At 39.9% G+C, this 71,236-nt stretch overlaps 5 protein-coding genes across 9 annotated transcripts; 3 read left to right on the top strand and 2 right to left on the bottom strand.

Moving 5' to 3' along the window:
• Positions 1-11,918: 11,918 nt before the first annotated feature.
• LOC122048778 (DEAD-box ATP-dependent RNA helicase 58, chloroplastic-like) lies at positions 11,919-18,381 on the bottom strand. Of its 4 annotated transcripts, XM_042610326.1 has the most exons (11): positions 18,029-18,380; positions 17,865-17,939; positions 16,960-17,053; positions 15,478-15,587; positions 15,280-15,399; positions 14,651-14,755; positions 13,695-13,853; positions 13,522-13,590; positions 13,211-13,300; positions 12,322-12,462; positions 11,919-12,241 (listed from the first exon to the last, which is right to left on the bottom strand). In XM_042610326.1, exons 3-11 carry the CDS (start codon positions 17,012-17,014, stop codon positions 11,966-11,968), a joined length of 1,125 nt encoding a protein of 374 aa, XP_042466260.1. In that variant the 5' UTR covers positions 17,015-17,053; positions 17,865-17,939; positions 18,029-18,380; the 3' UTR covers positions 11,919-11,965. The 4 variants fall into 4 exon arrangements, with proteins under 4 accessions (XP_042466260.1, XP_042466238.1, XP_042466254.1 ...); XM_042610304.1 differs by lacking the exon at positions 17,865-17,939 and having other exon boundaries at positions 15,478-15,591; XM_042610320.1 differs by lacking the exon at positions 17,865-17,939 and having other exon boundaries at positions 18,029-18,167.
• A 904-nt stretch (positions 18,382-19,285) lies between these two features.
• Positions 19,286-22,806, top strand: LOC122048758 (probably inactive leucine-rich repeat receptor-like protein kinase At3g28040). The gene is made up of 2 exons (XM_042610286.1): positions 19,286-21,056; positions 21,139-22,806. The coding sequence occupies exons 1-2, from the start codon at positions 19,465-19,467 to the stop codon at positions 22,643-22,645; spliced, it is 3,099 nt and encodes a 1,032-aa protein (XP_042466220.1). The 5' UTR covers positions 19,286-19,464; the 3' UTR covers positions 22,646-22,806.
• Positions 22,783-26,025, bottom strand: LOC122048768 (probable protein phosphatase 2C 33). The gene is made up of 5 exons (XM_042610294.1): positions 25,195-26,025; positions 24,521-24,898; positions 24,327-24,444; positions 23,412-23,635; positions 22,783-23,325 (listed from the first exon to the last, which is right to left on the bottom strand). The coding sequence occupies exons 1-5, from the start codon at positions 25,471-25,473 to the stop codon at positions 23,065-23,067; spliced, it is 1,260 nt and encodes a 419-aa protein (XP_042466228.1). The 5' UTR covers positions 25,474-26,025; the 3' UTR covers positions 22,783-23,064.
• Positions 26,026-34,182: 8,157 nt separating this feature from the next.
• LOC122048748 (protein ANTAGONIST OF LIKE HETEROCHROMATIN PROTEIN 1-like) lies at positions 34,183-39,397 on the top strand. Its single transcript, XM_042610279.1, has 2 exons — positions 34,183-34,384; positions 38,191-39,397. The coding sequence occupies exons 1-2, from the start codon at positions 34,237-34,239 to the stop codon at positions 39,249-39,251; spliced, it is 1,209 nt and encodes a 402-aa protein (XP_042466213.1). The 5' UTR covers positions 34,183-34,236; the 3' UTR covers positions 39,252-39,397.
• A 534-nt stretch (positions 39,398-39,931) lies between these two features.
• LOC122048735 (importin beta-like SAD2) lies at positions 39,932-58,400 on the top strand. 2 transcript variants are annotated; one of them, XM_042610271.1, is made up of 22 exons: positions 39,932-40,192; positions 42,636-42,771; positions 42,850-42,937; positions 44,470-44,625; positions 45,004-45,166; positions 45,259-45,443; positions 45,524-45,697; positions 46,070-46,215; positions 46,306-46,429; positions 46,528-46,708; positions 47,739-47,898; positions 47,992-48,033; positions 48,106-48,224; positions 48,297-48,495; positions 50,032-50,163; positions 53,442-53,545; positions 53,694-53,873; positions 54,642-54,781; positions 54,860-54,999; positions 55,553-55,689; positions 57,641-57,764; positions 57,843-58,400. In XM_042610271.1, exons 1-22 carry the CDS (start codon positions 40,103-40,105, stop codon positions 57,992-57,994), a joined length of 3,072 nt encoding a protein of 1,023 aa, XP_042466205.1. In that variant the 5' UTR covers positions 39,932-40,102; the 3' UTR covers positions 57,995-58,400. The 2 variants fall into 2 exon arrangements, with proteins under 2 accessions (XP_042466205.1, XP_042466203.1); XM_042610269.1 differs by having other exon boundaries at positions 57,635-57,764.
• The last annotated feature ends 12,836 nt before the right edge of the window (positions 58,401-71,236 follow it).

Below are 71,236 nucleotides of genomic sequence, written 5' to 3'. Positions count from 1 at the left end.
TCAAAGTATTTAATAAAAGCAGAGAGTAGGTAAATTAAAGTTAAATTCAAAGTATTTGATAAAAGGAGGGCTTTTATTAAGGGGGAGTCTAATATGTCAAAGTTCAAAGTTTCCAGCTTATTAAGGGGGAGTCTAATATGTCAAAGTTCAAAGTTTTCAGCTTAACCTCTATTGCATTTGAAGTTTATTTACTTAAGCTTGGTTAACTTTATGCAGTTATTACATATGTTGTTTTTCTTAACTTTGAATTACGTGTTGCCATAATCAAAAAGGGGGAGATTGTTGGTGCGGGAAGCATCCGACGATCGAACCTAAGTTTTGATAATGGCAAAGGATTCAAAGTTAAGGTGCTTTGTTATCCGACAGCTTTTGCTGAGTGTTTCCTAACTGCGTTAGGCAAGGTAAAACCCTAGGGGTGGTAACCCTAGGTCATAGGGGTGGTAACCCAAGGAAGAAAGTCTTGCGGTGATGCTGGTGCAAAAGTCCTAGGGGTGGTAACCTAGGTGGAAAGTCCCGTGTCGCGAACCGGTGAAAGTCCGAACTGGCCGGGAAGCGGATGTTCAGCAGAAAGTCCGGAGCATCGAGTGCCGAGCAAAAGTCCATCGATCTGGAGGATCGCACTGGCAACAAAATCTCCTGAGAGGAGTAGGTGAGGACGCGTTCCCCGTAGAGGGAACAGAGGGCGTCGGGTCGACCTAGGGTTTCCGGTTGGAAACCCGAAGTCAGACTCGGACAGTCCGGAGACCGTCATAATTTCATATTCATACTATTATGTTGTGTTAACTTTGTGTTGTAGGTATCTTTGGATTAACATACTTGCAGGTGTACCAAAACACAAAGAAGGACCTGATGAATAAGTCCGAGGCGCCCATGGAGCTTGAGGCGCCTCAAAGTGGCCAAGGAAAAGGCCAGCAGTCAGCATCGAGGCGCTGAATGGGGTCAATGGGTTGGCCCTGAGGTTGAAGGCGCCTGATAGGTCAAGGCGCCTTAAAACGATAGAGTTCGACCAGTCGTGTACGATCCACGCGGGTGACTCGGCGCCTCAAGGCGCCTTGGTGAACAAGTAAGGCGCCTTGAACCCCTTTATAAGGGGTCTCGACCAGCTTCAAACACAACTCCCAAGCAATCTTGTGTCAGCGTGCCGCCATTCAACGACCACAGGCGTTTCAAAGCCCACGCACCACCGTGAGCTTGAGATTACGATTCTGTCGGTAAACTTGTTTTAATTATTGTACTGATTGTAAATCTTGTACTCTTTTTCGTACTTATAAGTGTTGCCCACCGAAAGCGATCAAGGATCGCGGGCCTTCGAGTAGGAGTCGACCTAGGCTCCGAACGAAGTAAAACTATCTGTGTCCTTCTGTGATTGCATTCTTTACTTCCGCTGCGTATATTTACTTTGGTAGTTTTACGTTTCCGATACGATAAAAATAGCCGCGAGCGCTATTCACCCCCCCCCCCCTCTAGCGCGATCTCGATCCAACAGTAACTTCTGTCATTGCACCAACAATGACTTGGAATCCCTAAACCATTAGGAAACCCAATTTTAGAAGTTTTGAGGTTCAAATATTCAAAATTTGAAACAAACCTCAACCTAAACTTCAACTTAGCCTTCCTTAACCAATCCATCCTTGTTTTCACATGAAAACACCCTTTTTATGTATACAAATGTATTTTAGGGGTTTGGAATGGTTACCTAGACTAAAATCGGTTCAAAGATGCTGAAATCAGGCCTTCCCAGCCAAAATCAGCAACTTGGATCGATTGGAGTTGAGTTCCAATCGATTGAACCTCTCTGAATCGATCCACTGATCGATTCAGACACCCTGGATCGATCGGCTGATCGATCCAGAGAGCTTCTGCTTGCGGGAAATGCCTTCTGAATCGATCCACGGATCGATTCAGGCACTCCAATCGATCCATGGATCGATCGGAGCTCTGATAGTTGCTGAAATTCCATTTCAGTCAACTTCAGAAACCCCTAGAAAATTCTACAAAAATCCAAAAATCATGAAATTTTGTGTAGACATTGTTTAGGGTATATACTATCAAGGAAAAATAGTTTTCTATGAAAATACATCATATTTTCAAAGATTGACACAAACTTGAAAACTTGCAAAAACTTTAGTGTTCTCTTCAAGTTTGTGTCTAACTATTCAATGGTGATTACTATCAAAAGATAGTCTTCACCAAGGTTTTCCAAAATCATTTTAAAAACATTTTCAAAACCAATATCCCACCATGTTCCTTGGGCTTAATGCACATGACTTGTACATTAGCTTTCCCAATGATGGGAAAACACATAACTATGTGTTTTGATGAAATTAAAACTCAAAAGAATGCACTAAATCAACATCTTGAGTTTTGTTCATCATCCTAACATCTCACTTGTATCTAATGCGCACTAAAACACATACAAGTCATCTTATAGGTCTTTGTGAGATGTAGATTTTGGTTTTGCCCTAATCTAGGGATCATGCATATCTATCTAGGCATTTTAGAGATATTAGACACCCACCTAGGATGTCACTTGTTAATAAGTGTTGTTAAATGCCTTTTGTCCTTAATTACAAGGAATTAAACTAATGCATGATAATGTTATGGCATACATCAAAATAAAATAACTTTCAAAAGAAATATTCCTATAACTACATGATGTATGCATGACATGACATGGTATTTTTGTATTTTTCATAATAAAATATGAATGCAAAAATAGATATGATGTCATGGCATATGATGGGCAAACAATCATGGCAAGATTTAGCATAAATAAAATATACCTAGATTAACTATCTAAGTATCCTTAAAATCTTAACTAAACTTACAACTTAAACCTAGATTGCCCTAACATGCTTCAAGAAAATGCCAACGCCTGAATTGGCATTTCTAATTCCCTTGATTAATGTATGCCAATTGAAAATAAGCATTTCCTCAAATGTTGGCATATTTCATTTTTCCACAAGAGTGATTACATAAATCAAGGCCCGGATTGCCTTAAATTTTCAAGAGAATACCAAAATCCCAACTTGGTAGTTCTCAAGATTTTCCTAATTTGTGCCATTTTAAGATAAAATCAATTTTCCACCATTAGGCACATTTTACTCTTTCAAGGAGTAAATAATAATTCCATTTTATTTTCAAAGGTTAACAAAAACCTTGAAAATGCTCCTTGAGTGTTAATTTCCTCAAAGTTGGGTTAACTACCCTTCTAATCGGAGTTGACACTCTCTAACCCATCTATGGGGTAGAGAAGATGCTCCTAGGAACCCAACACCTATTGGTGCTCCTTGGATGCTCTAGATATTCACTAGGGATAACTTCCCTAGATACCTTCCTAGTGACCTTGTTTGGCTTCTTAGAAGCCTTGGTCACTTTTTCTAGGTCAACTCTAGGGATAGCCTCCCTTGTAACATTGCTAGTGACTTTCTTAGACTTCTTAGAAGTCTTAGTCACTTTGGTTGCAAAAATACTCTTAGGGATGACTTCCCTAGTATTTTTGACTTGACCACTAGACCTAGGGTTTGTTCCATAACTATATGGAACTCTATGGTAAGAGGGCACATCCTTCTTAGCCTTTGGTTTGTATCCCAAACCTCTATGGCCATTGGATGACCTTTGTGCTCCCAGACCTAGGCTATGCTCATTTTGCCCTAATAGGATATTTTCCATCCTTTTTAGGGTCTTTTCCATTTTATCAAGTCTTGACCTCAAGACTTGATTTTCTATCATTAAATCCTTGGTATTTGGTTTTTCATTTGATCCGTGAGCATTTTTGTTTCTAGGCTTGTATCTAAAATCCTTAGAGTTATTGCCTAGATTTTTACCTACATTCCTAACCTTAGGTGTAGTAGTCTTAGCATGTAGGGCCACATGCTTTTCCTTAAAGCCCTCATACTTTCTATTTTTATGGTAAATAGCACTAAAATGATAAAAATTAGAACTATCATGCTTTTTACCATGATGTAAAGGGGTGGGCTCAATAAATGTTATCTTTTTTTTTACCTTGGAGGCTCCCCCTTGAGATGAGCTTCCTCCTTGAGCCTTGACCGTCTTCTTCCCCTTAGGGCATTGACTCCGGTAATGCCCCTTTTGATTGCAAGAGAAGCATATGATATGCTCCTTGCTCTTCTTCGTTCCGGGGACGGTCTCCTTGGGCTTCACCTTGCCCTTTTGTGCCACTTGGCCCTTCTTCTTGGCCAATTTAGGGCACTTGCTCTTGTAGTGCCCGCTTTCCCTACACTCAAAACATATTATATGATTTTTATTTTTAATTGAAATATTATTACCTTCGCTTGTAGGGGTGGCATCTTTTCCTTTGGATCCGGAGGTAGAAACTTCCTCTTGATCGGACCTTGATTCTCCTCCATTTGATTTTTCTTGACTTGTGGAGCTAGAATCTTCTTCCTCCTCTTCGTCTCTTGACCCGGATGTAGAAGCTTCTCCTTCTTCTTGATCCGGCGTCACCAAGGATTGCTCCCCCTCAATCCTAGAGGTGGAGGCTTCATCATCTTGAATATGAAACAAGGAGTATGCTCTCTCCTTGTTCCCTTCGTTGCATTCCCTTGAGGATGAAGCTTCTTGGATTTCCTCTTCTTCGGAGGTTGAGCATTTTTCAACCTCGAAATCCTCCTCTTGGTCTTGCTCCAAAGAGTCACCCTCTCTGGATTCTTCATGATCTTGTACAGTGGAGGGGATCTCTTCATGAAGCTTGGCCAATTTGCTCCATAGCTCCTTTGCATCTTCAAACTCTCCAATTTTGCAAAGGATGGTACTTGGCAATAAATTGACCAAAAGCTTGGTCACTTTGTCATTTGCCTCGCACCTTTGGACTTGCTCCGGGCTCCATTTGCTTTTCTTTAGAACTTTGCCCTTTGAATTTCTTGGAGCCTTGAAGCCTTCCATTAGAGCAAACCATTGCTCTATCTCCATCATAAGAAAATTTTCGATTCTTGATTTCCAAGAATCGAAACTCGTAGAAGTGTATGGTGGAGCCACCCTTGTGTCAAATCCAAGCCCATCTTGGAATTGCATCTTGAAGTTGAGCTTGATAAAGTCTTGAACTTGAAGAATTTGCTCCAACTTCTTCACCCTCTAGCTTTTCTTGATATGCTTGACCCTTCCGGCGATGATTCCGGTAAAGAGCGGCCTCGCTCTGATACCACTTGTTAGGACCAAAAGTAGCTAGAGGGGGGGTGAATAGCTCGTCACGTGCTCGTTGCTTGGCGTTGCTTGTTTCTTCAAAGATGTGGCAGCGGAAAATACACAAAACAAATACACAACGCTAACACGATTGGTTTACTTGGTATCCACCTCACAAGAGGTGACTAGTCCAAGGATCCACACCAACACACACACCCTCCACTATGAATAAACTCTCCTTTATGGTAACTACCAAAGGCGGAGAAGCCCTACAAGACTCAATACAAGAAGAAAGGGAAGGAGTACAATAAATAGAAGCTTACAAGCTTACAATGAGTGCAAACCCTAACCCTAGTTTCTTCCTCTTGCAATAGATCTGCCTCTTGACTTGGAAAGCCTCCAAGAACCTTCAAGAACTGGCGATCACGTGCTTGTAGAGAGCTATGGAGGAGCTGGCGAAGAGCTGGAGTAAATCGGAGAAGAGATCGTGAAAAGATTTTTGAAGACCACGCTCGCCTGCGGCTTTAAACACGACGCAACGGTCGGATCCCGATCGATTCGAATGTTCCCAATCGATCGGGGAGGCTTTGGATCGATCCACGGATCGATCCAGAGCGCCTCTGTGCTCTCGGAAAAACGCCTGGATCGATCCACGGATCGATCCAGCGCTTGTCGCGCGAAACAGCCGCGTCCCAATCGATCCACTGATCGATTTGGATATCTGGATCGATCCACGGATCGATCCAGAGGCTTTCTGTTCGCTGGGAAAAGCCTGGATCGATCCCCTGATCGATCCAGCACTTGGTTTTTGCCCAAAACCAAGTTCCAAGACTCCCAAACCAACATCCGGTCATCCTTGACCTGTTGGTACATCATGCCTAGCATCTGATCACTCCCTTGACCTGCCAGGACTTCCCACCAAGTGTCCAGTCAATTCCTTTGACCCACTTGGACTTTTCTCGTCATGCCAAGTATCTGGTCACTCCCTTGACCTACTTGGACTTTCCTATTCAGATGTCTGGTCAATCCCTTTGACCTATCTGTATTTCCTCGTGCCAAGTATCCAGTCAATCCTTTGACCTACTTGGACTTCCCAACACCAGATGTCCGATCATCCTTGATCCATCTGAATTTTCCCTTGCCTGGCTTCACTCACCAGGACTTTCACCTAGTTTCACTCACTAGGGTTTTCCATCTGCCTAGCTTCACTCACTAGGACTTTCCATCTGCCTAGCTTCACTCACTAGGACTTTCCATCTGCCTAGCTTCACTCACTAGGACTTTCACCTGGCTTCACTCACCAGGATTTTCACCTGGCTTCACTCACCAGGATTTCCTTCTGCCTAGCTTCACTCACTAGGACTTCCCAGTCAAGTATCCGGTCACTCCCTTGACCTACTTGACTCTTCTTCAATCAATATCTTATTGTCAAACATCTAAACCCAAACCAAGACTCAGCTTGGTTGACCTGAGGGACATTGCACCAACAGTAAAGAGCGAGGGTTTAACTTGTGCTTAGAGTAAGGTCGTAGCCAAGGATAACATGCACAACCAAAGATACGAAAGGAGTAATCTGGAAGACAATTATAAAATCTTTCCAAGAAACACTTATTTTAAAGTAGTGGAGTGGGTAAACGATTGATAAGGTAGACTGCGGTTTGGACGGCATCATCCCAAAATTTAAGTGGAACCGAAGCATGATTAAAAAGAGCTAAGGCAGTTTCAATCTCATGACAATGTTTTCTCTCGGTGGATCTATTTTGTTCAGGAGTATGGGAACAAGAGACTCGATGGATGATGCCAAAGGAAGTAAGATGACGATCAAGTGCTTGATACTCTTCACCCCAATCAGAATAAAGGGAGAGGATTTTACGATCAAAATAGCGCTCAATTTATTTTTGAAAGCGACAAAAAATATCAAAGAGGTCAGGCTTTCTTTTCATAGGAAAAATCCAAGTAAACTTGCCAAAATTGTCAATAAAAATAACATAATAAAGAAACCCTTGATTAGATAGACTAGGAGCAGGACCCCACACATCAATGTGAATAATTTCTAAAGGAAAACTAGAAGTGCGAGAAGAAGACACAAAAGGTAATTTATGAGATTTTGCTTTCATGCAAGCTTCGCATAAATGAGAAGAGGAGGCTAAAGAAATTGGTAAATCATACTGGTTAATGATATTCTGAACAACACGTAGAGACGGATGATTAAGACGTGCATGCTAAGAGAATTTATCAGTGCGTTCTCCAACAAACGCATTAGTATAGGTGAGCTGAAGATGATAAAGACCGTCTTTAATATTTCCTCGAAGTAGAATATTTCCTGTTGTGGGATTCTTCACAAGGCAATGACAAGGATGAAATTCAAAGAACACATTATTATCAAGAGCAAACGGATAGACGGAAAGCAAATTTTTAGTAATATAAGGAACATGAAGAGTGTTGCGCATGCGAAAAGTACAACCACATGAGTAAAAAGATGTGTTTCCAATGTGAGTACTTTGCAAACATGAGCCATTACCTATTTGTACCATGTCGGGTCCATCATAAGGCAAAGCTCGTGTGAGAATATTATATTCCGGTCTAACATGATGAGTTGCTCCAGAATCCAGATGTCATCCTGGGTTCTCAAGAGTCGATGAAACTATATTAGGAGAGATAGAATGTGAGAATGCTCCAGTATGAGATGACTGGATTGTAGAATGCCAAGAAGGTGGTGGTCGATTTGAAGATGCATGCTCTCCTTGTGAAATAGTTGTTTGTCCCAATGCTGCAGGACCACCAGTAAAATTTGAGTCAAATCTTTTAGGACATTGAATACCAATATGTTCAACTCTGAGACAAATTTGACATCTTCTCTAATTATAAGACCAACCAAATCTTCTAGAGCAATAAATACCAGTATGACTAACGATGTGACAAATTTGACATCGATCTAACCTTTACTCTTGGCCACCTTGATGGTGTTGAGTATCAGACATCGAAAATAAATAACTCGTCACTTGATGGTAATAGACCTTGCTGGAAGAATTTTCGATGGCTGGAAATAATACTTGGCACTAGAACCTTGCTATCCAACGGAAGCGACAAATCAGAAACTTGGTGGATGGTGACGGCCACTTGTTGTGGGTGGCAGAGTAACTTTTCGACGGCAATAAGAAAGTAAAGGATTTTCTGCGTTGACTTAGGCAGCTATCGGTGGTGAATAGAAGTACTTGCTACGATGGAGAGGAATAAGACTCGAGAAAAGAGAGAAAAATAATACTCGAGAAAAATATAACGCCAGAAAAAAAGACAAAGAAAGAGAGAAAAATAAGACTCGAGAACATTTTTTTTCACTCAGTTTTTTTTTTGCTTTTTTTCTTCTGCACATTTTTTTTCTTTTTTTTTTTTTGCTCGATTTTTTTCTGCTTTTGTTTTTTTTTCTAACAGAAGCGGAAGAGAGTAAAAAAAGCAGACAAGGAAAAAAATACAGAAAAAAATAAAATAGACAAATAATAATTTTTCTTTGTTACGATTGATTAATATTGTCGAAGTTACTACCTTCGATAAAAAAGAGTTGTTGATGAAAGAATAAAAAAAGTTATTATTACTGAAGTTGCCGAGGTTGCCGCATTGTAGACGATGATATCAAACTTCGATGTAGAAATTCCTGTAGCTGTTATAACAAAAATTTGGAAGAAGAAAATTAAGAGGAAGATACCATGTTGAAATCAATAGGTAGATGAAAGAAATAATATAAAGCTTTTTTGATAATCTTATTATTAAAGTAAATAAGCTTATTTATACAAATTGTCTAAAACAATAATGAAAAGATTAACTAAGGCATACAATCATAATAATTATAAACATAATAATATAATAGACTTGGAAATATGATTTCCCCTATTTGATTCATGTCGATCTTAATTATGTGTCAAATATAACAAATCTCAATTGATTAAAATCAATTAAAGTTTATTTCCATTATTGTCATTAGCTACTTCTCCAATACTAGAGATTCTTTGTTAGCATTAAACATCAGGGGATGTAGCTTAGATGGTAGAGCGCTCGCGAGCAGTGACGGATCGAGACAAAAATTTAGAAGGGTGCTCAAAGAAAAGACTAAAAAAAATTTCTTTCTATCAAAAAAAAATATTAAAAGAGTACTAAATTGATAATGATAATGATACAGACATAAAAATATGGACATACCAATAAAGAAATTATTTTTTAATACTTGAACCACCAGCATTAGATCTAGACATACAAACAAGAGGAGGCAACTAGATCCTACGAATGTTCATCTATTGAAAATATTGTAAAATTTATTCATTAGATTTTGCTGGTTAAAATTAAATGAAATAAGGAACAAGATTCACCTAAAATTGAAGAAATTTTGCTTGTTGTAGAAAATCACCGGCGGAGCACAGTGGTAGCGGCGTCGATGAAATAGGCAAACCATGAACAGTAGTGGCGTCACTGGCGTGAGGCGTCGATGAAGTGAAGAGGCGACAAAGATGAGGGCAACGGTTTGAAGAGACTAGGGAGAAATAATGAAATCTCTTAGTGCGATTAAGGTTTTTGGTTAAAAGAAGAAGGATTAACTTAGGGAAAAAAAAGGTTCGACGGCTGAAAAGAAAAAAGAAAGTTGCAGCAGCAGGAAAAGAAAGGAGAGAATAGGTGTTTTAATGACATTTTTATGAAAAAGTCCAATAATTTTAAAAAATTACAATTATATCCTTTATTTTTTAATCATAATTAATTTTTTATTTTTTTTTCTCCAAAAGCAAGGGGGTGCTTCCGCACCCCCTCGCGCCCCCTGCCTCCGCCAATGCTCGCGAGCATGCGAGAGGTATGGGGATTAATACCCTGCATCTCTATTTGTTTAACCTTTTATGCCAATAATTTTTTTTATTTTTTATCTCAACATTTGAATTGGTTTGTTATTAAAACCAATACCCCGAATAGAGTTCCATTCGTTTATTACCTTCTAAGCCAATAATATTTTTATTTTCTATCTCAACATTTTAATTGGTTTGTCGTTAAAACCTTAATAGCAAATTAGAAAGATTCGCGCAGCCACTCAGATCAATTGACTTGATCACCACGAAGCACCTCCATCACCATCCACCGCTGCACAACTCTAGGTTGCTCAGGAGCAACAGTAGGTTCGAAACAATCATCTACTTCACCACCACTATTGTATCGTCTGTTGCTTCTTCTCAGGCACCTTCCTCGGCCCCTATTTCCTTCTAAGCTTGACCATCATGTTTGGCCTCTATTTGGGATCACCTTTGCGGTTGCATCCTTCCTTCTTCGTTATTAACTATTCTATCTATATCGTTAGATTAGTTCTATAGTTAGATATAGTTAGTTTTATACTATATAATAAAATATGAACTATATACAACTATATGGTTCTAGTTCATATTAAATATAAATATAGTTAGTGTTATAAAATTAAAATAAATAACTAAGCTAAGATTGGCTAATAGATGAAATCCGGTAACTTCTTTGATTTCTATATACTGGCTCCTTTCGTCGATATCGGGTGGCTACATCTCCAATGCTAGAGATGCTTCATTAGCATTAAACATCAGGGGATGTAGCTTAGATGGTAGAGCGCATGCTTAGCATGCGAGAGGTATGGCGATCGATACCTTGTATCTCCATTTGTTCAACTTTTTATGCCAATATTTTTTTTATTTCTTTTTATGCCAATATTTTTTTTATTTTTTATATCAATATTTTAATCGGTTTGTCATTAAAACCAATAACAATAGAGCTTCATTCGTTTATTACCTTCTATGCCAATAATATTTTTAATTTTTTATCTCGACATTTTAATTGGTTTGTCGTTAAAACCTTAACAGCAAATTAGAAAGATCCACGTAGCCACTCAGATCAATCGACTTGATCACCATCACGAAGCACCTCCATCACCATTCGTCACTGGACAACTCCAAGCTGCTCAGAAGCGACACCAGGTTTAAAACAACCGTCTGCTTCACCACCACTATCGTCTGTTGCTTCTTCTCAGGCACCTTCCTCGATCCCTGTTTTCTCCTGAGCTTGACCATCGTGTTTGGCCTTTATTTGGGATCACCTTTGCAGTTGTGTCCTTCCTTCTTCGTGACTCCTTTCGTTACTATCGGGTGGCTACATCTCCAATACTAGAGATTCTTCGTTAGCATTAAACATTAGGGGATGTAGGTTAGATGGTAGAGCATTCGCTTAGCATGTGTGAGATACAAGAATTAATACCCCGCATCTCGATTTGAAAATTTTTTATGCCAATAATATTTTTATTTTTTATCTCAACATTTTAATCATTTTGTCATTAAAACCAATGCCCCGAATGTAGCTCCATTCGTTTATTACCTTCTACGCCAATAATATTTTTATTTTTTATCTCAACATTTTAATTAATTTGTCGTTAAAATCATAACAACAAATTAGAAAGATCCACGCAGCCACTCCAGATCAATCGACTTGATCGCCGCTACCATGGTGGCAAAAAGCGACTACACTCGCTCCTAGCGCCCCCACGAACCCGTCTCAGGACCAACACGAAAAAAGTAAATCATGAGTAACTATTAGTCTTTGAAATAGTGACTTGCACATGAGGAAAACATTTATCTCGACATAGCCGAGATTAGAACTCCAGACCTCATAATGACAGCACCTCATGCGCTAACCAGTAGACCGTCTCAAAGGGACACTTGATCACCACCACCAGCAACGACCGATGGTGGAGGTATGCCGCCTTGTACACTACCGTGCTCACGCCGGAATTTCAACTTTAAATCAAATAACTACTCACTGGGAATTATGAAGATATTCAAGTCGTAACAGGCTCCAAGAACATCTCCTCACAATTAAACATCAACTCGTTCTCAAACCTTTGTAGCACAAATCGCTCCTCCTGTGTGATAAGGCTAGTGACACTGCATACATTCTCAGAGAAGGGATTTCGCCCCGTTCGTCCAGCTCGGTGGAGATAATCAATGGCGCTTCTTGGTAGATCGAAATTGTAGATATGTGTCGTCTGCGGCAAGTCGAAGCCTCTGCTAGATATATCTGTTGAGACCAAAAGATACTCTTTTTCTCTAATTTCCTGCAAAAGGTTTTATTTGTAATTTAAAGGCCACACATCCGTGTACTTTCGTGAAATATATACTGTGCAAGTATATTTACCGAGAAGGAGCTCGCTCGAGCATTGATGTTCATGTCATCATCTAAGAGAAAAACCATCAAGTCTCCTTCATAAGAAGTTTGTAGGAAATCCAGGACGAGAGTAGTTGGAGGTGGATGCCCTAGCCTTTTCGATTTCTCAGACTGTTCAAATATAAAAGGAAGTATACAGTGCAAATTGTGGAATTAGAATATGGTAATGGGATTGTACAATATGGATCCTAGAAAATAATTTTAACAAAGAAATTCTAATAAAGAAACTGAGTTTGCTTACAAGTAGCAACATTAGTATGAACCTTACAGTCGTGAAAACTTCCTGATTTGAGACTAATTGATCAGAGTATTTATACAACGACACTATTACGTTGTTGCCGTAGAGAATGGAACCCACTGGTTAAACTGCCCGGGAATTTAAAATGGTGGTAACTAAACATTTTTATAAATCAAGTCCGATATTAAGTTGCAAGTGCTTTACAGGAGTTGCAGGAGTTCTTCTTATATAGAGTAAATATATGCACCTCTAGGACTGGAAGTCCATACACTGATATACATCTCATTAAAAGTATGCACGTGACAGTGTGGGAAAATGAGAATATAAGCAAGTTGATGGAATAAAGTGGAGACTTTAGAAAAAATGAGAGAACATAAAATGCCACTGTGTGAACTGTACATACAATTTACCCTAAATTCCTGCACAAACTGCTAAGATGCGACAAGAATCTACATATATGGAGAATGTTTCCACATGCTAGACACAGAGGGATGGAAGATAGCAGGTACATCAACCCTTTTACCAAAAATTAACATGAAAGAATCTTTTTGGTAGAAGATTTTTTTAGCAAAAAATTTCTTGTAGCTGTTGATAAAAAAAAATACAAACTGAAACGCAAACCTGTTCGCTGACAAAAATTATACCCGACTTTGGTGAGTCACACTTAAGCAAGTACTGTAAAATAAATAGTCTTTCTTTCTTCTTGCAAATCTGCAGTAAAGTAATGATTGGAACATAAAGAAATAAAACTACATTAGTTTGGCTAACAAAGAAGAACGGTTAATCATATCGAAACATTTTTGAATTATATTAATATGATCCGACTAAGTATTTGAAATTTTCGTGGTCCATCATCAACAAGGTAATACAGAAATCTTTGGAAAAGTAGGGAATCACATTTGAACTTTTGTTAATTTAACAAAATGTCATACCACAAATTTGTGATGAAGTTGTGATGGCATGGGCTCCACAGGGTTCACGTGGACGTGAACCACATCATTCTGAAATAACGAAGATTAATTATAAATAGTAGATGAAATGTAAGGCCTTTTATGAAATGGATAAGACCTGTTTAACATTAATAGGAAGTCAGAAAATGGAGAACCTTGGTCCACTTTTGCTGTACACAATCATGAAGAAACCGATTGTGCTGAGGAATAGATGCACTAGCAAGCACAGTCTGTCGAGTATCAATTGTTGAATACAATCCCAAGAGCTTTCTAAGAGGGTACACTTGTTTAGATGAATGGAACATAAAATCAACCTGCCAAGGTACACTGTGCATCAAAGCGATGTCACAAAGGAATTAATGAAAATCAAACTGCGCAACAATAGATGATAATTTTGCAAATGTATTGTGTAGGTAAGATTTAAGTAGCTAGTTAAATGCAATTAGAAACATAGAGTGGGAACAATATAAAGCATACCTCACATGGAGATATCAGAAAGAAACAAGGCAGTTCAACAAATCCTCAAGCAATATTAGGGGTTTGATGCGGATGAGTTTTCAGAATCTTGGTTCATTCATAGATCATGCTGGAATAATAATTTGTATTTGTTGATATAAACATTTAAATAAGTGAACATGCTCAAAAGCATCTAAATGAGCTGGAGCTAAGTGGCGAAAGGCATTGATTGAACAAAGATGAATAAATGGTGTTTGGATTACTGAAGACGAGATTGGAGATTCGACACCTTACAAATTCTATCAATTTCAAAGAGGAATTTGCTTCTACTCCAATGCTCTCTCTTAATTGATTTTTTATACTTATCTCTGTCATTGTAAAAGATTGTCTTACTAATAAGCATGCTCAATCAACTGATTGCTGGATGATGCAAACAAACTAGTTTCCAAATACGTTTTTCAGATCTAGTTATTTTATCTTACCTTTGAAGTCCTATTCATTTGATTTCTATTTATGTTGGTCTAACTTTTTTTCTTCACCTTTTAGTTCTATTTTGTTTGAGTTTCCAAGCCACTAACACCCAACAACAGAAAGATGAGTTCTATTTGGATCAATTAATTATTTACAAGAAAGAATAAGAAGATATTTGAAAAACCTCGTCAATAACCAAAATTCTCATTGCTTCAAGTTTAAGAATGTTCTTCTCAATCATTTGACACAAACTCCCTACAGTGGCCACCACTATTTGAGGAGGTTCAGCCTGCAAAACATAAGATATGAATAGCAAATGAATTTTACCATTACATGTAACAAAAGAGAAACTATAATATGAAAAATACATACAAGAGATGAAGCACTCATTTTTACACATATAACAAAGATGCTTCTTTGATGAGATAAATTGAATGTGGTGAAAAAGGATAAAATGTAAACTACAACCAAACTATTCTCTGTGCATGGCTTAGTGTTTATAGACTTGAATCTGTTTATAAACTTCAAGGCATTCAATCCATTTTCTTAACTGATTTTATCTATTTTGGTCAGATCACTTTTAAAGGGTTTAAGTTAGACTTCCTCTTCTTTTAAAGAAGGAATCTCCTACACGAAACATTCTTTAATCAAAGAAAATGGAGGACAACATATCTATCAACTCAGATTTAGCCACATTTTCTATAGAGTAGTGCTTTGAATTCCATTTAGTCAACGTCATATACCCTTAGTTATATCAAAAGAATTACTGTCACAATGATACCAATGTTTAATAAAAAAGAACTGGGATGGTACCTTTAACCAGCTCTTATGTCTTTTCAACATACCACCATCCAACAAAGCCATGACTGTACATGTATGTATCATCTCAAATCCAACCGGCTTTGCAGTGAGCACTCTAACCACTTTTGTAACCTTTGCATTAAATACGAAACAACGGAATCAGAAATTTGATTATTTTGGTGTTGTCATTTTTTAACCGACAACACTTACTTGAATTCCAAGTTCTCTAGAAGGCACAACTATAAGTGCTTGAACAGAGGACCTAGTGAAATCTATGGCTGAAAATACTGCTAAAAGATAGGCCAATGTTTTTCCAGAACCTGTCTAGAGGACAAAATGCATCATGTCAGTCTGAACAATCATTTTAAAAGATAATAGGAACATAGAAATTTAAGAAACATGTGAGAAGAATTACATGGTGAAAACTATATCAATTATAAATAATTCAAGCAACTGAACATCAGAATACTCAAAGGATATACATGATGTATCATACAGTCAAACCTCATCTTGTACAAACTAGAACTCAATGACCTATAAAGATATGTACAAATAAGCTGATCTAAGATGTGTACAAAAACCTGTTCCTTCAAGTTAACCCATATGAACCCCAGGCGCAAATGTGTTCTCAGCTGAGAAGGCAGCCACTTTTCAGTAATTATTATCACTTTCCACTTAATCTTAGGAACTAGCAAGCCCTTGCAATCACGATTCATGAAGTCATCTGCGAATTTTTCTTTTTCTTTTGTAGGTTTTGAGGGGAGAGAAAGGGAAAAGTTCAGTAAGAATATGGTCTCAGAATGTGCAATGGTTCCAAACAAACTCTAGAATATTGTCTCCAAGGTTATCAAACACCTTAAACTGAAATGTTGAATCCTGAATGATTCTTGCATTACCACCCTAAAAGAGTGGGGTACAATTCATCTCACTTTCAAATGTAAATGCTAGGAATATCCTTTACCAGTTTCTGAAATAACACTGTTTAGCACCTTGTGTTAAATGCATCAAAAATTGATGCTTTCACAGACTCTATAATGCAAGGCATAGATAGTCCATGTAATCAGATTTATCTAAGGCGTTCACTCAAGTCAAGTTATGTTACATGACACAACTCATCCATTTAGATTTTATTGGAAAATTTAAGAACAAATTCAAAAAAAATAAACATTTGAACTTTCAAAAGAAAAAATAACTAAAATAATTGCGTATAAGCAAAAACTAAGAGTTTCATGGTCTTAGGGAAAAAATCTATCCAACTTTGTATATAACCTAGAGTTTTCATAGATTAATATCACAGAATAGTTAAATGGGCCATAAACACAGGGCAAGATGCATAATGAGACAACCTATTTTCTTGTGATGCATGATGAGTTGTTTATGACTTGTACATAATTAAACTTGGATCAGAACCTAAAAAACTTGTGAGACTAATTGTGTTATGTAAATGGGTCCTGCTGAATTTGCCAATTGTGCATGCAAAGAGAAAGCTAGAAGAGGCAAAGAAAATTTAAAAAACTAATAATTAAGAAAGACGGTTTGCAGCCATTAGTTGCTTGCAAATGTCCTCCAAACTGCAAGTCCATTCTACCAAAGCCTTAAAAAAGCATAAATAATATTTGTATGTTACTCTGCCAATAATTATCACACTTAACTTAGATCATTATATGAAAGCAATAATTAACTTGTAATCACCTGAGCGTGGAGAACACAATCCCTTCCAGACAGCAAAAGAGGTAAGGATAGACATTGAACATTAGTAGGTTGAGTGTAACCAATCTCTTCTGCCCTGTTCCATAAGAAAGAATGTACTACTGAGCAATGAAATCCAAGGAACCAATTACTCTAGAAATTAGAATATAAGACGACCAAAGATAAGGATATTGAATCAATCTACTGAGAATATTGAATGACTATAAGTTATGATGTCTAGTTAATATTTCAAAACTAAAGATCATGTCAACTGTTTTTGCGTAAAAATAATAATGCTTTAAAAAGTGAGGATACCAATAAAATATAGGATATCAAGAGGGGCATAAGAGGAATAACAGCAACTTCAAAAATAGAAGGAAAAGATAGTTAAAGTGGTACAAACGAGACAGGAAGTAGAAATCATCAGTTTGATCAATTAATAGGCCTTCATCAATTATATCCTTTATATTAATGGAGAGAGGGTTATCCAAAAGAAACTCTTTTTTGAGATTATCAACCTTGAAGGTAGTTAAATTTTTGTAAAGGCTCAGAAATAGTTAACGTCTTTGTAGTTGTAGAATTACTAACATTGACAGCAACTAAATCATTTAAAGAAAAACATATAAATGACGAAACAATTATTAGGAGGTTGTAAGCGTATATAATGATGAACAACCGTTCCTCCCGAGTGAAATCCCACACTGACCATAATTTCCACTAATGTGATGCATTCTTTTTTCTCAAAACTGTGGAATTCATAATTCAAATTAATTATTAAAAAAAAAACAAACTGTTAGCTTCTTTTTATCTACTGGTTCGTTCCATTCTTCTCTGAGAGGAGTTACCAGGACTGATCACAATGAATTGACCCAATAACAAATTGCGGCGTTAAATGAGGAGAATTAAACCTGGCATTCAATCATCGAATGGTAAGTTGAGCGATCAGCTGTTATACGCACTATCCAGACTGGAGTACGTAAAACCTAATAAACAACGGAGAGAACTAGCCTTCCATGTAAATAACCCCAACCGAACTCCAACCAAGACGAACAAGAGAAGTCAGACGACCTACCTCTGCAAGATGTGTCCCGGCACTTTGCCGCGGCAAAGATCACGGAGCGTAGGAGTCTCCAAATAAGGATCCCTAGAAGAGCGCGCTCCTCCGCAAGAAATCGCCGGCAAAGCGTTCGACGGAACGGCACCAGAGGACAAGGAGAATAGCCGACAGGGGAACCCCAAGGAGCATCTACCCCAGCGCGTCTTTTGGGATCGGGAAGAGAAGAGGAGGATGCGGCGGCTCCAGGCTGCAGTGTCGACGCCGCAGGTAGACGCCATCGCCGCTCGCCGGCTTCGAACGGGAGAGGAGAGCGAGGGTAACCAATTAAGCCAATCCAATCTCATATTTGGTGCGACTCGCGTTCGTATCGGGCTCCATTTGGCTTGGCTTTCAAAGCTCGAACAAGCCTGACGAGTCAGCTAAAGTAAACCACACAACCGATCCAGTTGATTTTAGAATAGTTTTAGAATAAAATGTAAAAAGATATTTTAAAAATTAAATAAAAAAGAATATTATATGCCAAATAGAAATAATGGGTCCCCCATTTGTTGAGCTCGGATCCTCTGTCCCGAAGATGTTTCTGTCCCGATGTCTTATTCAGAAAATGACAATAAAACATGTCAAATATATATTTTTCTCCTTCAGAAAAATAGAGAGATCGGTCTGCTCTGTCATTTGTTCACCCTTTTTGACTTGAGGAGAAGCGATCCGTGATTTCTTCATGCTGGAAGAAACCGGAGGACCCGTGACCCATCTTGTTCTTTATGTTCTCTTGATTAAATAATTGGGCAATGAACTAATAATAATAATAATAGGACACCTACAATCATATTTCTCGTGATTGCTGTTCTCTTGTAATTATGTTAAAGAGGGAAATATTTTTAAGAGCCATAGACATAAATTTTTGGGGATTTCTTTCGGGAATAAAATATTTTCACAAGGAAAAAAATGTTTATTTTGAATGATAATATAGTTTGTGTTTTTGTCCTCTCTTTTTTCGATTGTTTTTAATCCGGTCCAGCGATTCGGATCTGTATTTTTGTTGCCCATCTGCCTGCATTAGTTTGTCCTATTAGTTCATTAGAATAATTGCTCTGGATTCGATTGAGAAATCACGAGGCTGCGTGTGACCATTTCCATGTGTATTTGTACCGTATCGCTAAAAAAAACAAGTAATACACAGTTGCAGTTCAAAATTTTAACGTAAAAATAATTTTTTTTTAAATAAATAAATTGAGAGATAAGTAATTTAAGTTTGTTCTTTGTGCCAGTGTCACGTTCATGGAGTATTAGGGCAAAAGTTTGTTCTCCGTGACTCTCCATTCTCTGCTTTTTCTTCTGCGTCTTCTTCCTCGACGAGTTTCCAGCTAAAATCTAGCAGACCACGTACCACCAGAGCTCCTGAAATTATGGAGAGTCATTAATAGCCGAAGCAGAGAGATGGCAACAGAATGAGTGCTGTTGCAGGAGGAGGAGGAGGAGGAGGAGGAGCGGAGGCGGCAGAGTCAGGAATGAGGCTTCCAGATGATTCCGTCCTTCTCCTCCGACAAGCTTTTTTAATTCCAGTGCTACTGCTCTTATCGTCCTCCGCCAGGGGCTCCGCCTTGGCGCCGCTCGACGACGAGGTACTCGGCCTCATCGTCTTCAAGTTTGCCCTGGACGACCCCGCCGGCGCGCTCGCTTCGTGGAATGAGGCCGACGCTTCCCCCTGCCACTGGCGTTACGTGACCTGCGACGCCGCCACTTCACGCGTGGTTGGTCTCTCCCTGCCCGACCTCTCCCTCTCCGGCTCCCTTCCCCGCGGCCTCGACCGCCTTCCCTCACTCTCCTCTCTCTCCCTCGCGGGAAACAACCTCTCCGGCCCCATCCCCTCCGGCCTCTCCCTCCTCCCCTCGCTCCGCTCGCTCGACCTCAGCCGCAACGCCTTTTCCGGCCGCCTCCCCGATGACCTTTCCCTTCTCTCTTCCGTCCTCTCCGTCGACCTCTCATCCAACTCCCTCTCCGGACCTCTTCCCTCCTTCCCTGCCTCCCTCCGATTCCTCTCCCTCGCCGACAATCGCCTCGAGGGCGTGTTCCCGCCGCTGTCGCAGTGCCCCTTCCTCCTCCACCTTAACGTCTCTGGCAACGGGCTCTCCGGCCAGCTTAGCGGCCTCCAGCAAGCCACTCGTCTGCGAGCGCTCGACCTATCGCGAAACTCCTTTTCAGGGACCATCCCCGATGGAATCTCCGACCAGCGCAACCTCAAGATCCTCCGGCTAACTCACAATCAGTTCGAGGGTACCGTGCCGGTCGGCCTCGGGCTCTGCTCGCACTTGGAGACATTGGACATTAGCTTCAACTCCCTCGACGGAAACCTACCGGATACCTTCCAATCTATGACGTCTCTCACCTTCCTAGCCTTGTCGGACAACAAACTATCCGGAGATTTTCCGGCGTGGATCGGAAACCTCTCCGCTCTACAGCATTTGGATCTGTCCAATAACCAGCTTACTGGCCCCTTACCGGAGTCCCTCGGAGGTTTGAAGGGCTTGAACTATCTTAACCTAGACAACAACTTGCTCACCGGGCAGATTTCAGACGCGGTGGCGGAATGCTCGAAGCTGAGCAAGCTCCGGTTGAAAGGGAACAAGCTCAGCGGCAGCATTCCTCACGGCGTGTTCAATTTGGGCCTCGAAGTGCTCGACTTGGCATCGAACTACCTTTCTGGCGCGGTGCCGCCGCCGTCGACGAGGATGTCGGAAACTCTGCGCTCGTTGGACTTGTCATCCAATCGGCTGACGGGTGCGATCCCGCCGGAGATGGCGACGTTGTCGAGTCTGAGGTACTTGAACTTTTCGTCGAACGAGTTCCAGGCACCGATGCCGTCCGAGTTTAGTCGTTTTCACTACCTTGCTGTGTTGGATCTCCGGAACTGCCGGTTGTACGGTACAATACCACGGGACCTGTGCGATTCCGGTAGCCTCTCTGTGCTGCAGCTCGACTACAATTCCCTCACCGGCTCGATACCCGACGAGATCGGCAACTGCTCGTCTCTTTACTTCTTGTAATTGATATAATCCATTCAATTCCTCGATTTAAATTTGAGGTGGTGTTGTTGATTTAATTCGCTTTTGAATTGTTTGCAGGGGAACGTCACACAACAGCTTGAGCGGGTCGATCCCGGCGTCCATGTCGCGCCTCAAGAAGCTCGAATTCCTCAACCTGGAGTTCAACAACTTGAGCGGCGAGATCCCGCAGCAGCTCGGCGGCCTCGACAGCCTTCTGGCAGTCAACATCTCCCACAACCGGCTCACTGGGCGGCTGCCGGAGGGCGGAATCTTTCCCTCCCTGGGCCCAAGCGCGTTACAGGGCAACCTCGGCCTCTGTACTCCACTCGTGAACGAGCCCTGCATCATGAACGTCCCCAAGCCGCTCGTCCTCGACCCGGATTCCTACCCGCGCAACAGCGGCATGGTCACCGTCGGCGCCGACGCGGACCCGTCTTCGGCTGCAATTCGGCACCGGAAGTTTCTTAGCGTGTCGTCGCTGGTGGCCATCTCCGCCGCCCTCGTAATTGCGGTGGGGGTCGTGGTCGTCACTCTGTTTAGCGTGTCTGCGCGGAGGCGGATCGTACGGACGGAGGCCGCGCTGGATAGCAAAGTCTCGAGCTCGATCGTCACGGCGGGGGCAACGCCGGCCGTGGGGAAGATTGTATTGTTCGGCGCGAGGACCTATCGTAGATGCGACGACTTCGTCGGAAGCGCCGACGCTCTGCTTGCCAAGGCCACCGAAGTAGGCAGTGGAGTGTTCGGCACCCTGTACCGAGCCCCCATTGGCCGCGACGGAGGCGGCCGCGCCGTAGCCGTCAAGAAACTGATAGCCGAGGACCTAGTCCATTACCACGACGACTTCGACCGAGAAATCCGGGCGCTGGCCAAGGCGCGACACCCAAAGCTGATGCCGCTCCGTGGATACTACTGGACGCCACAGTTGCAATTACTAATCACCGACTACATCCCCTATGGAAGCTTACACTCCATGCTTCACGATCCTCGGCCGGCGACCTCGCCGGCGTTGTCATGGCACGACCGCTTCAACATCGTAATGGGCACCGCCGAAGGCCTCGCGCACTTGCACCACGCTTTCCGGCCGCCGCTCGTGCACTACAACCTCAAGTCCACCAACATCCTCCTCGACGTCGGCCGCAACCCCGTCTTGTCGGACTTCGGTCTCGCGAAGCTAGTGACCAAGCCCGAGAAGTACGTGAACCGGGCGAGGTTGCAGGGCAGCGGCGACTACATGGCTCCGGAGCTGGCGAGCCAGAGCGTGAGGGTTAACGAGAAATGCGACGTGTACAGCTTCGGCGTGGTGATGCTGGAGGTGGTGACGGGGAGGCGGCCAGTGGAGTACCGGGAGGAGGAGATGGCGGTGCTAGTGGACCAAGTGAGAGTGGCGCTGGAACAAGGAAGCTCGGCGGCGGAGTGGGTGGACCCGAGCATGGGCGAGTTCCCGGAGGAGGAGGTGGTGCCGGCCCTCAAGCTAGGACTGGTGTGCGCATCGCATATCCCATCGAGTAGGCCGACCATGGCGGAGGTGGTGCAGGTATTGCAGGTGATCAGGACGCCGGTGACGGAGAGAATGAAAGCGTTTTGAACGACCAAGAATAATCGAACAAGTCTTCGTCGTCGTATTAATGGTCTCGGTCGTTCGTGTCGATTGAATAATGTTTGATGATTTTTATTCCCTCGAACAAATTATTATTCTGGTTTGTAATTTATTAGCTACGTCAATTATCATGAATTTAGGTCCTTAAATTGTAGATGAACAAAAATATAGACAAAGTAGTTTCTCACGTGGTAAGACAAATGGCAAAAAAAACATGAGAATTCAAATGACGATGGCACACAGAGAGACAACACCTTGACATTCTAATATAGTCGGGCTGTTCTTCTCACCAACACTGGAAGTTTCAATCAGGAAGATAATTGGTGGACGTTCTTCTTCTTGTGGCAGCTTATACTCACGTTCTAGAGCACACCATGATCGGATAGATTGCCGGTATGAATGAAACCTTAGGCATGCTTGCCGTTGCTCTGATAAAAACTGACAACCTCGATGCTATTGAGTTGATCATCTTTACGGTAGACAGTGGAGTTTGGTTTGTCTAAATTAAGGAAGAGGCAAACCACAGCACAGTCGTCAGTCTTGGACGTTGGATATTTCAACTTCCAGGCGCGAGCGGCTGATTCAACAAGAGAACGAGCAGAAGAGGACCTTGTTGGAGCAGAGGCGACGATGCTTACCACATCTTTGTTTGATAAAACATCCCAAACCTGACAAAATTTTGGGGAGATCTTAAATGATATTTCATTTAGCACATTGATGTTGATAAGAAACAATTCAAGATAAGAAATCTCACCCCATCAGTTGCCAAGACGATAAACTCGTCTTTTGCTGTAACACGTCTGTATGAAACTTCAGGAACAGAAATTAAACCGAAATCCTTCAAACAAAAATCTCCAAAAGCCCGTGCCATAGCCAAGCCTGGGGAGTTCATATTGGGCAACCATACCCGAGCCACTTCTGGTTCATTCTTCAAGGCAAAGACACGGCCCCTGTGACGCCTAATTCTTTCAGCTTCCCCTTAAAAGAAAAGAATGATATTAGAAGAAATTAAACTTCAGTGGTTGCTTCGTTAAGCAAAACTACTTGGCAACCTTTGTTGATATCTATTGCATAAGCTAGTTGCTTATGTAAGGGAAATGAAATTTGTGAAACAAATAATGTTCTCAAAATGAGACACAATGAGAAAACTTAATCAAGAAGTTCATTTTTAATTGTAATGACTCCACAATTTCACGCCGGGTTGCGGTGCAACTCTTATGGATCAAGGTCTTTGAGTTATATATCATCTAGAATTTGAAAGTGGATTGACTATAAGAGATGAATTAAAACATTCATAGCTACCATCACATGCAAAGAAGGCCCCATCTTATGTCTTGCTTAATAATCTAATGGTTATCCAATCAAACTCCACTGAAGCTTTAGTAAGAGATGCAATGATGATGTTGTCTCATAAAAACGTGCTGAAGTTTAAATGGTGTTTTTGAGAACATAGATTCATTCTTAAATGAGAATGGTCCATTTGAGTATAGATATGCCAAGGAATTTTAGCAACATAGGAATATCAATTTCTTGTACATTGAAAGCAAGTTAGGAATGAAAGGATGCCAAAAATGGATTACAAGGACAGACATGACAGGATGTATGAATAAGCATAGGATCTAAAACTATGGGAGATTCAAAAATATTTAAAAAAGACTAAAAAACTTACTGGGAAGGCTTGGTTTGAGATCTGTAGTCAACTGGACTGCAATCAAACAGTTGTTTTCATCTCTAGTACCCAAAACTGCTCTTGAGTCTCCAACATTTCCAATGACAAGATCTTCACCCTACAGAAGACACAAGATCACTAACTGATAGATAGCAGCTTTATCAGATGAAGATAAAATGTGGGGAGTTATCGACCTGCTTGACCAGAGTGACTGCTGTTGTCCCACTGAGAAAGCAATCAATTTCCGGATGCAGTCTCAGTTCCTTGTCCACTATTCGAAAAGTCTTTAGGAATGAAACTTTCAGTGCTTTAAAGAATTTTGAATGCCTGTCTTTTTCATCACAGCCATTAGGAGGTCTGGGATCTTCTTGAGGAATTGTCGACGGAATTGCCTCAGAATTCATGATATTAATATTGTTTTCTTTCAAATCATGATTTCCTGCATTTAGCTGCAAATTGGCGCATAGATTCAAAGGAAGGATGTCTCTTACTTTCCTTGCCACCATGTGGCCATTTGGACCATGACCATCAAAAACTCCACAAAAGATTGTATCACTCCTATCACCAAAATTCTGCATGTCAAAGATACAGTTGTTATGGCTATAAAAGATGAGCAAACAAAAAAAATTCTTCCATAAACAAGATCAGGAAGGATTGGGTCAATCAGTGTCGGTAATCTGTATCTTTAGCATATGGATTAATTTCCACAACATAGAACCTCAGCGTGACAGATCTTTACACAAGGATCTTAGCATGGGATTAAGAGTGGCATTCTGTCGTATTTTGATGCGACAAAAATAGTTGTCAAGGCATTCGACAAGACACAAAATTCTCAATTCCAATGATGGCGGGCGACAAAATCAATCACCTCCCAGACGATCATGGCGTCCTGATTGGTCCCCTTCTTGCCCTGCTGGGTGAACAACGACGCGGCGCTGGTGGCGCCATTACGACACATCCGTTCCCAGATTCCGTCCAGCTCCTCCTCCTCCGGCGACGGCCGTCGCCTCCTTATGCCTCCGCCTTGCCGCCTGGCCCCGGAAGCAGGCGACGCCGGGGACGACGGGTTGCGGCCGCCGCTCCATCCGTCAGACGACAGGCAGGACCCCATCGGGAGGGTCCTGATCACTTCCAATATGCACTCCATAGCGGCGAGGCAGTTGAACCAAACGAATAGCGTTGGCGGATCCGTTGATTCCCAGATTACAAACACGCCCTTTTTTTGGCTCTTCGATGCGGGCAATCCGATTCCTTCTGCACTAAATTTCTCTCTCTCTCTCTCTCCTCTCAGTGATGAGTAATCGGTCGAAGATGAGTACTCGGGAAGAAGGGTGGAGGGAAAGGCAACCTTGAAGAAGTAATTGCAAAAGGGTGGAGGGAAAGGCAACCTTGAAGAAGTAATTGCAAACAAAATCTTCAAATATCACCGAACCCCGAGAAAAAAGAAGAAGAAGAAGAAAATTAATCTTTACAAGTAAAATCTCACTTCTTTGAGATGATGAAAAAGAAGATACCAAATAGAAGAGGGAGGGAGGAAGAAATGGGGCGATGGCGAAGAAAGACCTCTTCTCTTCAGCAAAAATCTATCGAACGGCGTGGAGGATTGTGGATGCAAAGAACAGGCCAAAGGCAGATTCCGTCTCCTACCTCTTTTTCTCTCTCCCTCTCCCCCTTTTCCTTTTGCAGCAAATACGAACGACCTTACTTGAACAGGATCTGTTTTGCAGCAAATACGAATCGGCGGCCCCCACGGGCGGGATCAACCGGTTATGACATGTCATCACCGGGCCCGTATTCACCGTGATTTACTCCCTCTCATACTCGTGGGGCAGGGGTGAGGGGGCCGCTGGGCGGCGGGACCCGCCTTTTGCAACAGCAAATACGAATCGGCGACTCCGACGCCTCCTTTATCCCCATTCTTGAGATCGCTCTCCCTCTCTCTCGATCGGCTTGGGTTTGTCATGATTTTGGGCTTTCTTTTTCTCCACTTTCGTAATTTGTTTTCTAGTTTAATAATTCCACATAATTAAATAATTGCCAATTAATATATTTTCCTTTTCCTCTGTTTTTCAAACGTCTTCACTAACCTTTTAAACATCAAAAGATTCTCTGTTCTCTTTCCATCCCAGCCATTTGAATATCGATTATAAACTAATCTTATAATTTATCTTTTTATATAATGGCGAATTATAATCTAAAGACCAATTAGGAAAAACATCGTATTGATATAAGAATGTTGGATAATAGATTCATCCACTACGAGTGTTTTTTTAATCACCCAAGATTAACTAAAAATACAGACACAAATCTTCAATTTGTCTCAGGCGGAATTAATTAATGGGAATGGCAGCCAAACAAATTCTTAATTTGGACCTTTTTTATCTTTAGAAAGGTACTTTTCGCATTTTAAGTAAATTTGTTTTGTTTAAACAATTAATTATTTCCTATGCCGACAAATTATACATTATAAAAATAGTTGCAATGCTTTATCAGAATAAGAAAGTTTTTTGCTTAATTATTCTGTGAATGGAAAATTTTAAAAAAAAAAACAAAAATGGGAATAGAAGTGTATCAGCAGTTGGTTACATTTCACTTCACCGACATCCCTGATCGATACTCGATTTGATCGCAATGACAAATTTTATTTGTTTGAATGTTTTGTTCACTTTATTTATATTAGTTTTTTATTGATAATTTTAATTAATCTCATTGATTATACCTAATGATGATCAATCCAACTTCATAAAAAATTTTCACTTACCACTAAAATAAATCATAAAACGCATCTAGCATCAAGTCCAGAAATTGAAATCTTTTAGTTGCACCTTCCATTATATTTATATTGGTCTCTTATTGCTCCAGCTGCTACGATATAATAAAAGGTTTTCAATTATGATATATTTATATGAATTTTTCTTTAGCTGCTACGATATAATAAAAGGTTTTCAACTATGATATATTTATATAAATTTTTCTTTCAAATAAAATGTCCAAGTGCAACCACGAGAAATAAGTTTTAGACTGTTTGTCATGAATAATTTTCAATTTACCTTAATTATTAATGAAAAAACAAATTCAGACTGAAAGGATCACCAGATATCTTCTTTTTTTTTCATGTTTTTGATAAAATGTATCGAAATAATAAAATATTTTTTAATATAAAATAGACGATAGGGTATATATATATATATATATAGATTTGTTATGCTACGGACTCTATCCTACAGATTACTACGGACTTTGCAATGTCATTTTAATTTTAATTTTTTAAATGTAATATTTTCTCTTTCTTAATTGTTTTCTTCTTCTTCTCGCTGTAACGAAACACTCACCGTGCCGACTGGACGCGATCGTGCCGGATTTCGGACTGGACGCGCTGCCGACTGGACGCTCGCGACTGGACGCTGCCGACTGGACGCGATCGTGCCGACTGGACGCTGCCGACTGGACGAGATCGCGGTTGGATTCCGGCGCGATCGTGGCCGGATTCCGGACGCGATCGCGACTGGACGTGATCGCGCCATATTCCGTCCGCGATCGCGCCGTAATCCGGCCGCGATCACGCCAGAATCTGGCGCGATCACGTCCAGTCGCGAGCGTCTAGTACGTCGCGATAGCGGTCGGATTCCGGACGCTATCCCCGACGGGTTCACCTTCTGGTCTATAGTATGGGTGGCTCCAGGCGGCCGGAGGCCGCCGGCGGTGAATAGATTGGACTTGAAGATTTGAGCTAAGAGGAACAGATGGATATCAAAGAAAATTGCATTTAAAAATTAAAATTAAATTAAAAGATATGGATGTAACTTGCTATATAACTTGATCGCCGATAGCTGATAAATCATCTATATATATATATATATATTATATATATATATATATATATATATATATATATATATATATATATATTATATCTATATATATATATATATCTATATATATATATATATAATATGTTTTAAAAACACATAATTAAATTATGTACAATTATTTAAGTAATATAAAATATAATAAAAAATTATTATAGCAGATTTGACTTAAAATTACTATAGAATATTAAACAAGAGATATTACTGCGATTACAAATGTGAATGCAAACAAATGCTAATTAATTCACAATTCATTCAAGTTGACAAATATGGATGAAAATATATATATTATTTCAATCGAACGTTTCCGGTACTAGAGAAAATGACGACGACTATGACAATTCATAAATAATATTTATTTGCTAGTTTTTTTTAAAAAAAAAATAATTTCTTTTATGTGATACTGCTTCTTTCAATGGGATAGTGAATGCCAAAATATTTGAGACCAGCTGTGAAGTGTATACCAAAGCTCATTTATTAGATGAAAAGGACTATTGGATACCGTGATTTTGCTCACCCATAATTCGCCATATGATAACAGACGGCACTCCCCAGCCACGATAGATTTTTTTGTCCTTTTTAAACAAAAATCGAATCGGCGGTGATATAAATTATTATTATTATTATTATTATTATTATTAAATTAACAAATATCCTATTGAGATGATGAATTTAATTTTATTAAAAAATGTGTTCACCCTCGAAATAAATTTAAAAGTATTTTAAATGAACAGTTATCAATCCAACATTCCAAACATTAATACAAATTAATAATTGATAGGTATGGAATTCATGTGACAAAAAAAAAAGATAATTTTCTCTAGTATGTAATCTCTGATTCCCCCTTTGTAATTTGTAAGTTAGATCATAGTTAAAATCTGGTCAAAATTGACTATGATCTTTTCTGAATTTACCTTCCCACCCAGCAGGGGCATAGCTAAGATTCAAGGGTATATGGACAGACACTTGATATAAAACATTAATTAATTCAAAAATACAAATAAATTAGAAAAAATATGTGAATAATAAATTTTAAAAAAACATGACATAAAAATATTTAATATTCAATACATTAAAAAACATAGGGCAAAAATATTATTGAGGTTGTGTTTTTCTATTCTTCTTAAAATTAAACTCATTAATTATTATATCGTTATCAATATTTTCAACCAACTCCCGTTCAATGCAGATGACAATAGAATCTATTAAAAACTCTTTTTCCATCTTATTACTAATAACTACTTTAATAAGTTTCATAGCTGAAAATACTCATTCTGTTGTTGCTATAGAGACGGGAAGAGTTAAAACAAAACGAATCAACCTGTCAATTAAATAAATATATTATATCCAATATATAAATAAATGATGTAGTTATAATATATAAACTAACAAATGAGAAAAAATTATCTGTCGATCAAATTGTATAATCCTGATTTATTTGTTTCAACTAATCTTCGATATAATTCATAAATAGTTGATAAATTTTGAAATCTTTCATGGCCAACAATATCAATCTTATAGTGATCCAATTGCATTCTAAGTGGTGCAAATCTTGTGTATCAAAATTAAGAGAATAGAATTTCTCAGCAAGTTGAAAGATATGATCAACATTAAGAAGCTTAAAGTTTTCTTTAGGTTCCAAAGCACAGCTAAGCTTAAGAAGTTTGACTGCTTCATCCTTGAATCTACTATTAAGCTCTTTAATTTGAAAATCTATTACAACAGGAAATGCATCCAATCGATAGTGGTGATCAACTGTGATTAAATCATTTTGTTGACAATAACGACCTATAGAAAATTTATAATGAGCTTTCATGAGAGGTATTTCAATGTCATACTTGGCATAAACTTCTTTCACATAACTAAGTAGAATAACAAATCCTTCTTCTGTCAAAGTATATAAAGCAATGTTTTAGTAGTTGAAACATAGTCCATTACATTTAAAATATCTAAAGATTTCTTTTGTAATGCTCGACAAAGAAAATTTGTTAACCCCATTATCTTTTGCATCAAGTGTAATATAAATATGAAATCAAAAGACTTTATTGCTATCAACAAACCACTAGCTTCACCACGGATGGAGTTATAGGGCCCATCATACACCATATTTTCTAACACGGTAATCACAAAGTTATACAAATCTATCATGTTACAAATTGAGTCAAAATTAGAACTCCAACAAGTCTTTCTAGGCCGTACTAAATTTTCAATTTGATTATATCCTCTACCAGCACGTTCACCAATAGCTACCATATGTGCAACTTTAACTCTTTGAGCAGAAAGTAACTCAGCATGACGTTTAGGAGATGCGTTAAACAGATTACAAATGTAATTCAATTTTGAAAAGATTAACCAAATGAATACCTCTTTTTCAGCAACTATAATTAATGTTAGTTAAAGTCAATGAGCGAAACAATATACCAGTGTTGTCAAAATCGAGAGTTTAAGTAAAATCGTTAGAGCAGTCATAAAATCGGATCGTAAAATCGTAAGATTTTACATCATACTTTAAATCAATTTTAAAATAAACCTGATATTCTTTATAATTGATCATTAAATATTTTAATCAAAATTATAACATAAATCTACATATAGAACATTTTAATTCATATAATCATAAACTACTCATAATTTTAAACTTTTAAACAACCAAATTTTATCATGAAAATACAACATAAACATAAATTCAAGTCTAAAGCTTAAGTCTAAAGATAAATAAAATACAAGATAACAAATTAATATAAATCATTCGACAAATGCAAATCTAAAATCGTCCCACAACGATATCATTTTATCCAAAATAGTTCCCTTTTATTAACGACACACAATCGATAAAATTATCTTAAAAATCATATTTTTATAAGTTTAAATGTAATTTTATGATTTTGATCCGATTTTATGATTTTGCTCCAATTTTACTTTAATACATGATTTTATCACGATTTCACTCGATTTTCATAAGTAAACTCGCGATTTGTATGAGTTTACTAGTTCACTCGCGATTTTGATAACATTGCAAGATACATAATACGCACATGAACAATCTTTCAAGAAAAGAGCTTGTAACCCATTCCAAGAGTCATGCATATTGCTAGCAACATCGTATCCTTGTCCCCGCATGTGGATATGCAAGTCATAACAACCAAGAGCATTAGATATTTATTTTTTAAGTGTTGCAGCAATTGTATCAGTCACATATACAATGACAAAGAATCGCTCTCGTAAAAAACCATCAATATCCATAAATCTTAATATAATAGTCATTTGCTCTTTGTTAGATGTATCTCTTGCTTCATAAACGAAAATCCAGAATTTTGCATCCCTGATTTCTTTACAAATCTTAGTTCTCACTTGATTAGCAAGAATATTCAAAATATTTTTCTGAATATTTGGTGAAGTATACTTTACATTTCTTTGAGCTTTCTCTAAGACAATGTCTCTAATATTCTCATTTATTTTTTCCATAAATTTTATCATCTCAATAAAATTTCCGCGATTATTAGAAGATGGAGATTCATCATGCCCTCTAAATGCACATGCTTGTAAAGTGAGTCATCAAATGCTTTCAATAATTGTTGTAAGCCGCAATCTGTTCTTCTGCTTTTCTTATGAATATTGTGCATTCTTCACTTTATCAATATGACAAGGTATATTCATCAAATTATCAAGATATTCCACAGCATTATTATGTGGTGAAGTATTGCATCTTATATGCATAAAAAATGCACATATATCACCATCATTAACTTGCTTCCAATATTTGAATCTATCCGTTGTAAATGTAGGATTACAAGGATGCTTATGATCAAATAAGAAGCATGGAAGTAAAATGCAGCATCTTTCGAAGGAGAATACTCTAACCAAATAAATTTTTTAAACCAATGACTTTGGAATTGTCGATTTTAACTTTCGAATTTGGTCAGTGGATACTCATTCTTAATAGGTTGATATGCCCCCATCTTAATGTAAGCTCGTCTAATTTCATCCCTTTGATTAACAGGATATTTTCATATCGGAGTACGTAATACTGGATCAAGTTTAAGACAACTGACATCAACATCAATTATAAGAGATTTATTATATTGTTGATCACTTGAATTTGATATATCAATATTGGATGGAGAATTCACTTGACTTGTCAATATATGCTCGTTTGCTTTAAAAAATGAGTTAATAGTTTTCTTTTTCTTTATTCCCTGTGTTTCTTGTATTAAAGTGAATAAATATAGAAATTACTATGATCCAATGATAAGGAAATACCCCTTAATGACAAATTAGATACATATGAAGTCATATGTGGCTAATATCGAAGTAATAATCTAATTAAATTGACCTTAATTAACTAACTAATTAACTAATCAAATTAAATTCAATTACCATTGAGCGGCAGGCGGCTGGTAGTGGCACGGTGTCAGGGAAGCTATGGGTGCCCCATGGTCGGCGTTAATATTCCAGTAATGATGGTTACGACAATGGGATGGAATATCGAAACAATAATAATTAAAAGTAATCAAATATATAAATAAGAGTAACAAATTCAATAATCTAATCTATATATATCATTCAATCATTTTATCTAACAGATTATACTAAGTATTACTTATAAAATTAATTAAACTGATTAATATTTAATCATCTAATTAAATTAACCTTAATTAACTAAATCATTAATTAATCAAAATAAATTCAATTACCTATGATTTGGCAACAGCTCGTCAGCAGGGTTGCGATAGGGAGAGCAGTGGCGACGAAACTCTTGACAAGGAGAGTAGTGAACGCAACAATGTGGTGGTCAGAGAGGAAGACAGTGATAGCGGGGTTGAGGACAACAGCGATGGTCGCATGGTTTGTTGATATTGCACACAATTAGGGAGAAGGAAGGCATCAATATTGTGATCGGATGCGTACGAGGTGGGACAAGGAAGTGACCTCGGCGCTGGCGTAGGCTGTCACGGTGCAAGTTGAGAGATGTGTCGTCGTTGTGGCGACGGTGGCATCGTGAGGTGAAGAGCAGCACGGTAAAAAAAAAAACTAGGTTCGATTTTGGTTGTGGGAGGCTTAAAAAAAATTATTATTTTTTTAAGTGGGTGGGGCTGGAGCCCACCCTAGCCCAAGGGTGGCTTCACCCCTGCCATCTAAGTTATAGTTTGGATTGAGACTGGTGGCCGAAGGCCGCCGGCGATAGGCGGACTGTATGCCACTAAGCAAGAGGCGACCCGCCCACCGTCAACGACCTTTGGCCACCTGCCTCGACATAAATTATAATTTGGATGGAAAGATGAACTCAGGGGAGATCGTAGTCAATTTTAGCCAGATTACAACCATAATCCGGGAAGATGATCCTTTGATCCACTTTTTATGGACAAGGGGATGACCCCAATCTAATTGCAGCCGGATTGTAGGCACAATTCAATCCGGTTGTAATTGGTTACGATCCCTTGGGTTCACTCTCACCCAGGTTATAATTTATGTCGGGACAGGCAACGGAGGCCGTCTGGAGATCATCGTGGTGGGCAAGTGGTCGGGCTACTTGGGGCGGCCTCTAGCCGTCTGCCCAACCTAAACTACAATCTAAATGAAAAGGTGAATCTAGGGAGATCGCAACCAATTATGATCGAATTACTATCATGATCTCGCTGCAATTGAGTTATGGACCATCCCCTGATTCACAAAAAATGGATCAGAGGATCTGGTCTGCACTATTCGACGTACAAATTATAGAAGAGACTAGAAAAGAACCAGAGATTACAAACTAGAGGGTTTATACTAATTTGCTCTTCACTTTAGAAAAATAGATAATTTTAATTTATTAATATTTTTTAATAAAAAGTTAATAATTAGATATATTTTAAATTATTAAAAATATATTATAGTGTATATAATTGTAGCTAGTATATATGGGTATTTGTTTGATGGGCCTTATTTGCCCTGTGTTGGGCGGCCCACAATGTATCTAGATATTAGCAGCCTCGTACTCTCCCTTGACCGAGAAGAGGGGTGGACTGTGCTGGGGCTTGCGCCTCTCCTCCCGGAGAGACTCGATGGCTCCTCTGAAGAAAGGGAAGAAGCTCAAACGCAAGCCCAGAGATCGGTCCAAGCTCTCTGAGAAGCCCAATCCGCACTTGGAGCTGAAGGCCGGCGACACCGAGTGGTGGTACACCTTCTGGCATAAGAACGGCAGCGCCACTGGTACTCTGAAAACCTCGTCTCGTCTCGTCTTTTTTTGTTTTTTTTTTTTGTCATTTCTTGATCTGTAATCCTAGAGATTTCTCTGCGCAGACTCTGGTTAGGTTGAGATAGTTGCTCGTGGATACGGGCTGGATAGGGTTTGAAGCTTTGCTTCTTTGGTTGCTTAGTGTGATGATCGGTGTCTTTTAGCTGATGGATTGACATTGGTTGACATAATTGCATCAAATGAAAGACGCGTCTGCTTGGATGACATGCGTTCTCATGTTTTGTGACTCTTGATCATTTCAGGGGAAGGAAACGGATTTTCGTTTTGGGGAGCTGGTGATTGATACTGTGCACACTGTGATAGGTGTTAGAAAAATATTGAAGAAATTTTCGCCTAGTGCTTTAGCTCTGCGAATCAAACAGTCCTAGGTGCGGAAAGAGAAATATGATTCATAGCTTCAATAGCATGACAAATAAATGAGATCCTGAGAGCATCCAGATCGTGCAATATGCTGATGCCACACTAATGGTAGACTTCAACACAAGCTTTTTAATAGACTTTGATAGGGATCCTGTTGGGCATCATAATGGGGTCTTTCTTTGGCCACTGACTGTGATCCTCGCTACCAAGTATTTAGGCCTGCCCCATTCGATTCATGTCTCTCAAAGACTATTGGATTTATCTTGGGAAAGTAATATAATCTCAATGGCCTGAAGACTGATTAGCTAACACTTTCACAGTGTGCCTGCTGCACGCCCTGCACACAGAAGTATCTAGACTAAAATGTGTCATGCGATCAGATAATTAGAGGCAAAATGCAAAATGCAAAAAAAAGTGAATGAGAGAGAGCGAGAGTAGATGATATGCATAAGATAGAGCCAGTTTTTAAGCTACAATTTCATCTTATACCACATCAGCATTTGAAGAATATAGGGAATGGACTTGACTACTTGGGTGGTACTAAAGTTTTACTGTTAAAGGCGTATTATTCATCTCAAAAACTCATTTTGTTGATAAATGCACTGAATTTTATATTTATATTCTTAACAATCCTCATTGCATGTAGGGGACTGACTGGACCGGACTGGCCAAAGCCCAACTGTGGCTTAACTCAATTAACTAAGGAATTAGTATTGACATGGCCAGAATATGAACACAGGATCTCTCTGGTGCATATTAAGTTCAATGATTGATCCCTTATATTAAAAGCTTGAGTTGTTAGGAAACTAAGCGCATACCTTATTCTTATCATGCATTATTTACTGGGCTCTCCTACTCAAACAAGGAAAAAAATCGGCTACCTAAGCTATTCTTTGGCTAAGATATTTGCTGTCATCTTGAGCTTTCAGGTAAAATTAGTTGGAGAATTTTGGCAACTAGTCAAGCTAATTAAGCATTAGATGGTTTGAATCAATAAGAACTGTGTAGATTTTATCCTTTAGGAACACATGTGAAACATTTACAATATTGATCAATCAAACAGCAGGTTATATCTTTTTTACATTCCCACATCTTTTTAACTGTAAATAAATTTCAAAATTTGTCATTTACCTTCCTTACTTGGCTGGCGTATTAAATATTATGAGTATTCAACTATACTTATCTGAGGAAGTGTTTCATTTATACTTAAATTTTTGGAATGCATACAACATGAATAATTATGAGCCCAACTGTCATTCATAATGTCCAAGCTGACCTCAAGTAATCGGTTGGGACTGGTACAACTTGCTGTTGTTTCGTACATCCAAGATTCAAGGTCTTAATTCAACTGTAATTGGACAACTTTTATCATTTAGCCGCCAAAACATAAGGTATACCATGAAGCAAGTGACTACAGTTCTCAAAAAAAAAAAAAAAAAAAAAAACAAAGGATGAGTATTAAATCATTTATTATTGGCTCTAGAGTTTGATTCTCTTAGTTCCTAGAGTGTTTGTTGACTCTTATGAGGATCAAGTGTGATGGTGGATTCCTTGGGGGTGATAACCAGTGTTATTAAAATCATGAGTGAACTTGTAAACTCGGACAAAATCGTGAGTTTACTTATGAAAATCGAGTGAAATCGTGATAAAATTGTGTATTAAAGTAAAATCGGAGCAAAATCGTAAAATCACATTTAAACTTGTAAAAACATGATTTTTGAGATAATTTTATCGATTTGTGTCGTTAATAAAAGGGAATTATTTTGGACAAAATGATATCGTTTTGGGACGATTTTAGATTTGCATTTGTCTATGAATGATTTATATTAATTTGTTATCTTGTATTTTATTTATCTTTAGACTTAAGCTTTAGACTTGAATTATATTTATGTTGTATTTTCATGGTAAGTTTTTGGTTGTTTAAAAGTTTAAAATTATGAGTAGTTTATGATTATATGAATTAAAATGTTCTATATGTAGATTTATGTTATAATTTGGATTAAAATATTTAATGATCAATTAAAAAGAATATATCAGGTTTCTTTTAAAATTGATTTAAAGTATGATGTAAAATCTTACGATTTTACGATACGATTTTACGATCCGATTTTATGACTGCTCTAACAATTTTATCTAAACTCTCGATTTTGACAACACTGGTGATAATGGTAGTGTGCCTTTGCTAGGATCGATGGTAACACTCTTTTTGGGGCTCTAAGAGCAGCAAGTTCAGGTGTGGGCCCAATGCCACCACTCTCATACCAAATTAACCATTTGTTGTTGTTCCTATTTGTTTTTATTGCATTTTGCTGATCTTGCTCATCAGCTATATAGATGAATTGAACTAGCAATGTAAACAAAAAGAGTTAAGGGAAACTTCATGCAGATATACATAAGACCTTATGGTACAATCATACAAAGTGTTTCTGACCTTGTTTTTGCTTTTCTCTTGCAATTTCTTGTGGCTGCTGCTATCCAACATATTTGGGAGAGTTATGTTTTCTTGTGATCATATACTTATACCGCTGCACTTGTCTACATGGAACTAAAGGACATAGAGTATCTCAGCTTCGTCACATTTCTCTTATGCTCTTCATGACTTAGAAGTATGAGTTTTTTTTTGGTTCGACACATATAAGATCCCTAACTGGCTTCATGACACTGTGCTAAAATTGATTGACTTGTTAAGAAAGAAATTTATTTTATATCATATATTGGATCACTGCACTTGGAACTAATGGACATGGAGTATCCCACTTCAACAGTTCACAAAGGTGATTTTTAGGATCTTGACTCACAAAATTTCCTAGATCTGATCCATATTTCATTTGATTGCAGTTTATCTTCCAAGATATCTAATTTCAATGCAAATGCTAGGCTTAACCTTCTCGAGGGTTGTGGATATGGTCAGTCTGTGAGGTTGATGAGCTTATCTTGTTCCCACTAATTTCTGTGTCATTCATCTTCTTTGCTCTGTGGCCCAGTGGCCACTCTTTTAGATATTAGAGTTGGCTTTAATACCTTGGAACACTGAGAATTTCGTACTTGGATTGTAATACCAGAACTGATCTATACTACCGAGCCTTGCTATCTTAATCTATGTAAATCATTCTCTCCAATATCCATTCTTTGTAAGACAATTCACATACGCTTGTCTGCTTGGGTTTTTAATTGCAAGATAATGGAAGAAAATATGACTAAAACAATGGGAAGCATTGATAGCAGGAAAGGTAGGTGGAGAAAGTGAAGAAGAATCATGTTCAAGCGTGGCTGTGAAACTTCATTTATTTTAAACATACAGCACATCACTGTGGTAGCATTTAAGCTTTGTAACATGGTCAATATAGAATAATCTTGATTGCTCTTTTACTGTTTCTAATCCTTGACCTGTAACATGTAGGTCATGTCATTCCTTCTGATGAAGACGAAGCTTTCAAATATTTTTTTCGGGTGTCAAAGAAAACCTTCGAGTATATCTGCTCAATAGTGAGAGAAGACCTGGTTTCAAGGCCTCCTTCAGGTCTTATAAACATTGAAGGCAGGCTTCTGAGTGTCGAGAAGCAAGTTGCCATTGCCATGAGAAGATTAGCATCCGGAGAATCCCAGGTGTCTGTTGGGGCTGCCTTTGGTGTTGGCCAGTCTACTGTTTCTCAGGTGACATGGAGATTTATCGAATCCATGGAGGAGCGAGCAAGGCATCATCTCAGGTGGCCTGATGCCGATAGGATGGAGGAAGTCAAAACCCAATTGGAGACTGCCTTCGGATTGCCCAATTGTTGTGGAGCCATTGATGCAACCCACGTTATAATGACACTCCCTGCAGTGGAATCATCAGATGATTGGTGCGACCAGGAGAGCAATTACAGCATGTTCTTGCAAGGAATCGTGGACCATGAATTGAGATTCCTTGACGTCGTGACTGGTTTCCCTGGGAGCATGAACATTGCCCGCCTATTAAGGTGTTCAGTATTTTTCAAACTCTGTGAGAGCGGGAAGCGGCTAAATGGACCTGTTAAAATGACTCGAGAGAAGTCAGAAATCCATGAGTTCATAGTAGGAGAGGCAACATACCCCCTACTTCCTTGGCTTATGACTCCGTACGAAGGCAAAAACTTACCTGCACCGATCCTCGACTTCAATGCCAAACAAAAAGCAGCTAGGCTTCTTGCAGCAAGAGCATTGTTGCAATTGAAGGGTGGCTGGAGGATATTACATAAAGTTATGTGGAGACCAGATAAACACAAATTACCAAGTATTATAATCGTCTGCTGTCTTCTTCATAACATCATTATCGACATGGGCGATAAGTTAAATGCTGATGTCGCTCTTCTAAACCACCATGATGCTGGTTACAGAGAATCAAGCTCACAACATGTGGATCCCCGAGGGAAGACCGTCAGAGAGGCCTTAACAAAACATTTGCACTGCAGTGACTCATCATGTCAAGTAAACAGCGCTTGACACTCATTTAAGCCATCATTCTATTTTCATTGTATTCATGGACAGTCCTTATCTGCAATGGAACTTTTAGGCACTAGGAGGGCTTATTGCTGTTACCTTGTTCAATTATATAATATGTTTCTTCCATGAAGGTCCTTTCTTTTTAATTTATCTACTTAGCTTCAGTTTGCCATTAGAATGCTAGCTTGTATTTTGTTTATTTTTATTCAGTTTTTTTTTTAAATTATAAAAGTCGGGATCTTTATTCGATATGTTTACAGCTACTAGTAAATAAATAAATCAAGTGACTCAATTATTTTTGTTAATAAATATTTCTTGTCATTAAAGGCAAAAAAACACTCTGTTCCCATATTTCGAGCATGCGAGATATTTTCCTGATAATTCGTACTCGGAACAACTAGGTCCAGCTGCGGATTTGCAGGAGTATTTACGGCTCGAGTAAAGAATCTAAGACGAGGAGTAGATACTTAGGTACTCTGGATCCCCTCCATTACGCCTCTAATAGATAAAGCTATAATTGGTCTATAATTTACGATTCGAAGAGTAATCTACCGTCGATCACGGAATCGGGCTCACCCTTGTAAAAAAGACTCATTGGAGAGGATCCGAGATCGAGCTAGAGCGCCGCCCCTTGCCGGCCCGGTTCGGACAACTGATTTAAAGCCTAACTTAACCTAACCCTAGAGTTAACTACCTGTTCACCTTCGCTGCGGAGACAGGCTCCCGTTGCCATAGCAGTAGTCGTCGTGTCTCCGTCGTCCAAGCAAAACTATCAGGGAACTGCCACCGTCGTCGCTGGCTAGAGACCACAGAGGTTCATTTCCTCAGTGACGGATAAGGATTCCGCCTCCATGGATCTCGCTGGACTCTCTGTTGTGCTCCGTTCCGCGCTCAGCCACAACCCGGAGGAGCGGAAAGACGCCGAGCAGAGCCTCAACCAGGTGAAACGCACTCCTGATTTTCTTTTCAAAGATTGTATTTTTTTGAGGATATTGGTTTTTGACTGTGTCTCGCTACTCTTGTCTGCGACCAGTTGAACTACTATGTGATCAGAGCACTATTATTATCTCGTATATTTGGTTCATATGGGTTTCTTTTCTGTTGTTCTAATCGAAATTGGTACGGAATTCTGTGCAACTGTACCGTTTTATAAGCGTAGGATAAAAAAGAGAATTTAGCCGTTGTTTCTGAAAGCTTGCATGATTCCACTTGGTTTTGTTTTTTCCTCGGGCAAAATTTTGTCATGTAGCTAATCTTTGGATGATTGTTCTCATTTTGATAAGGAACAACATGCTAAAGTTTAAAATTTCCACTTTGTATCGATTCATGAACTAGAATGGCTCTCTGGTTTCCCTGTTGCGGCTGTTGGACAACCACAATCAGACCATATCCGATTTCCTATACGAGCACAATCAACACAATACATCCTAATGAGGAAAAAATAACCAAGAGAACTAGTGCGCTTATAAATGTGACAGGTTTATTAATTTTTCTCCCTTATCTTGTGCGAACAAGTATAGCTCACTTGTCAACGCTGTGCCTATTGCATCATTATTTTCTGATCCTTTGTGGTTCAAAGATCTTCTATGATGATCTTGATCTTTTGAGTTTAAATGGTTGGAGGACTCCTCACTATTATCTATGAGGCTTGACTCAACACATATAGTGCACATTATTCCAATCAAGGAGAGTTTTTTTGGGTCCCACATGGTTGAAGGATGCCTTGGAGTCATTATCTTTATGACAAAGACCCAACTTGCCCATTGGTTATGGTGTTCATATAAATTATTTCGATCACTCATGATCGAAGGATGTCCTTTTAGCATCTCCTTGTGAGTTGTGATACAAACTTGACCCAACACCTACAATGTTCGATGCTCATAATGTGGATTGGAATTATATTCTCGTTAGTCTTCTTGCCTCACAAAATCATCTATGATCATTATATCTCATTTGATCCCCACAAGCCATGGCGTTGCCCCCACGGGCATGGCATAGCAGTCAAGGCATAGCGGAGCTAAAGGGAGTGCTATGCTGGCGCTGAATTTAGTGGAAAAACTTGGGTTGGGCGGTCGTGGGAGGAAGTACTCATGGATGGAAAAAGCCGATGAGTTTGCCTTTACATGCGAAGTACCGATTCAGTGTTGGCTGGTCTTATAGAGGTGGCGAAGACCGCGGGGGTCCACTGCCGACGACTTGCTGCAGCACTTCCATGATTTATCTTGGACCGGTGAGAAACTTCCATGGGGCCGGGCCTGTCGCCTTCATGATTAGTTGAGTTGTAAGAACTGGATTCCCGGGTTATCAAAAAAAAAGTATAGGTTCATTTGACTCTTTGTAATTGAAGGAAACTTTATTCTTATCTCTTTATCAAGGAAAATAAATCAAAGCACGATAAAATTTGTTGAATTGTCATTGTATGCTCTTTTCTTATAAAAATTTGAATCATGTGCAAACAAGGAAATTGATTTGTAGAAATTTTAAGATTTCTAGAATTTTTTTCTAAGGTTATCCTCTTTTGGAAAATAATTATTTAAAGTAAATTCCTAAGTTGGTAATTGGCTTAGTTAGGATTGCATGAAATTTCTTAGTAGGTTTGTTTCTAATTTCTAATTTCATTTTTTTCCTAGTTTGCTCGAGTCATTAGGTACAAAGTTATTTCTCTTCTTCATTTCTTTAGTTTATTTTCAATTTTGTTTGGTTAAAATCTTTAGAAGGACATGAATCCTCCTCATGTTCCATCTCCATGAGTTCATTTATTTCTGTGCGTTTGATGATAGTTATCTCTTGCCATGCCTGATTTTTCCAGTTTATTTGTGTGAATTGTGGTTCGATTTTGATGGTGCATAACTTGCTATCAGAGTATTCTTGTGCTACATCAATGAATCTCTCTGATAGGTGCTATTAAAATCATTAATCTCTTGATGCAAAATTGCTGATGACAGGGCATCTCAAACATGAAATGATGTACATAGACCATTAAATGTTTGTTTGCTTCTCTACCACTGTACTACGTTATTCTAATGGCCTGGCATTTGACTGTCCTTTTCCTCAATATATATCTTGTTACCAAAAGTAAAATGCACTCGCAATTGTTTTCTCTTCCATTCTTCAGTTCCAAGTTAATTTGAAGGATGTTAAGTATATCATGTGGCAACTGGCAAAAATAGAATCTAAATGACTTAGCATGGCTTTTGTATTTTCCTTTTTTTCTCCTCCCTTGCACGCATGACACTAGGTGATGCTAAGATATCTATCCTTAAAGTCTTGGACGAACTTGGAAAATGAACACAGTATAGTACACATAACATCACATGATTGTATTTTTGCTTTTTTATTTCCTGTTTTGTTTGGCATAACCATTTCAAAAATTCTTTTCAACAGTTGCAGTATATGCCACAGCATTTGATTAGGTTACTTCAGATCATAATAGATGGTAGTTGTGATATGGCTGTACGGCAAGTGGCTAGCATCCATTTTAAAAATTTCGTGGCCAAAAACTGGTCGCCTCATGAACCTGGTAAGACCAAAGTATTCAAGGTTTTAAACATCTAGAACCCAACTGTCTACTAAATTCTAATTAAGTTGAGGTTTCCAGGTGAGGCCCAGAAAATATCCGAGAACGACAAGCAAATGGTCCGTGATAATATCCTTGGTTTTGTTGTTCAAGTTCCACCATTATTGAGGTACAGATCAAATGCATTTACTGAATATATCAACCATTCTAAAAACTTTTTTACTTTCTCCAAACATCTGATGGATACCATCAGTGTATCCACTTGTGGCACAATCATGAAAATGGGTTTTTATGCATGTTCTCCTTTATTTTGTACAGAATGCAGCTAGTTATTGCATTCATAAAATCTAGTACTTGAGCCAATTTTATGTTAGGAAAAAGATTTCTCTCTCTCTCAACATTCTTGTCATATTCCTATTTCATCTCTTTTGTGCTTGCTCTTACTGAATATTTCTCTTTCTAATGTAGTACGGTGTGTTGTTTCATTTTATTTATTTTATTTTTAAAATTGTGTAATAATATGGTTTGTGTTATCTTTGTTGCTCGATTATGCTGAGATTTAATCAATATTTTTCTAACCAAGGTTGTCCAATTTGGATTCTATCCTAAGAAAGAATGTTGAGCTCAAAGATTGAAATTTCTTTCTTGGTTAGCGTGTCAGTCCCAAACTGAAACGAGACATTTTTTGTGCTATATTGAAGCATGTAGAGACATGGTGCTAGCGGCATCAAGGAGGAGAAGAAGAGGAGAGGAAGAAGATTAGACAGAGGAAAGGAGAAGAGTGGAAAGCCATTTACCTTTGAAATTGTAGCTTTAATCACTCCCATAGGAATGAGAACTCATGTTTGCTGATGCGAAATGAGACAAATCACATTTAGGAAGGATTTGGGAGTCACCTGCCTTCATCAGAAAACTTCTCGTCTTTGTCATACTATTGAGACGGTACCTCATTGCATCTCATCTTCATTGCTCGCCTTTATTGCTTGCAAGGGATTTTCTGCTTTCAAGAGAATCGTTGATCGTTTCATGCACAAGATTTTCTGCTCACTTTCGCCACTTGTGAGGGATTTTCTGCTCACCTTCATTGCTTGCGAGGAATCTTCTGTTCGCCTTCATTGTTCACAAGGGATTTGTCACTCACCTTCATCACTCACCTTTGTTATTCGCGAAATAATCAATTGTGGGAGCCATATAGGATTGAGGAAATGTATAAGGATTTTGTGTGTTGTCATGTGCCAGTTAGCAGGTGCAATGGAAAATTTCACCTCTACGAATTGCCATGGAATAATTTTTTAAACTCTGGGGAGTACAACTCTTGAGAATGAAATCTGATCATAGGGCTACAAAATCCTATAATCTTGACATAGTTCTAGATTCCAAGCTGACGTACTTTGTTTGTGGTTTGAACTACATTGGAGCTATTGACATCTCTCTTTTTGTTCCAACAATTTTATTGCAAGTTCATCTTAAGTTGGAAAAGTCAAATCTTAATATAAGCTACTTCTGATTTAAAATGCCATTTGGGTACTGAGTATCCGTGTGTGGCCATAAGGTTCCATTGTGCTGCCAAATTATGTACACATCTTAGAATGAGTTGATGCTACTTGGCACCAAACTTTATGCTTTTCAGTTTTCTGCTACACTTGGGGTGCATGATTCACATTTGTTTGATATATTTTTACATGTATGTTTGCTTCATAGAGCTCAACTTGGAGAATGCATAAAAACCATTGTCCAAGATGATTACCCAGAGCAGTGGCCAGGTCTTCTTCATTGGGTGAAGTGCAATCTCCAATTGCAAGACCAGCAAGTATTTGCAGCTTTATATGTATTAAGAGTTCTCTCCAGAAAATATGAGTAAGTATATGCTAACAAACAAATTTTAAAGTAATATTATCACATTTCTCATTGTTTATTCAGTTTTTTATTTATGTATTTTTGTTATTTATTTTTACAATTTCATCATCCTTAATTATGAGTTTGAGTGCCACTGTTGCAGTTAGTTGACACATTAATTTGTTTGATATAATATTTATATGTTTTTTTCTACTATCTGTTTCTACAAATTTATCAACCTTAATCATTGGTTTTAATGTACGTGGTTCGAGATAATTTAGATAATTAAGTGCAATTTTTTCTGTGAAAGAATGATAATTTGTTGCATATAATTGTGTACTCGTTTGAAGTGTATATGGTTGACTGACTATTTTTGTTTTTTCTTTAAAAAAAATACAGGTACAAATCTGATGAAGATCGAACACCATTCCATCTCATTGTTAAGGAGACATTTCCTCTTCTGTTGGACATATTCAACAAACTTCTTCAGATAACTAATCCCTCAATTGAAGTAGCAGAATTTATCAAGCTTGTATGCAAAATTTTCTGGTCATCCATATATGTAGGTTTGACAAGAAAAATTCATTATTTTGACTGAATTATTTCTCACTATTTCCTTACTCTTTTCTTCTTCAACTTAATATGCCATTTCAGTTAGAGATCCCACGATTGTTACTTGCGCCCAATGTGTTCAGTGCATGGATGGCTCTCTTCTTGAATTTATTAGAGAGACCTGTTCCTTTGGAAGGTCAACCAACTGATCCTGACCTCAGGAAAGCTTGGGGATGGTGGAAAGTGAAGAAGTGGACAATTCACATCTTAAATCGTTTGTACACAAGGTCAGATGCATGGTTATTGAATGTAATGTTGAACATTGTTCATCTTATGCTCATATTGACTTGTGAAGAATTGATAAAAGGTTTGGGGATCTGAAGCTTCAGAAGCCAGAGAACAAAGCTTTTGCTCAAATGTTTCATGATAGCTGTGCTGGCAAAATTTTACAATGTGACCTACAATTGCTCAATGTTGTTCGTACAGGCGGTTATCTACCTGATAGGGTTATTAACCTTATAGTTCAATTTGTCACCAGCAGGTTTGTATCACTTTACTGAAACTGGTTGTTGTTTGGTCAACTTATTTGATTTTTTTTCCATGGCATGCTATCTACATATTAGTTGCCGCGTATTTTATCTAAAACACCTAGTTATCAATCTTTTTATCTTCAAAGGCATGGAAGTTTCTCAGAATTATGGAAATTTCATTTCTTCCTAGTGTTGATATGTGTGTCACACTACTGTAGGTAGCTATTTGTTAACCCAGTCTTGTAGACTGTGTTTGAACATTTCTATCTCATAACTTAGGCCTTCTTATACTGGTCATTTTCTTTGTTACCCCAAATTAAATTTGGATTTTTTCTAATTTAATTGATATCATGAATTATCTTAATGACATTGATCCTCTGCAGTATATCGAAGAACAGCATGTATCAATTGCTGCAGCCGCAACTTGATATTGTTCTTTTTGAGATTATCTTCCCTCTAATGTGTTTCAATGACAATGATCAAAATCTATGGGCAGAAGATCCACATGAGTATGTTAGAAAGGGCTATGGTGAGCTCAGGTTCCTTTTTTGCACTGGGTTTTGATTATATGAACTACAATCTCTGAATAGTATTTCTATTCTTCATATGTGTTATCCAGATATTTTGGAAGATCTGTACAGTCCTCGAACAGCAGCCATAGACTTTGTGAGTGAATTAGTGAGAAAGCGTGGCAAAGGGAACCTACAAAAGTTTATTCACTTCATTGTGGAGATTTTTAAAAGGTCTTTTTAATTATTTGGTCTATTAGGCTTCTTTCATTCACTTCATGAACCTTATAAACAAAAAATTATTGATCTATTTGCCTATCACTTTGTAACAGATATGATGAGTCACCTATTGAACATAAACCATATCGCCAGAAAGATGGTGCTCTTCTGGCCATTGGATCATTGTGTGATAAACTTAAACAAACAGAACCTTACAAGTCAGAGCTAGAGTGTATGTTAGTCCAACATGTTCTTCCTGAATTTGCAAGTCCCATTGGTCATCTTCGAGCAAAGGTTGTATTTATTACTGTCTAGTTATTTCTGTGCTTGGCATTCATTCTGTATTTATCAAATCCTTATGGGCTTTTCTCCTTGGACTCAAAATCGAGTTACTCTTATTGATGAAATGTATTGAGGGGTTTGTTGATTATTGTTTGTATTCTAATTTAATGATTGCTTGTGCATATATTTTCTATGACTGTAGTTGCTAGATCTGTTTGAGTTTTTTTTGGTTTGGATGAATTATTTGCAGCAAACTTAAGCCTGATCCTTTGTCCAACATCAATCTTATAGGAGTATTACTCGATCCTTTTCATATAGATAAGCCTTAGATTTGTTGGAATTAGCAGGTTGTATACACTACTATTTTTGTCTTTTTTATTACCAATCTTCAAGGTAGGCCAATGGCCTTCCTCTTTTAACATGCAAAAATCACTGCATGCAACTAACTGAGCAGTGTGTAATTACATGGACAATTCCTGTTTTTGTTTTTTTGTCCTTCGTTCCTTGTGCTTCTGAACTCTGAAACATCTTTTTTCTGTGGTTTCCATTCTGCCAAAAAAATGCCAGTTCTCAGTTGATCCTCATGGCGACTACTTTATTCCAATATTGTCATGTATGCCACTTGCATTTTCATTCATACAGATCTATGCATTATGAACATGGAACAACATAATGAATTAGGTGCTATTGCATCCCACTACATGCAATTGACTATTAGTTTGTCGCCTGACTTAATTTTTTCAGATAAGTTTAACTTCTGCAGTATTTCTGCTTCGAAGATACTCATTTCTTGGATAAATCTCAATTTTATGCTTGTTACTTCTTTAAAGAAGTCATTCTGAGAACCCAAACATATTACCTGAATTATACAAGTACCATCCCCTATATATATATATATTCCTTTTTTTAGGGAAACCAACTATGTACTGTGACTTTCCAATTCTAGTTAGTTGACTTTATGCTTCTGTAGTATGAGAACCTTTTTGTTTACAAGTTTATGTTATAATTTATGAATTTATGAATCTATTTGATGGAATACCAGGCAGCATGGGTTGCTGGGCAGTATGCAAATATCATTTTTTCAGATCAAAACAATTTCCGAAGAGCCTTCCACTCTGTTGTTTCTGGAATGAGGGATCCAGAGCTTCCTGTGCGGGTCAATTCAGTTTTTGCTTTGCGCTCTTTCATTGAAGCTTGCAAGGGCATGTTTATGCTAACATTTCTTTAGACCTGAAACTAGTAATTATTTTTTTAATTTTCACAGCAATTAACTTACAATTATGTTCTTGATATAGATCTAGACGAGATCCGGCCAATTCTTCCTCAATTGCTTGATGGTATGTGTCAAAGTAGTTTTTGATTTAACTCTTTTTTACTTTTTCCTGAGATTTTGAGAACATTACCTGTAGAGTTTTTTAAACTTATGAATGAGGTTGAGAATGAAGATATTGCCTTCACTCTCGAGACCATTGTTGGCAAGTTTGGTGAAGAAATGGCTCCATATGCGTTTGGCTTGTGCCAGAATCTGGTATTGTATTTTAATTCAGTTGCTTTTAGTATATCAGCATTCCCTCTGATAAAAACTCAATTCTTTGAATAGTCTGCTGCATTTTGGAAGTGCTTGAATACATCTGAAGAAGATGATGAAGCTGATGACACAGGTGCTTTAGCTGCTGTTGGTTGTCTGCGTGCCATAGGTGCCATCCTTGAATCTGTTAGCAGTCTTCCTCATCTCTTTGTTCAAATTGAGCCAATTTTACTGCCTATAATGCGGAGGATGCTGACTACAGATGGTCAAGGTATCTAATTGTATGGTTGTCATTATAGGGATCTTGGTGAATTTTATGTATTTGCATTTTTGTAGAAACATTATTGCACATTGTTAATGTTCGTGGTTTGAAGGTGGTTCAACTCTGTCAGCCTCAGTTATCAAATGAGACAATCTAGGCTAATATTCTGGTTCCCTTGTCAGAAAGGTTGAGCCTGTTGGGATATGCTAATGCGCCAAATACATTATGACTTGCAAAACCTGTATCATGGTTTGATGATGCACTTCTACAAGTAGGTAGCTTAGGCACAGGTGGTAGAAATGTTACCTTTGGCCATCATTTTACCTGGCTAATTTTAGGTTCTGATGGTATGGCCTTGGTGCTCCCTTTATGAATGGTTGGTATGGTTAGCCTCGTATAGCAGTGCATGCGCAGGACTTCTACTCCACCTCATCTAGCTAGGGCATTTTTGACATGAAGCGACCTATCACACTTAATGCACCATATGCCAGGAGATATTGCTCTTCTGTGAATATCCACTGGTCGCAAATCTCACTAGTCGGACGGTCTCTTGTGGAGGTTGTCTTGTTTGAATTGAGGTTCTCTTGTTTGTTGGAACAAAAAGAGCATGTATTTTGACATTTGCTGTAACACTTCAATATTGTTTTGCACTTTGGGTTGGGATCACCTACATTGGAGCACGTGGCTTCAGAAAGCATTTATAGGGGTAATCATGTTCTACATGTAGATTATCTGCTGACTCAGTTTTGTTTAGCATCAGTAGGACACTGCTGTGAATATACTCCAAACTTTGCAATTACAATGCACACTGAATTTCATGTCTGAACTGTTACAATTTATAGAGCTGATAAAGGTTATTTAATTGACACACTTGGTGATGTCTTTCCAAAAATTCCTAGATGCCTCAGTTTTCATAGATTACATTACATATTTGTTGATGTCTTTTATTATTTTCAATGCTCCTTTTGGCAGGCCGAAGTGGATGACTCCTTAACTTATTACCTACTAATTATAATTAGGTTTATGCTATCTCTTCTCTATCAAAATTATAATAGCTTGATGAAATGCAATAACTCAGTGCATTAAATATCAGTTTTTCTTCTAAATTTTATCCTCGTTGCTAAAATTTCTGCTGATATCAAGATTCTATTTCTTTTCTTAGTAGGATCTTTTTTTGTGTACAAAATTCATCTATTTGTATTTGATTCTCAATCTTCTATTTATGCATGATTTTATGTTTGTTGGTACATGCTTTACCATTTTTAATAATTGTATGTTATATGTTACAATATAAAAATTCTGCAAGTGTAAACCATGGTATCAATATTGTGGCTCTATTCAATGTCTTGAGGTGTCAATTTGGTCGCCTGTTTGACACATCAATATAGCAATTCTGCAAGTGTAAACCATGCTATCAATATTGTGATTCTATTCAATGTCTTGAGGTTTGCAATTTCACGCTGCCTGTTTAATACATTCTGATCAAGATTGCTGGATCCTATGAATCAATACTTTTTTATCCTGATGGTTTTGCATGTTTCACAGATGTTTTTGAAGAAGTTTTGGAAATTGTTTCATATATAACAATTTTCTCCCCAACAATCTCATTGGACATGTGGTCTCTTTGGCCTTTAATTGTAGAAGCACTTGGAGATTGGGCTATAGATTTCTTTGAGAGTAAGTCAATACATGCGACTTTTTCTTATTCTCAGCTTTTGCATTCTTTTAGTTCTCGTTTTTGGTTTTTTTGTGGAAGGAAGCACACCATGTCATTCATGGTACCAAGCTATATATTGTCTTAAGACTTTAACTTCTAGAAAGATTTGTATGCTCGTTTTGGCCAACTCTAATCCAATTTTCTTCTTATACTTCATTTTCAAGAAGTGATTTCTCTGTGTATTGATCATAATTTTCACTTAAAAGATTACAAGAAGAATGGTCAAAAGCAGAATGGTTGGTGGTATATGTTATATTCCACTTGAAATAGCTTAACTTGATCCATCTCATTGAGCTTCAATAACCTAGATTTGGTCCTTCACTTTCCCAAAGAGATGGATAGTGAAATTATTCTTGTTTGTGATTATTATTTCATTCACATTTAGTTTAAAAATGAGGTAATCTGCTTCTTCCTGGGTATCCAATCTTGTATCCCATTATTTTTAGTTACTATAATTTATGCTTAGAATGATAGCCACAAATCAGTTACATGTTTCTAGTGCTACTAGTTATATGATAATATGAATATATTAGTTTAGTTTGTCATAGGTTGTTTATCCGCTAGTTACTATTTTGGAATCGTATGTAGTTAAACTGTTTTCTTTTCTGGTAGAATAATACTATTTAATCCCCTCTCAGCTTGCAATTAGAGCAGATTCAAGTACAATTTTTTTTTTGTTTCTCATTTGAGGGTAAGCTCATGGATTTTTTGAGGTAAGAGTTTATCCAACTTTGGCCCTTTTCCCATCAATTAACTTCACTTGTCATTTCTGTTCACATTGTATTGCTTATGTCTGGTTATTGAAATCCAGACCAAACAATGCAGCGCATTCTATTGATCGATTCTCATTAGAATACGGGCGAAACTTTTCATTCCGCCTACGGATCGGCACCATCACAAGCACTCCTTTGTTGCCGACACACCCCTAGGTCCTGTGTGCGCATCGCGGGAGCCCGGTGATGCATCCTAAAGCGTCGCGCGAACCCGACAATGCATCCGGACACGCCGCGTGAGCCCGGTGATGCTTCCTGATGCATTGCGCAAGCTCGGTGACACTTTGCTCGAGCTCGGCGAAGTCTCCAGGCGCATCACTCGTTAAGGAACACGTCGGAATAGGAGCACGACGAGTTCGGACACGTCGCACGAGTTCGGCGACGAGTCTGGGCATGTTGTGCAAGTTTGACGACGAGTCCGAACAACCCAGCGATGAGTCCGGACACGTCATGCGAGCCCAGCGATGCATCCGGAAGCGTTGCGAGCTCGACGACGTGTCCCGGACGTGTCGCGCGAGATTGACGACGTGTCTGGACTGTTGGGTTGTAAGGTTGCAAATAAAGTCTCACATTGAAAATACATGGGAAAGATCATGGGTTTATAAGGGAATGATATTTTCATTGATATGAGGCCTTTTGGGTAGAGCCCAAAAACAAAACCATGATGCCTTAGACCCAAAGTGGACAATATCATACCATTGTGGAAATATCTAAATCTCTTTTGGTCTTAACAATTGGTATCAGAGCCCGGACTGTCAGAAGGTCTAACCGCCGACTGTGTGCAAGAGTTATAGTCTAATTGAGCCATGTGAGTAGAATATTAACCTCGAAAAAAATGAAATGGGGGCTCCCGTATCCGGATCAAGAGGACCAGACAAGTCCTAGTTGTGGCTAGTTAAGGAAGTCTTAGTAGGTCGGTGGACTGAGGGGCAAGAAAACCTGGTGGATCGAGGATCGGACGTGGGAAGCCTGTGGTCCTTCGTTTGAGGAGGGGATTGTTGGGTTGCAAGATTACAAACAAAGTCTCACATTAAAAATATATGGGAAATATCATAGGTTTATAAGGGAAAGATATCTCCATTGGTATGAGGTCTTTTGAGTAGAGCCAAAAAATAAAACCATAATGGCTTATGCCCAAAGTGGATTATATCATACCATTGTGGAAATATCTAAAATCCCTTTTGGTCCTAACACGGACATGTCGCGCGAGACCGACTACGTGTCTGGATGTATAGTGTGAGACTGACGACGCGTCCGGAAGTGTAGTGCAAGCCCTGTGACGCATCGGAAGCATCGTGTGAGCCTAGCATCGCCTCCGGATGCATTGCATGATCCCGAGAGCGTCGCGGACAATGGAAGAACATGAGCAGGTTTAGAGTTTAATGAATAACTTAGGCTAATAAATTTAATCACTCCTAGTCATAATTGGGATAATTTAGATAGGGTTAATTAAAACCTAATAGAATTATCTCATTAATTATATATATATATATATATTGTTTTATTTTTTATGTTTTTTATTTTTAAATATTTTGATTAATTTTTTTATTTTTAATTAATACATTTTATATTTAAAAGATATCGAAATCATATTGGCACAGCATGATACTGTATCCAAACTATATCGTTTCAATCTGGGACCGAAACCTTGACACGAGTCGAGATTTTAAACCATGCCTCTTGCTTCTTTTATCTTGCTCTAATGGAGATTTTAGTATCATTTTCATTGAAGGAAAAATATTGATGATCGATCTGTCTAGGTTTTTTGCCACCTCCATATATTACTTAGTTTCAAAAGACACTCGTAGTTCTATCCCCAGCTATGACATATTTGCAGGAATTTTTCCTTCAAATGGGGCGCGCAATCAAAGGATGTTGGGCTTTTGGACTGCCCACCGCAAGCGCTTCCCGATTTACCTTGGTGACCGGTGGGAAAATTTCATCGGGCAGGGCCGGTCACCTCAGGGCTAGTCAATGAGACTAACTGAGTTTATATTTTTTTTAGTTTCAAAAGGCAGTCAATACATTGCATAGCGCCTCAGTGGCACCTAGGTAGTGGTGTTAAAATAATATTAAAATAACATGGAAAGAAAGAAACATGTACGTATTTGTGTTTGTGTGAGACAACATCAAATTTATTGCCCTTATTATTACTAACAAAGTATATTAATCAAATCAAAACAGTTTTACAATCATAAGAACACACGACAAACCACTTTATATTTAACATTTCAATGAAGAAAAATGCACAACAGAATTAGATTGAAAAATAACATGACAAGGAGGGACATGGTGGGTAAGGTTTTATTCAATTGAACTAATTAGATGAACGTGAACCATATTTTTAATGAATGTGAACCTTCTTTAAAGGTATCTCAGATTCTGATAATTTTTTCATAAAATTCTCAATCTTTGTTTCTTCTTTGTATTCACATCTGTCTACTTATGTGGTTTTCTCCTCTCAGGTATGCTTGTTCCTCTGGACAACTATATATCAAGGGGTAACCAACATTTCCTTTCATGTAAAGATCCAGATTACCAGCAAAGCCTATGGAAAGTACTTTCAAATGTATGTGTTTCATTCAGCTATTTGTGGGACCCTTCACTAACATTTTTGGGAATCTATTTTTGGTTAATTGAAACTTCAAATAATAAATGCAGACCTTTTAATCATACGATTGCTTTGATTACATTTTTTTTGGTTATCTATTTTACAGGTCATGTCAGATAGAATAATGGATGACAGTGATATTGAACCTGCTCCTAAGCTCATCGAAGTGGTATTCCAAAATTGTAAAGGCCAAGTGGACCATTGGGTTGAACCTTACCTGAAGATTACCATTGATCGTTTGAGCCGAGCACAAAAGCCACATTTTAAGTGTCTCATGATACAAGTTGTAAGTATTTTTTTCTTCACAACATTTTATAGCCAGTATCTGTTTTTTGTTACTTTCATCCAAGGTAGACTTTAAAATGTAATTTATGCAATTGGAATAAACTAATGGAACTCTATATTGACAGTGGAGCATCCAGTTCACATGTATGACTCTGTTAAGTGAACAGACCTCTCTCAATATTTTATTCCATAACTTACGATCTGAATCGAATTAAAGATATGTAGCTGTGATATTCTTTTATTACAATTGAATATAGGCTTATTCCTCTCTGCATTAACTTGGGCCGAAACGTGTATGTCTCAATGGTCTAACATTATAGGTGTTCATATTCTGCTTTTTTATTTTTTATTTTATGACAATCATCATAATATCTTCATCTACGACTGAGTGAATTTGTTTGTTGGAGAAGCTTTGATTAAAAAAAAAACACTCTGAATTATCCAACGTTATGCTTGTATTTCTTGTGTGCTCCTGATGCTCTGTTGCTAGTGGTTTCATTCTATCAGACTTTCTTTTGAGGAACAAGATTCAGTCTATTATGATTTTTTAGCAATATGATCATAACTTATGTGCACCTCAAATTTGTTAAGATTCAGTCTTTTAACCATATGTGCACCTCAAATTTGTGTAGCTAGCCTGGTTTGATTCTCTGGTATCTCAGAAGAGCATTTATTTCTAGGACTTCTTTTTTCTTTTGCATTTATGGTGGAAAATTTTTGTAATTGGATCTTTAATATTCTGTCAGTTTAATAGCTGCTCTGTTTGCAGATTGCTGATGCTCTCTACTATAACTCTTCTTTGACGCTTGGGATACTGCATAAACTTGGGGTCGCTTCAGATATTTTCAGTGTCTGGTTTCAGATGCTGCAAGAAGTTAAAAAGAGTGGCGTTCGTGCAAACTTTAAAGGGTAAAGTTTATCTTTTTTCTGTTTGTTGTCACTTTCCATTGGTTCTGTATGATGCTGAACACTCTATCACAAATGTAGGATGCATAATAAAAAGATTTGCTGCTTGGGATTAACTTCGCTTCTTGGCCTTCCTGCCAACCAGTTGGCTGCTGAAGCTTTAGAACGTGTCTTTAGGGCAATAGTTGAGCTTCTAATTTCTTACAAAGATCAACTTGCAGGTAATAGTATGTTTTTCTTCTTCGGCAGATAAAACAGTCTATTTACCCTAGTCATTTGATTTTCTTTTTTTGTGCTCTTCTGTGCTGCGTAAAAGTAATTTTTACACACTGTAATTAATAAACATTTTTTTTTTTTGCAATTCTTACTAGTCTGAGTTCTTTACCCTAATTTGCTGTTGTAAATTCATGACGTTTGAAATTTTTTAGCTGACATTTTCATTGACTTGTTTCTTCTATTTATGCTGTCAAAAGTTCTTTTTTCCCCTTATGATATATTTGACAAGTGAAGGAGAGTCTGAGCGCAACGGTAAAGTTATTGTCATATGATGTTGAAGTCATGGGTTCGAGTCGCGGAAACATCCTCTTGCAAAATGAAGGTAAGGTTGCGTACAATAGATCCAATGTGGTCTGACCCTTCCCGGGACAAATACTAGCAGGAGCTTCATGTACTAAACTGCCCTTTATGATATGTTTGACAAGTTCTAGTCATGCAAAAAGATTATTCTGCATTGCCATTGTATTCAGTTTCATAGTAACTTCTTTAACTGGGCAGAAGCTGAGAAAGAAGATGACACCTATGACAATATGGATGGCTTTGATGCTGACGATGATGATGAGGAAGAAGAGTCTGAAATGGGAGATGACACTGAGTATTGCAGTGAAGAAAAATTCAAGAAATTGGTTGCGGAGGTTAGTAGGTTAATGTAATAACTTTATGGTACATATTCCCCTATCATGCTCACTAAATGACTCATAATTTTGATATGCTAAATTGGAGATGGCATAAATCTAGTCTGGTTTATAATTAAATCTCATAAGTTTTTAAAATCAAGTTTCCTATGATGATCTTATCAAGATAAAGCAACTTAGTCTGTAATAATTCCAAGTTTGCTAGACATTAGTGTCCATTGGGACTCATTTTCCAATAGGTAAAAGTGCAGTCTTGATTGATTTATCGTCCTAGTATACAAGAGTTTAAATGGGATAGGTTCCAAGACATCAGATATGGAAGTAACGTCTCTCTATATATGTTTTTTTTCGTTCTTTTAAAGACTTGATTTTAATATATTTCTCACGGGCAATATTACATATGAAACTAGGAGCAGTGAAATCTCTTTATTTGTGGAAAGAAAAAAGCATAAATATTTGATTGCTCTTAGTTTGATCATGTACCAAGTACCTCCATGTGCAAGAAACAGATCTGGAGTTGTACAGATTGTTAATGATATCAAACACTCACAAAAGCACACAGTTGGGAAAAAAAAAATGCCATCGATAGCATGATTTCTAGATGGAATTAAATTGTTAAATGCTTATGCTATATCCTTCGATTGTAAAATAATTTGTAGCATTAGATAGTTAAAAATTAAGGGGTCTTGTTTTTCTTCACTCAGATTTCTTACCAACCTATCATCCATACTGACATTTTCCCACTCCCTTGTATCATTTTTTTTGTATGAATCTGATACTAAATCCTCAATTCTGATCCTAACATCACTTGCAATCTTTTTTTTTTGTTTTTCTCGTACATGTAGAATGTTCATGACCAAAAACATTTGAGGTTGCATGCTTATATGCTTGTTGACCAAATTGTCTTTCTTAAGCATAGATTTTAGGTTATTGCATATTCATATGTACAATCTAGCCATAAAATCTATAATTTGGGTGGACTTTGAAGATATGAACCTTAGTGCTTTGATGTCCTTATTTTTTATGATTCTTTTATATGAATGCTAAGAGATTGTTTGGGATTACTAAGATCAAATAAAAAATGCTACTATCCATGAATAATATAATGTAGCTTTCAAAGAAGAAAAATAGAGCAAATAGAATGCGGTAATAGTTATGCCCAAAGACTATTGGTAGATTCCAAAATTGACAAGTTTAATCAAGTAGATCTGAAGGTATAATGGGGAGACAGAAGAATCTCTAATGTTATTGAGAATGATTTAAGAAATTTGGATATTATTAGTGAGATGGCCTTGAAGTGATACTATTAGTGACATCACCTCGAAGTTTCCATGTAGTTAGCTCTGAATAGCTGGGGCTAGCACAGCTTATTGCTGATTTTAAAGATATAGTGTACAGCATATTAGAAGGACAAGAATTTTTCCCCTCAATTCACCTTCTATGTAAGATTATATCACTACATGCGTTTCGTTATGCGCTAAATTGCTCCATCTTGCTACATAAATTACAAGCATATCCTTGACACTTTGCTTGTGATATAGGTTTTGCACCACTTGTCTTGAACACTATTCACTATTACTAAAATCATTTTTTGATCAAAAAAGATCACTACTTTTTGCTATAAAATCAGCAACAATGTTACATTCCACCACTTATTCTGGTATATATTTTGTATTTTGTGGTATCCCTTGTGTTATTAATGCAGCACCAGGATATATCAGTGTGCCTAGATCTCATGAGAGAAGAGAAACTCTAAAATAGAAAGCTTTGTATCATTGCTTATTGTGGGTCTTTCAAGACATGCAAAATTAAATTGGTTTGCTAAGAATAATAAAAGTGGAAGACAACAAAATGTAATCGAATAGGAATAAAATAAAATGAAATTTTGCATCACTAGTTTCCTACAATTGTGCACAAGATCATACCTTATCGTCCTATATGATAGAATCAGGCAAAAGGATTTCAATCAACTGATGAGGATGATGAGACTGATGATGATTACAGCGATAACGATGACACACAATCACCAATTGATGAAGTCGATCCTTTCATTTTCTTTGTGGAAACTGTTCAAGGTATTAATATACTTTTTTTTTTCATCTTGTCTATCTACACCATGTTAGAGATGTAACTAACGCAACTACTATGCGCAGCCATGCAAGCTTCTGATACCGGTAGGTTCCAAAACCTGATGCTGACACTCGACTCCCACTATCAATCTCTGGTAACAAGCATTGCTCAACACGCTGAGCTGAGAAAAGCAGAGATTGAGAAAGAAAAGTTGAACGAGGCGACTATTGAATAAATCAGCATAATAGAGATCGAGGCTTTGAGATAGTCTCCTTAAGGAATGGCAAAAGGACTGGAGAATGAATTGTTAGAAATTACCAGTCCTTTGGAGTTGCGACAAATTCGCTCCCCTCGACGTTAAACTATTTTCAGTTCTTTTAGCAATTTTTTCGGTGGGAATCTCTTAACTGGAGATTACCACCTATAGGGCTTAGGCCATAGCTTTGTCGATTTTGTTTTAATTTATTTTATTTTTTCTCTATATCTATTGGGTAAGACTTGATGAACAGAGTCTGCACTGGAGTGATATCTGCAAGGGTTATTGGTGCAATAAGAAAAGGGTTAGCAGTGATGGATGTATATGATTATCTACTCTGTATACTAGAAAGGGAATGGTGGTAATTGTTTAATATGTTTGCTAATTCTTTTGCTAATATTTTTATAAATGCAAGCACACATTATATTCACAAACAATAATCATCCTTCATTGATTGAGGATCAATCTACAATATCTAGTGGATGGAACTACCCACTCTTCTGCCACATGCTGTTTCATCTTTAACAGTGCTCTCTGTATGGCATACAGATCATGTGCATCATTAAAAATAAGTCACCAAATCTTTCTCCTTTGGCTTTTCCCACAATGATCACGTGTTCATATGTAATGATCCACGTGGTGTGGGGACGCATGGACACATGTTGGACGACAGCTGCGGTAGTGCAGCCTCGTCAATCTTTCATATTTTTGTCGTATACTGCGATCGGATTCATTCAAATCTAGCGGCGTTCATTTCGGCACGCGTAGATACGGTTATTTACAGAGACTGCACTCATGTAAAATTACCGTTTCTCATCCTCTCTGCGGGGACAGTTGCACGCATAGATGATTCATAGACTTAAATATATTTACTGATCTACAGTGTTGGAACCCTAAAAGGAGTCGTGAGGTTAGATTTGCCGACACAGACTCATGGATTCAGCTAGTTAGCTACAGTTGGAGCCTTCATTATCGCTGACAGCCCCTGTAGGTTTCCCTATCTATTATATATGAATTGAACAATCAAGGGAGCACACAGTAGGCCTAAATGGCCGTGCCAAGAGGCACGTATTTGACTCACACGGGGCGTGGCCTAGCCGTGTCAACCGTTGTGGGCACGAGCATGGACATGACATCGAACATAGAAATTGTTCAGGTCAGTATATCAACGTCTTCAATTAGATTGTAGGTGATCTGAAATAAGTTGATGTGAAGTTCGAAAATGAAGACAAGTCGTCAATGCTATTGAATTATCTACCCTTATCTCCTACATACGAGAATTTGTTTATGACTGATGTGGCAAAAGGAAATCCTCAAACTAGAGGAAGTTACAAGTGCTTAGAAGAAAGCTAGTGATAAAACATCTCAAGGTGAATGACTCATTGTGAGAGGTAACCGGTAACATGCTAGGAACAAGGCTCGATATGAGTCTCGGGCAACAATAATAAGGTCCGATCTAAATCGAGGGAGAAGAAGGAGGTCACGTGTTACAAGTGCGGAGTAAAGGGTCGCTTTTGTTCTGAGAAAAAGAAAGTCAATGTTAGAGACTAAAGATAGTTCATTGAAGTCTGCAAATATAGTAGAAGAAGAAAATTCAAAGAGCGGCGATGGTGATATGCTTTCTGTTCCATCTAGTTCAGAGCAATTGTCAAATTCTTGGATTTTGGATTCAGCATGGTCTTATCACATGACGCCTAACAAAAATTGGTTCGACACCTACAAATTAGTGAATTATGGTTCTGTTCTAATGGATAACGATGCATCATACAGAATTATTAGAATAGGGAATGTTATAATCAAAATATCTGTTGATGTTATCAGAATTCTAGTTCTATTCTGATAGGTGATGTTATCAAAATATTTGATGGTATTTTGACATGGTCTTATCAAAATATTTGATGGTGCCAACCAATATGGGCACGGGCACTAGACGCAATCTAGCAGTGTCCGGGTCTGAGAGAAAGGGCACACCCATGACACGGGCATGCCCAAGGGCACAACTTGGTCGTACCCCATTCTACAGGCATCGTGAGTTGCAATATTTTAGATTCACTTGATATTTTTAATCCAAAATATCATATATATATAACTTAGGTTGTATAAATAGGATTGATCCTGTCCGAGCGCTGAGTCAATTGACGCTGGGGACGTGACGCTCTCCGCTATCCTCTGATGATGGTGTAGACCTCCGGTGAACCTACAAAGAAGCCGAGCCGGGAGGGGTTTCCCGGCGACGACCCTCCGACGCTCAAGTCAGGCAGTGAAGAAGAAGAGGAGCAAATTAACGCTACTGTGGCTACAGTGATGAGAATTGCATCCCTCCGTCGAAGTCTGGGGGGTCCTTATATAGGACCCCGGGAGGCGCGGGCACGCTTCTCGATGCGTGCACGTTTTCCCAAACATACCTCAGTAGGGTTGTGTCAGAAAAGCATGTCTGACGCCATTCCGCAATCGTCCGAGCATATCCTTGACGTGACGGTGGAAACATCCACCGTACGATACTCTGTTCGCTCCGGCCGCCGACCATGCTATTTGTCGGCGGCAGGTGTCTCGAGGATGATGCTACTCATGTGCTCGGATGGAATTGCGCCTTATTGTCCTGTGGCTCGGCCGAGCTGCCTGCCCGCCCGGCCTATAGACTCTTTTACCTGAGCATCGGAAACCCGACCCCTGGTCGAACTGTCTTTCGTCCGGTCCGGGAGACCCCTGGCCGGATGTTCGGTCGGCCCGCCACTCCGCTCAGCACAACCTCTGTCCGCTCGGCGCGACCTTGGGGTTGACCCTCTTGACCATTGACCTCCACGTGTCGTTGACCTCCCACCAACGAGGATCCCCCATCCTTACCACCGGATCACATGCCACCCCCTCAAGTCTAGTCGAAGGAGGCGCTAAGTCCGACTGACTGTACTATGAGTTTGGTCGAGCGTGTACCTCCGCTTGGCCACTATGGGGTCGAATAGCGCCGGTCGGCTAATTGCCTAGGGCTGCCCAACTGGCCTGTCGACGACCTGTGATGATGTCCGCGGGATCTTCTCGAAATGCGTGCAAATCTCCGCCATTATGGTTGAGCACGCGAGTTCTGCCTCGTGATGGGGCTCATTAAATGCCCTCCTCTGACCGAGTGCCACATGGCGCTGTTGACGTCATCGTACGGCCGCTGCCTTACGCCCGATGCGACGTTCATCGGTTTGAAATGGACGGTTGGATGCGGGCCTTGGGTTATGTGACCTGCATCCGATGGCTCGGGCGGATCGAGCCCATCCTTATAAAGCTCTCGTCGCCTTCTTCCCCCGCACTTTCGCTGTCGCATGCTTAGAAGACCTTCCTGCGCTCCTTGCTCCGGTGACCTAGACCCTCGGCACTCCGGCGACCTCTCGCCCTCTTCTTTCGATCCTCGTTTTCTCTGTAAGGTTCTCTACCTTTCTCTCTTCGGTTCTGTGTTTTCTTTGCGTTCTTTGCCGCGTTCTTGCCTTTTGGTCACTGTTCCGTTCACTTCCCTCGAGCCCTTGTGTTTTCTCCCGATTTCTGCCTCCTCCACTGTTCCGGCGATGACTAGCTCTTCCCAGCCCGCGGACCTCGCTCTCGGCCCATGGTATACTACCATGGAGTCGCGGTTCGATCGGCGTGATGCCGAGAGCCTGATTAACGCTTTTGACATCCCTTCTGATTTCGAACTGATTTTACCCTCGCCTTTCGCTCGGCCGCACAACCCTCCGCGCGGCGCTTTTTGTCTTTTCTGCAACCAATTCATAGCCGGTCTGCGATTTCCTCTCCACCCCTTCATCGTTGAAGTTTGCAACTTCTTTGGCATTCCACTCGCCCAATTGGTTCCCAACACTTTTGGTCTTCTATGCAGAGTTGTGGTATTATTTAAGATACACAACATTCCCCTCCGCCCGGAGGTCTTCTATTATTTCTACTATCCCAAGTAGTCCGAGCCGGACAATTATCTGTTTTAGGCTCGGCCCGCTTTAGTCTTTTTTGATAAACTGCCCTCTTCCAACAGACATTGGGAAGAGAACTTCTTCTTTCTTCGTATTCCCGGGCGGCTCCCTTTCCGCACTAAATGGCAGGTCGGACCACCCACCTCCCCCGAGCTGAAGAAGTATAAAGCCCGATTGGACTACCTTCAAGCAGCGAATATGCTAGCCGGTCTGAAGCTCGACATCAACAAACTCCTACCTGAAGGAGTGATGTATATATTCGATTTGAGTCCGAGGCGGACCCCGCTCCCGAGCAGCTTTGGTAAGAACTTCGCTTGTATATTTGCCTTGAGTTCTAACTGATTTCCTTCTCCTTTTCTTGCAGCAAACATCATAATGGAGTCTGTACTGTTCGGGATTTTGAAGAGGAAAGCGGCCGCGCTCAAGGCGGCAGCGGCCAAGGAAATGGAGCAGTTGGGCATTGCTCCGGTTGGCTCTCACGAGGGTGAGAGCGAGGCAAATGCAGGGGAGTCGGCCACTCAGGCTTCGCCTGCAGAAGCGACGGGTGGTGCAACTTCCAGCCGGGCGACCGTTCGGGAGGTGGGCTCCGATCCGGAGGGCGAACTCCCACTCAACCAGAAGAGACGGCGTGTTGAGATGCCACTCCGTTCGACCACCTCCGCAGTGCAAGTGGCCAAGCGGACGGGCACCGCATCTCCCCGCGGCAAAGCGCCATCTGTCGAGGCGCTCTCCTCCGACCGGATCCCCTCCCAACTGGATTCGCCCGCGGACCCCATCGAAGCGGTGCCGGTTAGCTCTCTTCCTCCTGTACCCCGCCGAGTCCGCCGCTCGGACATTCTGTCCTCGATGTCCAGCTCGGCCTCCGATCCCTCGGCGTCCGCTCACACGACTCCGGGCCGGCGCCGCACTATTAAGGCCACCCTGCACCTCCCCACTGAGGCGTTTATGGCCGAGTCAGATCAGCCGACGGCTCTTAACACATGATCACTATCAATGTGCCCCTTGTTGAGATGTGGGCGGACGCCCAGGCCCGTGTCACTATGATGCCGGTCGGCAAACTGGCTGGCAGCCACATGCAGCAGTCCACAGGGGTAAGCCTCATTTCTGCTCTTTTATGTAGTCTTCCCGGTTGACGACGCCAACCGTACTTGGCCGAGGAGTGAAGGTCAAGAGATCAAGAGTCCGACGACTGTCTTCTTCTCAAGGCCCTTCATATGCCGAGGCGAGCTCAGCAGCTCAAGACCAAGCCCGCCAGAGACCGAAGCGAGTTGACGTGACCGGTATCTTCTGATCGAGCGGTCAAAACTTATGACCGAAGATAGAACTCAAACCACTGGGAAAATACCATCGCGATCTATCGAAGCGAAGAATGGGAGGCCCGAGGAGCTGGCGTAGCTGGCTAGCCTAGGCGGACTGAGAGCAAAAGGCCGTTCGAGGTGACCAAGCTCGGGTGAAGTCCTTGCAGAGGCTCTTGCGCCGCCTTCAAGGAGTACCAGGAGGCGGAGCTAGGCCGTGTCGCCACCTTGAGGCGGTACATCCGCTTGGAGAAGGTCTGCGACCGGATGGTCATTGCCTTCGAGTTGGCCATCACCGCCACGGTCAACATTCAAGGGCCATGTTGGTTGCTACTCGGAAAGCCTAGAGGTTCCACCGCAAAAATTTTGTACAAAGGTCCGAACCTTTCCTAGCTACCATGTGTTCTTTTAAATTAAATTTTGGATCGCTGCACTTAACACGCTTGATCCAAAACTTAATCTATTTGTTCTTTAGGTTTTGACTTGGATCTCTCGCGGAACTTAACACGTTCGACCCAGATCACCTTAAGTTATTAATTCCATTAAATATTAATTTCCATAATTGGTTCCCAGAATCGACGTGGCGAGGCACATGGCCTTCTTGGATATGGGAGCAACCACCACCGACTAGACAAAACCTTTTATAGAAATCTAATATTTAATTTCCTAAAATAACTTTAGGTTAACCGAAAAGAACAATCAAATCACAAGGAAAAATAAAACAAAAGAACACAACTTCGAAAAACATATTCGAAATACTAGAATCGTAAGCCTCTTGTATTTGGTATTATTTCCATAAATAACTAGCATGATGCGGAAAGAAAAATTACTAGTTATACCTTCTAGAAAGACCTCTTGATCTTCTACCGTATTCCTCTTCTAACCTCGGACGTTGTGTGGGCAACGATCTTCCGAGATGAGAAACCACCAATCACCTTCTTCTTCTCCTAGCTAGGTTCGGCCAACACAAAGAAGCTTCACCAAGGACGAAGAACAAAACACCAACCAAGCTCCAAGGGATACAAGCTTTCTCTCCTTCTTCTTCTTCTTCTCCAAGTAGTATCCGGCCACCACAAGAGCTCCAAGCCAATAGAGAAGGTTCGGCCACCACCAAGAGGAAGAAAGGAAGAGAGGTTGGCCGGCCAAAAAGAGAAAGAAAATTGAATAGAGTCGTTAGCCTTGAAGCCTCCTCCCCTTCTTTTATAATCCTTGGTCTTGGCAAATAAGGAAAATTTAATAAAACTTAATTCTTTTGCCATTGAAAAGGAAAATTTATTTAATTAAAACAATTTTCTTTTCAAATTTTAAATTCCACACCAAGAAATCTCCAAGCAAATAAAATTTTAAACACCAATTAAAACTTCCTTAATTGCTTCCAGAAATTTATAAAATTTCTCAATAATTTTATCCCTTCATGATTGGTTTATAAAAGGAAATTTAATAAATTAAAATCTTTCTTTTAAACATGTGGATAAAAAGAAAGTTATCTCTATAAATTAAAATCTCTTTTAATCTACAAATAAGGAAAGATATCAAATCTTTTCTTAATCTTTTGTAGAAACTTATAAAAGAGAATATTTAATTTTAAACTCTCTTTTAAATCATGAACATAATTAAAAAGAAAAGTTTTCTTAAAATTTAAAATCCTCCTTTAATCAACAAATAAGGAAAGATTTCAAATTTTAAACTCTCTTTTAAACATGTAGATGATTTACAAATAAGGAAAGTTTTTACCAAAAATTAAAACCATCCTTTTAAACTACAAATAAGGAAAGAGATTAATCTCTTCTCTTAATCTTTTGTAGAAAGTTATAAAAGGAAATTTTTAATTTTTAAACTCTCTTTTAAAATCAGGATATCCACATAAGAAATAATTTAATAAAAATCCTTTTTAATATTCTAGTGGCCGGCCACCTAAGCTTGGGACCCATGCTTTGGCCGGCCACCTTCATGGCTCATCCACTTGGACTTGGCCGGCCCTAGCTTGGGTTCCAAGCTAGCTTGGCCGGTCCCATTGGATGGGTAAGAAGGTGGGTATGCGGTGAGTATAAATCTCTATATACTAGAGGCTACGATAGGGACCGAGAGGAGGAATTGGTTTTGGTCTCCCGATGAAATTAAGCATCCCGTGTTCGCCCAAAACACACAACTTAATTTCATCAATAATAATTCATTCCACTAAAGAACTATTATTGAACTACCGCACCAATCCCAAATTACATTTTGGGCTCCTTCTTATTATGAGTGTGTTAGTCTCCCTGTGTTTAAGATAACAAATGCCCACTAATTAAGTAAGTTACTGGCAACTCACTTAATTAATATCTAGCTCCAAGAGTAGTACCACTCAACTTCATCGTCATGTCGGACCACATGCAGGGTTTAACATGACAATCCCTTATGAGCTCTTGGGGACATTCTCAACCTAGATCACTAGGACACAGTTTCCTTCTATAATCAACAACACACACTATAAGTGATATCATTTCCCAACTTATCGGGCTTATTGATTCATCGAACTAAATCTCACCCATTGATAAATTAAAGAAATAAATATCAAATATATGTGCTTGTTATTATATTAGGATTAAGAGCACACTTCCATAATAACTGAGGTCTTTGTTTCTTTATAAAGTCAGTATAAAAGAAACGACCTCTAATGGTCCTACTCAATACACTCTAAGTGTACTAGTATAATTATAAAATTAAGATAAACTAATACCTAATTACACTACGACCTTCCAATGGCTTGTTCCTTTCCATTATGGTCGTGAGCTACTGTTTATAATTTATAAGGTACTGATAACATGATCCTCTGTGTGTGACACCACACACCATGTTATCTACAATATAAATTAATTGAACAACTACATTTATCATAAATGTAGACATTTGACCAATGTGATTCTTGTTTATACCAAAAGCTAGGCTTTTAGTATACACTCTAACAATCTCCCACTTATACTAAAAGACTAAGCTGCCATATCTGCTACCATACATCTGATTCCCAACCCTTCAACATGTCCATCAAAAGCTCTCGCCTTAAGGACCTTAGTGAAAAGATCTATAGGTCATCATCTGATGCATTCTAGGCGGCAACAACTTCTCCTCGTTTATACGATTTCTCGTATTGGGTGGTACTTGCGCTCTATTGTGTTTACTTTCCTTATAGACTTATGGTTTCTTCGAGTTTGCTACTGCACCAACATTATTACAATAAATTTGTAATAATCTTTGGACAAACCAGAAATCATATCTAAGTCTATCTTGAGGTTATTGAGTCATTCAGCTTTTATGACTACCTCAAAGGCTTGCCATATACTAAGCTTCTATGGTGGAGTCCAGAAAAACACATATGCTTATCACTCTTCCATAGTTATGACTTTACCTCCTAAAATAAACACAAAACCCCGAGGTTGACTTATTATTGTCCCTATCCGATTGGAAGTCAAAATCCATGCAACCCACAAGGACCAAATCCACTGCCTTGTAAGCTAGCATATAATCTCTAGTACCTCTAAGGTACTTCAATATATGCTTTACTGCAATCCACTGTCCTTGTCCAGGGTTACTTTAATATCTGCTAACTATGCCCTTGGCAAAACAGATTTCTTATCTCGTACATAGCATACATTAGGCTTCCGACAGCCGAAGCATAAAGAACTGCCTTTATTTCCTTTATCTCCTTTAATGTCTACAGAGACATATCTTTAGATAAAGTTACTCCATCCTGAAAAGGTAAGAAACCTTTCTTGGAGTTTTGCATGCTTAAAACGAGCAAGGAATTTTCTGATATATGAAGCTTGGGATAAGTAAAATATTCTTTTCTTGTGATCACTTATTACTTTGATCTTAAGAATATATACATTCTCCCAAGTCCTTTATATCGAATTGTTTGAACAACCATACCCTTACTTCTGACAACATTTTGATATTGTTTCCAACTACCAAAAATGTTCGAACAACCATACCCTTAGTCCGAACGGCATCACGTTGTAACAGTAAGTGTCGTCCGCAGTAACGAAGCTCACTTTGTCCTGATCTTCCCGGGCGAGTGGCACTTGGTGGTAGCCCTGATATGCATCCAGCATGCATATCAGCTCGCATCCAGCAGTAGAGTCTACCAATTGGTCGATTCGGGGTAGAGGGTAAAAATCCTTCGGGCATGCCTTATTTAGATCCCAGAAATCGATGCAGACTCTCCATTTGTTGCCTGGCTTGGAGACCATCACCACATTGGCGAGCCATCTCGGGAATTGCACCTCTCGTATGTGGCCGACCTCCAGCAGTTTCTCAACTTCAGCTCGGATGATGACATTCTATTCGACGCTGAAGTCCCTCTTTCTCTGCTTCACCGGCCGAGCGTCCGGCCGGACGTGGAGTTCATGCTGCGCTACGCTCGGCGAGACCCCTGGCAGCTCGTGGGTCGACCAGGCGAAGACGTTGCAGTTTTTCTGGAGACATCTGATCAGCTTCTCCTTCTGGCTCGGCTCCAGGTTGGATGCGACGAACGTAGTGGCATCCGGTCGGACAGGGTGGATCTTTACCTCCTCCTTTTCTTCGTAAACTAAAGAAGGTGGCTTTTCGGTTATAGCATTTACCTCGACGCGTGGTGCCTTCCGGGCGGCCTTGGCCTCGGATCGGACCATCTCTACATAACAGCGCCGGGCCGCTAGCTGATCACCTCGGACTTCTCCCACCTGATATTCCACGGGGAATTTGACCTTTTGGAAAAAGGTGGAGACGACCGCTCGGAACTCGTTGAGAGCCGATCGCCCCAAGATCACATTGTACGCGGAGGGAGCGTCGACTACAATGAAGTTAGCAGCCCGCGTTCTTCTGAGCGGCTCCTCTCCCAGCGAGATAGCCAGCCAGACCTGTCCGACCGGCAAAACTTCATTACCGGTGAACCCGTAGAGGGGGGTTGTCATCTGCAGCAACTCGGCTCGGTTGATTTGCAATTGGTCGAAGGCCTTCCGGAAGATTATGTTGACCGAGCTACCTGTATCAATAAAGATGCGTTGAACAATGTAGTTAGCTATTACCGCTTGGATGATGAGGGCGTCATCATGCGGGACTTCGACTCCCTCGAGGTCCCTAGGCCCAAAACTGATCTCAGGTCCGCTCGCCCGCTCCTGACTGCAACCGATCGCGTGGATCCCGAGCTGCCTTGCATGCGCCTTCCTTGCCCTATTGGAGTCGCCTCCGGTCAGCCCTCCGGCGATGATGTTGATTTCATCCCTCGACGCATTGCCTCTATTCTCCTCCTCCCGAGCGGATGGTCGAGGTCGTTCATGTGATGCCCGAGGAATGACTCTGTGCTGCTGGTTATGTTGCCGCTCGGGAGATCTCCTTTCTATATGCCGGCCAGGACTTTGGTGTTGACGTCGTTGATTCGGCGAAGGTGATCGACGGCGATAGCTCCTCGGCGTAGGATGAGCGATTGGGGGGAGGCTCCGACAGTCACGGGTGTTGTGAGTTGCTGACTGATGGAGCGAACAAAACATGGGAGTCCATATCTTCTCTTTCGGTTTAGGCCGATCGGCCGCTACTTGTTGGACGGTGTGAGGCCTCTGATGAGGACGGGCTACCTCTGCGCGGGGTCCTCTCGGTGGTTGATAATTGGAAGGCGGCTTCCGCTCGGCATGAGCTGGTGGCTCGGATGGTGCTTCCTTTTTCCTTGCCATCTGAGCTTCCTCCACGTTGATGTACTCGTTGGCCTTGTTCAACATGTGGTCATAGCTGTGAGGCGGCTTTCTGATGAGCGAACGGAAGAAATCACCGTCCACAAGCCCCTGTGTGAACGCGTTCATCAAAGTTTCTGAAGTGACCGTCGGGATATCCATAGCCACCTGGTTGAAACGCTGGATGTAGGCTCGGAGCGACTCCTTCAAGCCTTGTTTGATGGCGAACAGACTGACGCTAGTCTTCTAGTAGCGCCTGCTGCTCGCGAAGTGATGGAGGAAAGCCGTGCGGAACTCTTTGAAGCTCGTGATGGATCCGTTCGATAGCCTCCGGAACCATCGTTGTGCCGATCCAGAAAGGGTGGTGAGGAAAACCCGGCACTTCACACCATCTGTATATTGATGCAAAGTGGCAGTGTTGTCGAACTTACCCAGATGGTCGTCCGGGTCGGTGGTCCCGTTGTATTCCCCGATCGCCGAGGGCGCGTAATGCCTTGGTAGTGGCCAGTGGGTCGCGCAGGATGGCCTCGGAGAACTGCCTATTGATCCGCTCGGGGGACGAGTCTGTCCGTGGCGCTTTGCCCTTCCTTGCGTCACGGAGGGGCGCCTCATCGGACGAAGAACCCCAGTCGAGGTTGGCTTGCGCGACTTCCGAGGGCGTTTGGAACAGAGCCCTATGGAAAGGTATAGGGGCGGGCGGTGCTTCCATTTGAGTGCCAGTCGGACCTTTGTTTTGCCTCCATATCGAGAGTTGTTCCGGTCGGTCCTCTGGGGCTGCCTTGCCGCCCGACGCGGAAGTCGCCTGCTGTGCCATTCGCTCGGCTTGAGCTTTCTGCTGTTGCTCCACAATTTTCGCTGCTCGCGCTTGGATGAGTGCGTCGAGCTCTTCAGGGGAGAGTGTCACCATGAGTTGGCGTCCAGCTTCTTCCATCTTCTCTTCTCGGATTCAGGTGCGTTCCCACAGACGACGCCAATTTGATCCTGTCCGAGCGCTGAATCGATGGACGCTGGGGACGTGGCACTTTCCGCTATCCTCCGATGATGGTGTAGACCTCCGGCGAACCTACAAAGAAGCCGAGCCGGGAGAGGTTTCCCGGCGACGACCCTCCGACGCTCAAGTCAGGCAGTGAAGAAGAAGAGGAGCAAAGCAACGCTACTGTGGCTACAGTGATGAGAATCGCATCCCTCCGTCGAAGTCTGGGGTCCTTATATAGGACCCCGGGGAGGCGTGGCCACGCTTCTCGATGCGTGCACGCTTCCCCAAACATACCTTAGTAGGGTTGTGTCAGAAAAACATGCTTGACGCCATTCTGCAATCGTCCGAGCATATCCTTGACGTGACGGTGGAAACTTCCATCGTACGATACTCTGTCCGCTCCGACCGCCGACCATGCTGTTTGTCGGCGGCAGGTGTCTTGAGGATGATGCTACCAATTGTACCTTTTGTCCCTTTGCGCCTCTTGCCTGTTCCCGGGCCGAGCGGACCGGCCGCTCGGCGCTCATGGCCTCCGGGAATGCGCCCACCTCAGACCGGGCGGGGAAACCCTGCTCATATGCTCGGATGGGATTGCGCCTTATTGTCCTATGGTTCGGCCGAGCGGCTTGTCCGCTCGGCCCAGAGACTCTTTTACCTTGAGCATCGGAAACCTGACCCCTGGTCGGGCTGTCTTTCGTCCGGCCTTGGAGACCCCTGGCCGGATGTTCGGTCGGCCCGCCAGTCCGCTCGGCATGACCTCTGTCCGCTCGGCACGACCTTGGGGTTGATCCTCTTGACCATTGACCTCCACGTGTCGTTGACCTCCCGCCAACGAGGATCCCCCGTCCTTACCACCGGATCAAGGATCATTATAACTCTAAATCTAATTCTAATGTATAATTCTTATGATTTGTAGAATAGGTACATCGCCGATAATTCATTATCATTTCTCTCCTCTCAATTGTTCTTCGATTTCTTCTTTTGGCGATTCTTCTCGTTCTGTGCGGCACACACTGATCTACAATTTATTTCCCTGCATGCATAAAACGTCAAGGTTGGAACACCAGAAGGAATCGTGAGGTTAGATTGGCCGACACAGCCTCATGGATTCAGCTAGCTGGCTACAGTTGGAGCTAGCCTTCATTATCACTGACAGCCTTATAAGTTTCCCTATCTAGCTATTATATATGAATTGAACAATCAAAGGAGCAAACAGTAGGCCTGCTAAATGGCCAATACTGGAAGGAGCTTTAAAGTCACATGTCAACTTGCACCATTATTGGTCATGCATGACGTCTGCAGAAAGAGGAGAGCCATCCATAAAG

The sequence above is a fragment of the Zingiber officinale genome, chromosome 1B (assembly GCF_018446385.1).
Source record: "Zingiber officinale cultivar Zhangliang chromosome 1B, Zo_v1.1, whole genome shotgun sequence".
Lineage (NCBI taxonomy): Eukaryota > Viridiplantae > Streptophyta > Magnoliopsida > Zingiberales > Zingiberaceae > Zingiber > Zingiber officinale.
The sequence above is the reverse complement of the archived record's forward strand: the minus strand, read 5'-3'. Positions and strand labels throughout refer to the sequence as shown.

Coding starts and splice junctions, on each gene's coding strand:
- LOC122048758 (XM_042610286.1), top strand. CDS start 19,465: ATGAGTGCTGTTGCAGGAGGAGGAGGAGGAGGAGGAGGAGCGGAGGCG. Junction 21,057..21,138: donor TGCTCGTCTCTTTACTTCTT/GTAATTGATATA, acceptor AATTGTTTGCAG/GGGAACGTCACACAACAGCT.
- LOC122048778 (XM_042610304.1), bottom strand. CDS start 18,357: ATGAGATTGGATTGGCTTAATTGGTTACCCTCGCTCTCCTCTCCCGTT. Junction 13,591..13,694: donor TACAGCAAAAGTGGACCAAG/GTTCTCCATTTT, acceptor TCGTTATTTCAG/AATGATGTGGTTCACGTCCA. Junction 12,242..12,321: donor CTCGAGCGAGCTCCTTCTCG/GTAAATATACTT, acceptor AACCTTTTGCAG/GAAATTAGAGAAAAAGAGTA.
- LOC122048768 (XM_042610294.1), bottom strand. CDS start 25,473: ATGGAGTGCATATTGGAAGTGATCAGGACCCTCCCGATGGGGTCCTGC. Junction 23,636..24,326: donor TCTCAAACCAAGCCTTCCCA/GTAAGTTTTTTA, acceptor TTTTCTTTTAAG/GGGAAGCTGAAAGAATTAGG. Junction 23,326..23,411: donor TCGTCTTGGCAACTGATGGG/GTGAGATTTCTT, acceptor AAATTTTGTCAG/GTTTGGGATGTTTTATCAAA.
- LOC122048748 (XM_042610279.1), top strand. CDS start 34,237: ATGGCTCCTCTGAAGAAAGGGAAGAAGCTCAAACGCAAGCCCAGAGAT. Junction 34,385..38,190: donor TAAGAACGGCAGCGCCACTG/GTACTCTGAAAA, acceptor TGTAACATGTAG/GTCATGTCATTCCTTCTGAT.
- LOC122048735 (XM_042610269.1), top strand. CDS start 40,103: ATGGATCTCGCTGGACTCTCTGTTGTGCTCCGTTCCGCGCTCAGCCAC. Junction 45,698..46,069: donor GTTCAATTTGTCACCAGCAG/GTTTGTATCACT, acceptor GATCCTCTGCAG/TATATCGAAGAACAGCATGT. Junction 48,496..50,031: donor GCTGACTACAGATGGTCAAG/GTATCTAATTGT, acceptor CATGTTTCACAG/ATGTTTTTGAAGAAGTTTTG.